We start from the raw sequence: 71,906 nt of genomic DNA on the forward strand, positions 1-71,906 counted from the left end.
TTCCTCTGTTCTTACTTCAGCTCTGGTTCCTGTAAATGAGTGACTTTTTAAATCATGCCTGCTTCTGAATTTAAATAAAACTGTTTGTATGACGTTCACAAAGCAACCATCAGACATCAAATATTCAGGAATCTTTTTGGAGGACAGGAACTAGATATTGTCCCTGAATTCAAATATCTTGGTGTGACTTATGACTCCATTCTGTGTTTCAAGAGTCACATTAAAAGAAAGTCTAATACAGTGAAATTCAACCTGAACAATTTTAGACAAATTAGACCTTTCATAACTCTTGGTGCTGCTAGAATGTTTCTGTATTCCATGATATTATCACACATTGAATACTGCATCACATGTTGGTCGCTAACGGGTGTAAATACATGCAAGATCATAGAATCGCTTTGTAAAAAAATCGCTAAAAGTATTCAATAGAAAACCAATGTCATATTGTGTCTGTAAAATCCTAGAGAAACACAACCTATTGAGCTTTGAGAATTTTAAAAATTTTAAATGTGCTTGTTTGATCTATGAGGTGTTCCATGGACTTGCCCCGCCCCCCATGTCTGACTTTATGAAAAGAAGGACTCTCAGCGGTCTCAGGACCAGAGCTTCCTCTAGAGGGGACTGTGGGGTCCCAAACAGAAACACGGCCTTTGGACAAAATGCTCTTTCTGTGAAGGCCAGTAAAATCTGGAACAGTCTTCCTCTCTCCATAAGGGAGTGTCCCATGTTATCAACCTTCAAAACTCACCTTAAGCAGTGCCTGAAAGTGAATCAATCCTGTTACCACTGACTTATAGCTTCCTTGTGTACACTTTGTAATGTCCTTTTATTGAGATCTGCTGACCTTTTAGTGTGACTTATTGCCTTCTTATTGTGACTTATTGCCGTTTTATTACAACCTATTGTTCTATGTTTTATCATATGTTTCACTGTTATGTTTTCTTTGTGCACTTTTTGTAATGTGTTTTTATTGTGACTTATTGTTTTATGTATCACTGTTATGTTCTTTTTTCTTAGGGACTGCGGATGTAAATTAGCATTGTGCTATAATCTGGCATATTTACACCCATTTCTGAACTAATGGACATTCATTAATGTGCACTGTCCCTACCAAATAAAGAAATAAAATAAGACAGGGATTTTAACATTACCAATATGAATGTTATCAACTGTCTCCTTGGTAGAAAAAAAATTATGTAAATAAGTGGGTTTTCCATAATCTCAAACTATAACACACTTAAAATAGTGTATCTGCATCTGATAATTCAAAATGAAACTATTTTTATGACCAGCATGACCAGTTGGTTAGTTAGGGCAGAAAACAAGGATAACTTTCATCACGTTGTACCACAGTATTACACTGACTTTTGTAACTTACAGTAGTATAGTTGACAGTTCTGTTTATGTCAGGTTGTATTCTGAGGAAGACTGCGGGCACTCGCTGGTCAGATTTCAGTCTGGTTCAAAATCAGGTAGATCATTTTGACTCTCATTACGGCAACTTTTTGGGAGCTGCAGGCACTACACTGGAATCTGTATGGGTTCTGTACGGAAGGTTCAACATGGCTAACGTTATTTTGACTCAGTGACTTGATTGTGTCATTAAAAGAAAAAATACTCACACTGCAAAAACTCAACATCTTACCAAGTCTATTTGTGTTATTTTTAGTCAAAACGTCTCATCCCACTTGATTTAAGACAAATTCTCTTAAGTGACATTTCAGCAGATGGAGGGACTTGTTTTAAGAAAACGCATCTTAAATATCTGGTTAGATCAAAAAATGTTGAAATGATCTTGTTTTGAGTTGAATTTTACAAGAAAACTCTAAATAAGTTTAACCCTCGTCTCATCCTGCCGGTCAAATTGACCTGGTTTAAAGTTTGAAAATGCAGAAAAAAATATTTTCACAGTGAAACTTCTGACGTCCACATTTTCAACATTTTTGGGAAATTTTTAAACATTTTTTGGTATATAAAAAAAGAAATGTTAAAAATGTTTCTTAAGAACATTCACAAAAAAATTTGATAGATTTTGGTAATTTTTGGTGAATGTTCTTAAAGAAAACAGAAGTTTTACTGATATATATGTATCATTTTAGATATTTTTAGGATTTTTACTCATTTTTTGAAAATATTTCCAAGAATTTTCTTGCTAAATTTGGGGGATTTTTTTTAAAATAAAACTTTTAAGGAATTATTGGAATTTTCTTCCTGAAGGTTTTGCAAATTTTCAGGAATTTGGGGAATTTTTTGCAGTTTTTTGGTGTTTTTTCAGACAAGGAAACAATATTTTTGGTGCCCGTGAACGAGGACAACAGGAGGGTTAAGACATCTCAAATTAGGAGGTTACATGAAAGCAAAAATCTATTTTTGAGAACAAAAACTGCTTCTTTTTTTTTTTTTAAGCATATCTGGCTTGTTTTAAGACACCTAAGCTTGACAATCCTATAAGTTTTCCCAGCTAATTTTAAGATCTCAACATTCTAAATATCACATCTTATTTCAAGAAATCTTACCAAGACATTTTCACTTGTTCTACTGGCAGATTTTTTCACTTATTTCAAGGTAGAAGTTCCTTGAAATAATTTTTCTTGTTGTTTTGAGAGGGGCATTTTTTTTTCCAGTGCAGTGAATGCAGTAATAAATTGATGGCTCAAAAATTAAAGCCACCCAGGCCAAACTGAAACATCAGACAAGTATCTACAAATGAAGGAAAATCAAACAGCCAGGCAACTTTTACAGAGCTGGTTCAAGCAGAAAACTAGTAGGCTAGCAGGCTAGCTAACACTTTGTTCTGCTATCCCTGTACTCAGTTCTATCCAGATGGCAACACTGCCTCCACCTAGACAAAGATAAACAGGAACCCATCTGTTGGTGATTATTGTGGAGCCACAGTCAGTTTTTTAACTGTAACCTCTAGGATGTAGGTGTACTGACGGTACAGTGTTTAGCTAGAGGAGAAATCTGTGTCGTGTTGCCATCTAGGGGTTATTGGTGGGATTGCCATGTGAAGTGATCAGAAAAACTCGTTCAAAGCAACTTGACAACGTTTAGGCCTTAGTTTACTTATTGAATGGGTCATCTTAACCATAATTACTACCCCTTCAAACAGCTTTGGATTCTGACAAATCTTTTAATTCCACGTAAACTGCAGGCAGACATGATGGAGATGGAGAACCTCAGGTGGAAGTTCTGTAGACTTGATGCTGCGATGCCTTGTTACAAGAAGCAAATCATAAAGACACAGTACGTATAATTAAAATATAATTTATTTAAACCATAATTTAGTCAATAAAATAACAAATGTCCAAAAACATGTAGGTTTCCCACTGTGGGATCAGAAGCTGAGGTTTTCATGTAAACAATGATTTAAAAAGTACAAGCTACAAGGCATCATTTTTCAGACAGATGTTCATTCATCCATCGGTCACAGAGGCTTTCACTTTAAACCAACAATCTTCTCATGATCCAAAATGGCTCCATAAGTCTTTGAATAAAGACGAGCTGTCTAAAGTGGAAGGCACCTCCAAGCTTTGGGGAAGAAGGTCCTACGTTGTCAGCCGCTCCCTCCTTAAAGGATGGTCCAAACATTTCAGCGTGTCCGATGTTTCCGGTCGCGTCCAGCGATCAGAAGAAACAGTTTCTCCAGAGCTCTGATGGTCAGGATTGTGAGGAGTAAACCGAGAAGGGGAGGAGTCGTCATCAGACAGATCCAACAGCCCTGAGGAAAAAGGAAGGAAGCCAGCTGGTCAAAAAAGTCATCAAGTTACAAATGTGCTTGAAAAAGTTCTTCCTCTCTCGCAAACAACGGGCATAACTCCCATTTTGGAGCATAACTGTATTCTATAAAGCCTTACATCACAAAAAGTGAAACATTTGTTGTCATTTGATTGCAAAGAAAAGAAAGCTCCAGGACCATGCACTTATCTTCTTTGCTTCAAACACTTGAGTTTTTGTGGACAGTAATAAAAGGCTGTATAATACAGTTACGCCCCAAAATGGGAGTTACGCCCTTGTTTCTAGCTGAGGCACAGAACTTTTAGAAGTATCCTCATACGTACTAATTTTGCAATTAAAGCAGAGGAGTACAAAAGTCACTGGGTTAAACAATGAACACAGGGTTTCTGCAGAAATTAGCTAGTCAAATTTAATGCCATACTGTAAACATTTTAATGCCACGACCGTGAAACTCAGCAAATTACATGGGTTTGTTACTTTGTAAAGATGATTTTTCTATAAAATCTGTTCGTGCATTTCACTGTTTCTGAATCCAAAAACCACCCTGACCACCCATGGGTTGTAGTCATCCCCTGAATTCCACGTTTTCTGGCCATTTTTGCATTTTAACCCTTTCCCAGCTCTCCTTCACCTGGTCCAGCCTGCCGGCCACTTTAAAAACATGCAGTTTTTGGCAATTGTCCCTGACTGGATGGAACACTTATCACAATGCTTCAGCATGTTTACAGATGCACATATCTGACGAATCGCAGTCTGTAAATATATATTATTATTGTCAAATATTGTTCTTGAAAACTGCAGAAAGAATTTTTAGTGCCCCTGAGAATCAAATTTATTGATTTTTAATTCCATTTAAGGCCTTAATTTTCGCAAAATCAAATGGCTCTTGATGCTATTTAATGCCCTGCAGAACCCCTGGAACAAATGCTGCAGAAATACGGTACTTGTAACAGGAATCACTCGTTTCTTTGATTATGTGAATTTAGAGAAGCGTAGGATTCTCAGATCAATTACAGAACTGTCGTAGAATTTTTCACACCAAACAAAGAGCAGAGCTGAAAATTTAAAGTCATACCAGCTGTGCCGCCACGACTGGGCGCCATCAGTCGACTTGTCCTGTTCAGGCTCCTCCACTCACCGCCGCACTCGGCTTCTCGCTGCAGCGTGTTGGATGAGTGGGAGGAGTAGTCGTCCTGATGCCGGCTGGAAGCAGTTCGTCCCTGAAACACAACAGGTGGTCACAAAACAAGACAAATCACTACAAAATAACACAAATTAAGATCACATGCACAGGCCACATGACTGCTTTTACAGCAGAGGACCTGGTGGTGCTGGGGCTGCTTGGCAAGTCTTCTCCTCTCTCGAGCTGAAAGCTGACGGTTTCTTTCTGGTTCAGGGGTCTGTGGCACCGGAGAGGCATCGCCGAGGGGATCTAAACACACCAGACACACATAAAACCAAAAGTACAATCAGATGGAGCCATTTCAGCTACACAAACTCAGAGAGGATACATTTGGTATGTTTTGCTGCCCCTACAACTTGCTACTTATCTATATTATCCTGCAACATAAGACTCCCTAATTTAAATTATTGAAACATTTAAAGATCTGTTGCTAAATAAAAAGTTTTACATTTTAACCATGTGGAAGTAGCATCAACTGTAAATCAAACAAGCATTATTTAAGCAACACAAAGCAGACTGATACAATTTCAGGCTGATCTGATTAATTTACTGTGTTTTAAAAGCAAAAGTGAACTTTCTGCCAAAAGCCTCACACAATATTTTCAGTCTGATTGGTCAAAACGGAGAGGAGAGCAGAGGAGAACAAAGAGGAGTGTTAGAGGTTTGCTGGATGTAAACAAAAAACTCAGGTCATTCAAATGTCTGCAGTTCTGTGTTTAAAAGTGATTTAAAGACAGTCAAAAAGCTGCGTCTCAGTAGCTGTGTCATGGGGGTCTTACCAATGAAAGCACTCTCTGACTCCAGCAGTGAACCTCTTGCACATCCCCCAATCACACTCCTCTGCAACAAGCACACATTTTTTTGTTTCAAAATTCAACTCTTAGTAGTTACAAGTTATTTGATACAGTACATATAGTTTGGATTTTTGTGTAGCTTCACTGTCATTTCTCACCAGGTAGTCATTTTGCTGTGGTGGGGACAGGTCAAAATAATCTGCAACACAAGAGGGACAATAGCTGCTTTTTACTCTCAGTGATAGCAAAAGAAAAGGATCCCACTTTCACCTGGCATTAATGTGAGAATAGTCTGACCCACATTATGATCAGTCAGTGGAAATGCATTCATCAGAATAAAAGACACCCTGTGAGTTTAAAAGTCATCTAACTATCCCTTCCTGCTGGCTTAAACAAACCCGACAGAGGTAAAGGTGTTTATAAGCTGGGACGCCCAAGTTTCTGTTCATGAGCAAATATCAGAAAAACAAAGTGTGTTGTGTTCTAACCATCCTGGACAGTCGACCTCTGGCTGCTCAGCTGGTGATATGGGTCCTTGTAGTCCCACCTCCTTCTGCTGCCCACACCCACTTCCTCCAGCTTAGGCTCCTCACTGGAGCCCAGCCTCGACTCACCATCTGCTTCACAAACGTGCACATAAACCAGTCACAGCTAATAATAAAGGTTTGTCGTAGAATACAAATAGAGCAGTGAGTCTGGGTTTTTACCTGTGAGTTGCAGGGAGTCGTGGATTCGCTGCAGGTTTCTGGGCTCTGTGTTTTTGAAGTTAGGCCTGCGGACTGGAGCCTGGAGCCTCAGTCTGGCCATGTCAAACACATCCACTGTGGGACGCTCCCGATGTCTGGACAAACACAAAGAAGGACCCAATATCCTCAGTATTAACCAGAAAGTCACACTAATACATTTACTTTACATAACAAGCTCCTTCAAGACAAGTAATTTAGAATTGTTTAAGTTATTTAACCAGGTAAGTCAGTTGAGAACTGTTCCTCTTTTTCAATAACGAGCTGGACAGGAGGTGGCAAACAAACAAGATCAACAACAAAAAAAACAGACTACATGTACAGCAAATGACTTAGAATAGAATAGAAAGGCTAAAAACACTTGCAGTGGTCCTGAAGTGTTAGTCTAACTGATTTTTTAAACAACGAGAGCAATACGTATGAGGTGAGTTTCAGGATTGTTGCAAAGAGTTCCAGTCATTAGCGGCAGAAAACTGGAATAAGGATCGACAGAGTGGTACGGACTTTGGGAATGTGGAGGTTAATGAGACTGTTAGAACGAAGAGTACAGGTGGAGTTACGAATGGTAAGAAATGAACGCAGATATGGTGGCTTTTACCAATGAGGGTTTGCAGAGTGTTTGTGGTAGATGGTGTCTAATTTATGGAAGAGGGTTTTTGAAGCAGATCTGTATAACATCACCATAAACTAATAATGGAAGGACTGTCATTTTAACAAGAACGAGTTCGGCAGATTGCGTGAATGAGGATTTGTTAGATAGAGAACGCCGATTCTGGATTTAACTTTGGAGAGGAGACTGCTGGCACACATTTCAAATGACAGTGAACCACCAAACCAAATTTTCAAGGACTTGTAGCACGACACAAATCAGAGCCGTTCAGTGAGAGAAGTTTGATTGGATGTCCAATTTGTGGGACGTTTCTGTTGAAGAATAATCTTCCTCTAACACACATAAACATTCATGTACACCGGGCATGTTGTAGAGTCACGAGATAGAGACGTGATGAACCAGCAAAGAACATAGAGTAACTGAGATGAAACATTTTCAGAGCGCTTCTGTGGACAAAAGGCCAAAAAAGAAAGAAAAGCAGTTTTAAACAATCTCTGTGTAGATATTAGTTTGGGCAATTGCAACCATTTATCTATTACTTTTATCCATTTGATATGTAATTTTAAACAACTTCAGCTATATTTCCACTACACTTATGTTGAACACGACCAAGATATCCATCAACCGATATTATCTGCCTCCACTGACTTATCACAGACGTAACAGTATTGACGTACATTTGGGATCATCACCGTCTGCAGCACATGTAGCAGAGCACACATACAGCTGAGCAGACAGTGGTGCAGAGTCAAGTGGTGTATACAGGGGTATACAAGGGAAGTTACTAATTAGTTTGTGAAAAATTTTGCTGGAAAGTCAACAATGATGCCACAATCTCCACTTTTTAACAGAAGTCCAACATACCCCAGGTCTATTTATATATGTAAAGACTATCAGACAATACATCCTTGGAACTTTATACTCCCGAAATACTGATAAATGAGCGTCAGCCCCAAAAATCTAGTCGGGTTGTAAGGAACTATTTTAACCAGAAATCTTTACTTTTAAATATTGTAACTTCTTTGCTGCTTACTAACTACTTTGTGTTCAGCCTCAACACACTGATATGAGGATATGAGGTTTTTAAATTCAAATAGTGATCTTTGATTAGTTTAGCTACTACATGATCTTTCCAATTACTCCCATTAAAGTGCAGAAACACTAAATATCTGAGCTTGTAATGTACAAGAACTTAACCCACACCCATTTTGTAAGCAGATAAATGTTCATACAGGTTTAAAAACATCCTTTACTTTATCTGGTAAATATTGCATGATTGCAGTGTTGTTTGTCTGTGTGGGTCTGACCTGTTGCTCAGAGGAGAGTCGAATTCCTCCCAGTCGCCCTGCTGCATGTGACCTTCCAGACGTTTTTGTTCACTGCGAAGCTGCCGACGCAACGCCGACAGCTCCCTGAACAAGTCATGTTGGTCTCCTGAAAACACACACAGTCTATATCTGTCAGTACCACTATTACCATTACTGCCAATTATCTGTACTAAGCTTCAGCTACCAGACACAGACCATAAGTCGATGGTCAAAGTGGTACTGTAAACACAATTCAACACAGTCAGTGGGACAGACTGAAGTTAACACACAAAGAGGCTGCAGACTTGGCCTGTCTGCTCAAATGTTTGTTCCCAGTGTGAAAAATTCAGGACGCATGTAAACAGTACCTGCAGCTCGGAGCTGGTTCCTACAAGCAGGGACTGGAGGGGACTGGAGACCAGACAAAGAGCGCTCCTGAAAGTAAATTAAATACAAAAAAACAATATAACCCTTTATTTACCCAGGCACATTTTTGCTGGAAAATATCCTAATTTATGCAGAAAAAGGACAGGTTTTGTTGTTTGTCATCAAAAACGAACGACTAAACTAGGCCTAGAAAGGACTAGATGTCTTTTCAAGGTAGCAGGCATGAAGTCACCCCTGCAGAGATACTTTTATGCTGTTTGTGTACTTTGTGGGTGTGTGTGGGACTCACAGACAACGGGGCTGTGGACTGCTGGCTGTCCACAGTGGGGGGTCTGGGGGTGTGCTGGTGCAACCCAAGTTTTTTCCGCAGAGTGGGGATTGGTGGCGAGGGCTCCCTGCAGACCTAAAGACACACAAAACTACAGTTAAATAAAGTTTAACCTGATTACTTGATGGTTGTTGCTCACTGTGAGCGTATTAACTAAAGACTGCCAAGGAGGGAAAAAGAAGAGTGGCTACTAGTGACGACAAGGGACTTATTTCATGCAAGTCGTGCAAAAGGTGGTTCAAAACAATCAAGAAAAAAATTATTTTAAGCAGGTGCAGTAGTTTTTATTTTGAGGTACGAGCTTCACTACACCTTACAAGTTATCTGATGATAAATATTCGTTGACAGGAGCGTCACAGAATGTCAAAGCAGAACAAACAATTTCTGATGAATGAAGAGCCCTGACACACCAGGATGACACTGAGCTGCACCACCGTTCTATTGTTGATTGATTGCAGCCATCTACTGCCTGTAGATTTTGTAGAATATCCAACACTGTTAGCACAGGTTTTTCTTATCTGCAGCTACTATTCAGTGGTAGTAGATAGTGCAAGAGAAATCTAAGTCTGGTCGCCCTGATGAATCCATGATTTCACCCATACTTGATGGTTTTTATTGTTTTTTCCAGACACAAAGCAAATCTTTCAAGATGCAGCTGTGGCTCAGGAGGTAGGTGGTTCACTAATCACAGGGATGGCAAGTTTGTCCTGTTCATCTGTCAGACTGTCCTTGGGCAGGATATAGAACCCCAAATTGCTCCCAGCGGTCAGACCCACACCTTGAATGACAGCTCACCTCCATCGGCGTGTGAATGAGTGAAACAAAGTGCAATATCATTTACCCTGCAGCTGCAACAAGGCAGTGTTCTATGCTGAATCTGAGTACTAGCATGAAAACAGTAGGCTATTGTACTTAATGAAGTGTGAAACTTAAAACAAAATCAGAAAATCAAAGGCAACAGTTGATCACATCATTGTGCTCTGGGTTTATGTCTGTTCCTTCCTGAAGAAGAGATCATCATAGTCCTGTCTTTGGCATGTCCATTGACTTGAAAGTCAGGTGGTTAGTTAATAGTTTTACAATGAGTAAAACAGCAAGGGAAAAAAGGAGAATGAGTTACATCATTCAAATGATATCAAGAATCACAGTATGATAGTATTTGCTGCCAAGTGCATGAGCACCGAATGCTATTGAACAAACCTCCTCCACTCGTGCCTGCCTTTCCCTTTCAAACTGTTTCCTCAGCGCTGCATTCTCCTTCTCCTCTGCCTCCTTCTTTTTCTTCTCTGCTTCCTTCTTCCTTTGCTCAGCCAGCTGAATCAGCTCTTCATTCTTGGCCTTTTGCTAAGAGACAAAGACACGATAGATGAGAGAGGTACACCACAGCAAGATACAGGGAAATGAGAGAGACTTTGTGGGTCAACTTTAATGTTTTGTGTAGCCTAATCAAGTAAATCCAAATAATCAGAGGATCAAGTATAATTATTAAACACAGACATGCAAAGTATGGTTCAGTTTTAATCTTCATACCTCCATTTCCTTTCGTTTCTTCCTCTCTTGTTCTTCCTCGTACTCCCTCTGAATGCGAGCCCTCTGCTCTTCCAGCCTCTTCTCCTCTCTCTCCTCCTCCAGTCTGGTTCGTTCCCTCTCCTCTGCTTTTTTACGCATTTTCTCCTCAATCTGCAAATGAATGCAGGTTAAAAACAGTCAAGATAAACCCAATAAGAAGAACTCCCCAGTTTTTCCTTGGTGGCTATTTTCAAGCAAGTCAGGACACAAACCTCCTCTACTCTGCTGATTAACTTAAAGCTGCTTTCCGGAGTTTCCGTTTGTTTTCAATCTATGTATCATTTTTTAACAAAGCTTAAATGTGTTAGTCTAGTTCGATACTATAATATAAAGTTAGAATAACGCGATATGAAAATTTATTCCTGAGCTCCGCCTTCCTCTCATAGACCCCCATGTTATTCCAAAAAGCGCCGGTTGCTGCCGACCAATCAAGTTCGAGCTTCAGCTTTGTCATGCTGTCAATCAACGGTTACGCGCACAGCAAGCAAGCCCATGCAGAGGTGGGCGAGCTACGCACTACGCAACCGCGCGCACATTTGTTTTGCTTGTGGAGGAGAGAGCATCAGGGATCAGCAACTTCCAGAAAAGTTACCAATCCCACGGCTTGTCAGGCCAAGAGACTGCAGGACGTTTTTTGGCTCGGGGTGCTCGCGTCGCTCCCCGACCACGGCCTCCATAGCCCGCCTGACGGCTTCGTTTAGATGCCCGACCTCTGGAGGAAGATGTTGGGGCGTCTGGGACATACTCTTCGTCAGAGGAGTCATGCAATTCTGAACTCTAGATAGAAATAAATAAACAATGTAACACATATACACGCGTAAATGCACTAAGTTTGATAAACAACGTCATTGAGAGGGATACACGAGTGTAATCACATATTGAAACTTTACTAGTTCGTCCTAGCAGATTCATGTTATTTTGGTATTAGGACAAGTTAGACTCAATACAACATTCTAACGTAATTCCTTTATTATTTACTAAATGCACTAAATGTAGAAGAGGGGAAAACAGCAAAACAGGCGAGATGCTGCAGCACTCCGGGCACTTCTCTCATGTACTGCACGCGTGCACAAATAAAGGGGCGAAATCAGAGGGAGGGAGGGTGGGACCAACAGTGTTCTGGGAGACGCTGCGATTCAAACTCCGGACAGCAGCTTTAAGTTTAGTGACCACTGTTCTGAGATCAGCCAACTAGATGACCAAAAAGCATTCAGCTTGTAGCAGAGGTGATGCAGGACAAGACAGCATACCATAAAACACAGCTATATTAAAGGCCACCATCTGTTTAAACTGGTACCTGCTGCTTGAGGTAAGCTTTGTATTTGTCCTGCTCCTGGAGCTGCTGCTCAGTGGGCTGGTTGGCAAAAACTTTGCCTCTGGCAAACTGTGGTGTTTGGACATGGGTGAATCCTACGAGAGAAATAAACATGAAAAAAATCCTCTGTGAGTTGGACAAGAGAACAATGGAACACTGATCCTTACAGCCATTCTGTGGTGCGTGTATGGTGTCGTGCCAGATTCTCACTTGAGAAACCACTATGAAGTTTTTCCACACAGACGTGGTGTCAGAAGCAGCAGTGCAGTTAGTGTCACTGTTTTCTTTGTAAACTACGATGCTTTGTGTTTGCACAGAAAGTATTGTTAAAATATTTCCGTTATTTTAATGTTTCATACAACTTTGTTTGTTGTACTACTGCTGCTTTTTTCAATCACCATTGTATTACATTTATTAAAGCTCTTTCCAGATAACTTTCACTAAAACAACCTCAGCTGATGTCTGTCAATGTTTTTCCAGTTTTTTGTTCAAGGTGGTTCTGATAGCAGAGAGCCTGTAATAAATAATGTCATAAATACTGCACTCTGCTGCGGTACCTGAGACCCTCTCATTGGGGTCGGAGAGTTCTGCTCGGAGGGCCGACACAGCGGCCATGGCTCTCCTCTGCCACTGCTCCGGGTTGCTGTTGGCTTCCTCATTCAGTTTGTGCATCTGATTAAGGTCAGCTGGACAACAGGAAAGTTAAACGAGAATAATAACAAATCATTCGTATTAGCAACGTATACAAGACATTTCTGCACAGTGGAAGTATTTCTATTACTTTTTATAACTCATTCAGGGGGTCTTCCACTTATGTTGGAGTTTCATTCCTACAGAAGTCGGAACTCCAGCGAAAATGTAAACAAAGCCGTTACGTGCATCATGTTATACAGTGTTTCCCCTGGGTTGAAATGGCTGTGAGGTGGTGGGGTCACTTTCAGCTGAAAGTTGTTGACGGGGGGGAATTATATATACTATGGGGCCGTCTCCACTGTCTCCACCGTGCACCCCCCCGCAGACGGTCTCGTTGGTCCGGCGGGTTTTGCACTGCACTTTTTTTTTTTTTTTTTTGCCGCGGACCAGTGAGGCGGCAATGTCGTCAGTATTTTAATGAGGCGGTGGCCTATACCGACGAGGCGGGCCGCCTCGCTGGTTATATGGGAGGGGAAACACTGTTATGGCAAAAACGTAAATAAAGTCATTAGCATGCACCACGATATGGCGAAAGCGTAAATATGGTCATTAACATGCATCACGTTATGGCAAAAATGTAAACAAAGCCGTTACAGGGCTCCAGACTAACTTTTTGTTCCTAGGAGCACAGTGGCCCCTAACTTAAAATTTTAGAAGCGCAACCAGAAAATTTAGGAGCGCACACAACATCGACTTGCAAAGTAAATATTCACATTTCCTCTCATTTTCACTGTATTACTGATAAATACTTGCACAGTAAATGCGGAAACTATGTTTTCAATTAACATTTTATAGTGCAGCAGTTGACACAACATAAGAAAAGCACTCAGAGAGCGCAGTACTCCACCAAGGCTGCTCAGTTGAAGTATAATTTCCGACAGATGAAATCTTTAATAAAAATGACCTTGTGCTGAGTACAGGCATGTGTTATGCACGTGCACGTTATGTACTTATACTGAATCACGTGTAAATTACTCTTATAAAGTTCTGCTGATCAATTCATCACTTTTTGCAAGCCTTTCTTTTGCTAGTGTTAAAATAACCGTTCTCTCCAGGCTTTTATTTTGAAGGCGTATTTTTTATGCTACGGGCTTTTATTTTGTAACCATTCCAGCGGCACAGGAAGTGTTTCTCTAAGAAGACGTTTCTTGACATGACAAAGACGCTGCAGAAAAGTCTGAAAATTCATGTAAAGATGAAAGAAAACAGTTCCACGCTTTTGCTGCCTAGCAAAGGATGTGTCTAAACTTAGAAGCAGCTGGAATGGAGACAAGGCAGGAGTGAAGGACAGAAGGATGAATTTGTGTTCAAAATAAGGCTGAAGGTAAATAAAAGCTTTGTGAAACATCAGGAGCTTCACCGTCATTTGCCCCCCGCTCTCACACACACTGGCCCGCCTTCTTCTTCTTTGGTGTTCGTCTCCTTTCTTCTTCTCTTGGAGTTAATGTTGGTTAGCAAACAGCTCAATTGTGCATGACTGTACTGGGCTGAAGTGTGGAGCAGAAGTTTGTCAGCAACAAAAAATATTCAATAATAATTTAAAAAGAAACTGGCAAATTTACTGGTAGCACATGCGCGAGTAGATGCACTCGCTCAAATTTTGGTCGCAAAATGCGACCATTTAGTCGCAGTCTGGAGCCCTGCATTACGTGCATCACTATAGCCATCAGTTCTTCGGAAAAGTCATGAATACCGATGACTTTCATGCATGTAGCAGTCATTTTACAAGAAGATAACAGAATATGTTGCACTGTGTTTACAACTTAAGCATTTTATTATATTGTAGCGACTCTCTGTGATGAATGAGTGAGACTTTATCTCATTCTCTGGTCATTTATTGAACCTTCACACAGGCTACTGTGGGCTATAGCAACACCAAATTAACTACAAAAGCCTATAACTTAGCTCCAGAACTAGCCGCTGTTCCCAGCTCTCTCTCACACACACAAATGTAGCACAATCCCAGTTCATATTGTTGTGAAGCATGGAGATATGAGATCCCAGAATCAGCCACAAAGGGGAGACTCTGACAGAACAACAGCTAAATAAGGGAACATTGTGATGTTATAACCTGTGATTTAGGATCAGATTATGCCATAACCTAATGAATGAGTTTGAACTAACCAAGTGTCTATTTCTTACATTCTTTAATGTTGAAACAGTGTAAAAATCAGAAGCATGACTCACTGTAAAAAGTGAGGGTTTGATTATTTTTGAAAGGTTGTCTTGAGAATCTTTGTTTAAGAAGTAACCAGGTCAGAACAGCAGCTCACTGTGAAAACTGGTGTTTGATAGATTTGACTAAAAAGAGGAACTTATGCTTTATGAAATGGGAATGCTTTTAAGAGTTTTGATTTGACTACTGTTAAGATAAGAGGGTTTTAACTTTGTATTGAGGTGAGAAGTCATGAGTTAAGTGAACTAGGGTCAAGTGTTCACAGTAAAGGTCTCTAGACTCAAAATAGATTGGGTTTTTTTAATAAGTCTGTACACATTGTCCAAAAGATTGCACAATGGGATGCCAGCGACAGTTAGAGGCTGACATCCGCTTTTCCATTTCCTGATCAGGAGCCTGTGCTGAGTTGCAGACAGGAGAGATCAGGGGGGGGGGCAAGATGGGCTGTCTGGACAGTCCAAAACAGACAGTTTCAGTTCCTTAAAAGTGGAGGTGATCATGCGGTCAGTGTATGGGGCAAGTGTGTGAGTTGGGAGGGGGTAAAGATACAGTAAACTATAAATTACATCTGATCGAGACGCAAGTTGGGAGATTGTTGCGGGTATCTGCCTGGGTGCAATCCAGACATCAGTCTGAGCACAGGGGATGATTACCACGTAACTCGGACAGGGAATTCAACATGATCTGCAAAGGAATAACTGTTCTGATGGAATTATGGACCAAAGTACTGCGTTTCCTGCAGTGTTGGAGGATTACTGAACTGTGATCTGGAAATAATGCTGTCTGAAGGAACATTACTGAACTCTATTTTCCATGTGAGGAATACTGGACCAAACAACAAAAATGGATATATGCAGATCTAAATCTGGTCGGACCCCCGTCCACTTCCCCCTGGGCCCCGGCGGGTCTCAGGTGAGCAGCCGGGTATGGCCACACCGTGACTGCTCTCCCTCCAAATTATGTAATCTGGGTGAATATTACTTCTCTTTTATGAAAGCATAGTTCCACTAATGAGTCGTGTTAAACAATTGAAAGAATAGTGATGTTTGATTAACTGTCTGATGATTTATTGGCTATGCTTTTGCCCTGCTAAAACTATATTAATAAAGCATTATTCTGCAATTAAAGACAACAAATTGCAAGTGCTATTTTTATCCCTGAATGAATACTTATACATCTAGCTCTGGATGTAAAAAGTCAGATTACAGCGTGCATAACAATAGCAAAGGTTCTGAAAGGTTACCTAGTCATGGGGGCCAGGTTGGCCCTATATAAACATATCCTAGAGGTTGTCTATATGTCCATAACCTCTGAATTAACCTAGCAACTTAACAAGTGCAAGATCTATGAGAGGAAAAGCTGCCGTTAACAGGTGTGTCTGGTGGTTAAATTTAACTATACCGAAGTGGCTACTCGGTTAAATTAATTATCAGAGGAAGCAGGGATAGGCATCTGGATGAAGGCAGTGAGACAGCTAGGCGAATTTTCCTCGTCAACCAGCTTAACAGTTCTGCAGCATCCCTCTGAGTAAGATCTCAGGGGGCAGTAGGACCGGACCCGAAGGATGGAGAGCTGGTCCGGTGATTCCCTGACAGCTGAATAAGTTAATTAGGGGGTCACTGGCCCTGAGGATCAACAATTGGCGCCCGAACACTTTGTTACTGACAGGTGAATCCCTGGTCCGTCAGGTGTGTGCCCTAAGACCCGAGGGGAAGGCTGAGGTGGGGACTGTAGATGTCCGCCTTGGCAGGAGAGAGCGGTGAAGACTGAGGTCTGATAGGACAGACTTCTCCCTGTCTGAGAGTGTGACTCAGACAGGTCGGAGAACGTTGGACTCAGAATCACTGGAGAAGTTTTTTGTTTTCTATGTTTCCTGCTCAGGATTATAACGGTGGATTGTAATCTGATGGGAGGATTGTATTTTTTCCAAAGAAGGAAAAGTATGGTGAGCGGCTGAGCAGAAGGATTTCAGTTTCACCAGACCTGCAGAGACGGTGTAGGAAGCACCGCAGGTGTGTGGAGGTTACGTGAGTCGTGAGGGTCGGGGAGGACCGAGCCCGAGACGTCGTCACGGAGTAGCCGAACTTAGTTTGCCCTTCATCCTGACTCTACACACGTGGACAAAATTGTTGGTACCCCTCAGTTAAAGAAGGAAAAACCCACAATTCTCACTGAAATCACTTGAAACTCACAAAAGTAACAATAAATAAAAATTTATTGAAAATTAAATAATCAAAAACAGACATTACTTTTGAATTGTTGATTAACATAATTATTTAAAAAAACAAACTAATGAAACAGGCCTGGACAAAAATGATGGTACCTCTATAAAAGATTGAAAACTATTTGACCAGAGTGACATGATTAACTCAGGTGTGTCATTTAATTGACATCACAGGTGTTTCCAAACTCATAATCAGTCAGTCTGCCTATTTAAAGGGAGACAAGTAGTCACCCTGCTGTTTGGTGAAAAGGTGTGTACCACACTGAACATGGACAACAGAAAGCGAAGGAGAGAATTGTCCCAGGACATCCGAAAAAATGATAGACAAACATCTTAAAGGTAAAGGCTATAAGACCATCTCTAAACAGCTTGAAGTTCCTGTGACAACAGTGGCTCATATTATTCAGAAGTTCAAGACCCACGGGACAGTAGCCAACCTCCCTGGACGTGGCCGCAAGAGGAAAATTGATGACAAATTGAAGAGATGGATCGTTCGAATTGTATCCAAAGAGCCCAGAGCAACCTCCAAAGAAATTAAAGGTGAACTCCAAGGCCAAGGTACATCAGTGTCAGATCGCACCATTCGTCGTTGTTTGAGCCAAAGTGGACTTCATGGGAGACGACCAAGGAGGACACCACTGCTGAAAAAAACTCATAAAAAAGCCAGACTGGAATTTGCAAAAATGCATGTTGACAAGCCACAAAGCTTCTGGGAGAATGTCCTTTGGACAGATGAGACCAAACTGGAGCTTTTTGGTAAGGCACATCAACTCTATGTTCATAGACTCAAAAACCAAGCATACGAAGAAAAGAACACTGTCCCTACGGTGAAACATGGAGGAGGCTCAGTAATGTTTTGGGGCTGCTTTGCTGCATCTGGCACAGGGTGTCTTGAAAGTGTGCAAGGTACGATGAAATCTGAAGACTATCAAGGCATTCTGGAGAGAAATGTGCTGCCTAGTGTCAGAAAGCTTGGTCTCAGTCGCAGGTCATGGGTCTTCCAACAGGACAACGATCCAAAACACACAGCCAAAAACACCCAAGAATGGCTGAGAGAAAAGCGTTGGACTATTCTAAAGTGGCCTTCTATGAGCCCAGATCTGAATCCCATTGAACATATGTGGAAGGAGCTGAAACATGCCATTTGGAGAAGACACCCATCAAACCTGAGACAACTGGAGCTGTTTGCTCATGAGGAGTGGGCCAAAATACCTGTTGACAGCTGCAGAACGCTCATTGACAAATACAGAAATCATTTAATTGCAGTGATTGCCTCAAAAGGTTGTGCAACAAAATATTAAGTTATGGGTACCATCATTTTTGTCCAGCCCTATTTCATTAGTTTGTTTTTTAAAATAATTATGTTAATCAACAATTCAAAAGTGATGGCTGATTTTGATTATTTAATTTTCAATAAATTTTTATTTATTGTTACTTTTGTGAGTTTCAAGTGATTTCAGTGAGAATTGTGGGTTTTTCCTTCTTTAACTGAGGGGTACCAACAATTTTGTCCACGTGTGTATGCGCTACGAGCGGCTTTGAAGGGGCAGACAACTCAACAAAGACGAACAAAAGTGGATAATAAGGATGGAGAGCGGGATTTGAATATCCCGTCTCTGAGTTCTCCTCCGCCGCCTGCTGTGGCTGCGGAAGATGCGGTGCTGGAGGCGGGGGGAGGAAGTGAGCGTGCAGGCTGCAGAGGTTACTAGTCTTTGGGGCCACTCAGCCCAACTAAGAGGAAGCAGCGACTGAGAAGCGACAGAAGGGGGGTGAAGATGAGAATGCAGCCACGTCCCAGTCGCTGAGAATTTCTCCAGGGGTAGTACCTGAGCAGGAGGTTCAGGTACTTATTCATGGGGATGGAATTCTTGGGACCTGGTTGTGAGATAGTTTGTTGAGGCGGCGATCCCCAAAGAAGAGAGATTTGGGGTGAAGAAGGCTGTTACTGACAACTGTCAGCGAGAGAGACAGATGAGGAAATGACAGTTACTGGACATGCTGCATCGCGGGGGAGAGCTCAGATGCAGATGGGGAAGTAAGGCCAAAAATAGAGTAGGCCACTTCAGCTGCAAGCACCCTGGCTGCAGAGCATGGTAGCTGTCACTGACTCAGTGATTGGAACACCAGAGAGCCCACATGAGATCGAAGGGCTCACTGATTGGGGAATTATAAGGTGGATTGTTTGGTTCAAATGAGAAAAATCGTCTTTGTTGGGAGTGAAAAGGGGGACATTTCTCCCAGAGGAAGGGAGGTCCCGGCGGGATACGTGGAGGAGGTTGTGAAGGCTGTCCATGAGAATACCGGACATGCTGGCATCGCTCCTACACGGAGGGAACTGGAGAGGCACCGTCTTTGGATTCCTGGGCGCAGTATATGTCGTGTCCTGCAGAACTGTGAGGTGTGTGGATTACAACACTGGACGCAGAGGACAGCGGGTAGGAGGGCTCACTATGAGGCATCGTCTTTGGATTTCTGGGAACGGAATACGCCGTGTCCTGCAGAACTGTGAGGTGTGTGGCGGTTACAACACTGGTCGCAGAGGACAGCAGGTAGGAGGGCTCATTATGAAGCACCGTCCCAAGTGACTGGGAAAAGAAAAGAGTTGAGACAGTAATGGAGTACTGTTGAAGAAAAGGAGTCCAGGGCGGGGAGCAGCTGAAGCCAGTTTGAGATTAGGGGAACCAGGAACGGTAAAATGGCTATGAGCACGCTGAATCTTCCACCCTTCATCTCTGTGGCAGCGGCGAAGGGTGTTGTTTTAAGAAGAGCCACAACTGGGCTGTGGAGTGGCACAGCTCTTAAGAAACTGGAATATGCAAAGAATGAATTTTTGTCAGAAGGAAATGAGGGTGTTACAGTGCAGAAAGAGTAACGCAGGAGGCGCCTGGCGGGGCCTCTGACGGGCCGAACAGGCTGAGATCGGCGAGGAGGAGACCGCTGACTCCATGGATTATCCTACGCCCAGTAGGGTGAAGGTACTGAAGGTGAGCTCCAGAAAAGGGGCGAAGAAGGATGTACAGGTTTTTTTGTATTGGATGTATCCAAGAGGAGGCAGAAACCTGCATTCAAAGAGTGGATAAAAAGTGACTGCAGAAGTTGAAACCGGGTAGAGCTGGGGAGCTGTCTGAGTATCAGCGAGCTGTACCTGGGTAACCACGATCGACTGGGAGACCTTTTTTGAAGGTTCCTACCTGAAGGATTTATTTGGACTGACCAAGAAGGATTTCGGATATCGGTACAACGCCTGTGGGTGCTGAACTCCCCGTAGCTGAATACGATGTGAGGGAGGCGCCCCAGAAGAAATACAAAGGCCTAAAATAACAGGCTGACCTGTATGCTTGCTCACTGAACATATAATTAAACTAATAATCAACCACTGTGTTATCCCCAAGTTTTGGGTTGCTTTTATCAGAAAGAAGGAAAGGAAAGAAATGTCTGTCTCTGGATCCCAAGAAGGGGGTGTTGTGAAGCACGGAGATATGGGATCCCAAAACCAGCCATTTATAGGGGCTGACTGGGATCTCATAGAAGGGGGTGTTGTGAAGCATGGAGATATGAGATCCCAGAATCAGCCACAAAGGGGAGACTCTGACAGAACAACAGCTAAATAAGGGAACATTGTGATGTTATAACCTGTGATTTAGGATCAGATTATGCCATAACCTAATGAATGAGTTTGAACTAACCAAGTGTCTATTTCTTACATTCTTTAATGTTGAAACAGTGTAAAAATCAGAAGCATGACTCACTGTAAAAAGTGAGGGTTTGATTATTTTTGAAAGGTTGTCTTGAGAATCTTTGTTTAAGAAGTAACCAGGTCAGAACAGCAGCTCACTGTGAAAACTGGTGTTTGATAGATTTGACTAAAAAGAGGAACTTATGCTTTATGAAATGGGAATGCTTTTAAGAGTTTTGATTTGACTACTGTTAAGATAAGAGGGTTTTAACTTTGTATTGAGGTGAGAAGTCATGAGTTAAGTGAACTAGGGTCAAGTGTTCACAGTAAAGGTCTCTAGACTCAAAATAGATTGGGTTTTTTTAATAAGTCTGTACACATTGTCCAAAAGATTGCACAATGGGATGCCAGCGACAGTTAGAGGCTGACATCCGCTTTTCCATTTCCTGATCAGGAGCCTGTGCTGAGTTGCAGACAGGAGAGATCAGGGGGGGCAAGATGGGCTGTCTGGACAGTCCAAAACAGATAGTTTCAGTTCCTTAAAAGTGGAGGTGATCATGCGGTCAGTGTATGGGGCAAGTGTGTGAGTTGGGAGGGGGTAAAGATACAGTAAACTATAAATTACATCTGATCGAGACGCAAGTTGGGAGATTGTTGCGGGTATCTGCCTGGGTGCAATCCAGACATCAGTCTGAGCACAGGGGATGATTACCACGTAACTCGGACAGGGAATTCAACATGATCTGCAAAGGAATAACTGTTCTGATGGAATTATGGACCAAAGTACTGCGTTTCCTGCAGTGTTGGAGGATTACTGAACTGTGATCTGGAAATAATGCTGTCTGAAGGAACATTACTGAACTCTATTTTCCATGTGAGGAATACTGGACCAAACAACAAAAATGGATATATGCAGATCTAAATCTGGTCGGACCCCCGTCCACTTCCCCCTGGGCCCCGGCGGGTCTCAGGTGAGCAGCCGGGTATGGCCACACCGTGACTGCTCTCCCTCCAAATTATGTAATCTGGGTGAATATTACTTCTCTTTTATGAAAGCATAGTTCCACTAATGAGTCGTGTTAAACAATTGAAAGAATAGTGATGTTTGATTAACTGTCTGATGATTTATTGGCTATGCTTTTGCCCTGCTAAAACTATATTAATAAAGCATTATTCTGCAATTAAAGACAACAAATTGCAAGTGCTATTTTTATCCCTGAATGAATACTTATACATCTAGCTCTGGATGTAAAAAGTCAGATTACAGCGTGCATAACAATAGCAAAGGTTCTGAAAGGTTACCTAGTCATGGGGGCCAGGTTGGCCCTATATAAACATATCCTAGAGGTTGTCTATATGTCCATAACCTCTGAATTAACCTAGCAACTTAACAAGTGCAAGATCTATGAGAGGAAAAGCTGCCGTTAACAGGTGTGTCTGGTGGTTAAATTTAACTATACCGAAGTGGCTACTCGGTTAAATTAATTATCAGAGGAAGCAGGGATAGGCATCTGGATGAAGGCAGTGAGACAGCTAGGCGAATTTTCCTCGTCAACCAGCTTAACAGTTCTGCAGCATCCCTCTGAGTAAGATCTCAGGGGGCAGTAGGACCGGACCCGAAGGATGGAGAGCTGGTCCGGTGATTCCCTGACAGCTGAATAAGTTAATTAGGGGGTCACTGGCCCTGAGGATCAACAATATACAACCAACGGATGCAAACAAAGCCGTCTTATAGCACCATGTGACAATGTATTCGTCCGCTCTGTTTGCTGGCTAGTTCCACGTAAGCAGTTCCGATGTAACAACAAAACACTGTAGGTCGAGGACGTCGTAAACCGAGGACCTCCTGTTATCCATTGCTTACACTTACAGTCTACTAACTGGCAGCATATTTTTCAATCTCCATGTTAGTGTTTAGTGTTAAACACTAACACACCAAATCAAATTCCACATATGTAAGAATTACTTTGCAATAAACTTAAAAACAAACAAACATAAAGACGGTACACTCGGGGACCTACCGATGAGTTTTCCGGTGCTGTCCCTCAGCGGGGCTCCTCCTCCACCTCTCCCCCAGGGCTGGTGGTTCTTCATGTCTGCCTCCAGCTGGGCCTCGTAGCGCTCCTTCTCCTCCCTCTCCAGACGCCTCCGTTCGTGTTGCTCCTGGATCTAAGGTACAGAGCTCAGTTACTTAGCACTCAAAAAATGACAACCACTGTTTTACAAACACTGAAATTATTTATCAGTAGTTATTTTTCCTTACAATTATGTCCAACTTACCAAAAAAAATGGAACAGAGTAAACCTTGGCACTCTCTATATATATATATATATATATATATATATATATATATATATATATATATATATATATATATGAAAAAAATGTCCAATTAAAAGTGCAAAAACTAGAATCATAACACCAAAACAACATGTTCCATGCAGCTTTTCACATATTCAAAATTATACCTGGCTGTCTTATGAGGGTTGCATGTACAAGTTATGAGCCATCAGTTCGTAAAGACACCACAATGCTGCCATAACAGAACAAATAAGTTACAACTGTACGAGCAAGAGGATGTAGCAGAGGATGGATTTGTGTGAGCCTGCTGTGAGCATTCATGTTGGAGATATATATGCCAGAATACCCACACTTAGGAGAAAGGTAGAGGATTTTTTGTTGCTTTGTTTAGAGGGAAACAAGAGACACTGGGATGGGATTGAGGTGGAACTGGGATATGAAGTGATGCCACAGCCGGGGAAAATCTCAAATACTTCTACAGCCGATTCTAACTACGAATTCATGAGCATCAAAGCACACAACTTACACTATATGTGTAATTCTTAACTACATCATTTTACCTGGTTGTAAATCTCGTCGCTCCCACTCCTGGTAACTTCCTGCCAACATATCACACACTAATGCAGTGAAAGTCCAAAATGCTCTGCCCCTCTCTAGCAACATTGCTGCCGGTCGACTTCAGCTAAAGTGGTTCTGTTCATATGGAGCTGTATTTGTGTGTTTACTCCAGGAGACCCGCCAATATTCTCTGAAAATGTTAAAGCTGGTGTTTTAAAAGATGGCAGAAAGAAGGCTTATTTCTTGAATGAAAACCAGTTGAACCTACCTGTTGCTTCAGAGCCTCTCTGTAGCTCAGAATCCTATCCCTGTTTGATCTGGATCTCTCTGAAGGGAAAACCCTGAGCTGCGTTTCCACAGCAGCAGTGTCGTTGCTGGGTCTGTCAGAACAGTAAAGAGACACAATGCTGAAATCTAATCAGGATTTTTAGCCTCTTTTAATATTTCTCTCTTATCAATGACATTTATTAGTTCCACTATTGCCCAGATGATACATGAAAAGCATGTTTCTCATCCACTGTGTTAAGTTAATCTTTATATAATGCATCCTTGGCTCACTGAATTCAGTTAATTTGAGTTGAGGTGTGCTTGCTAACATGATTAAACATGTGTGCATATAAAACAGATACATTTCTGCCAACTCATCTGATTTTATCTGAAACGTTTGGCCTTCTTTCAAAAGTAAAAATGCAGAGGAGATAACAACTGTATTGGAGGCTCAGGGAAGCTGCTTCCACTGTGCTGGCTGTGAGGGCTGTGGTTCCCAAAACGACTGGCTCCACCTGGTGGTATATTCCAGTAGGACATGGGAAGGCCAGCACCAGGAACAGACAGGTGACCATCTGGACAGAAGAATTAAACACAAAATTGCATTTATCTCGCCTACTAACAAAAGATAGTCTTACTCCAGTGTAGCAGGAATCAGTACTTACAGTAGGCCATGTTTGGGTCGAGCAGGTTTCTGGTGCCGTAGTAGTGATGCGGTTCTCCATACGGACTTCTGTAGACCTCACTCAGTGAAGGAGGGTGAGGAGTAAACAGAGGATTTCTGGAGGGACAAAGTTGGAAAAAATATGACTCAAATCAAATCGGAGTCTTTCTGCAGGTCTCATTCTTCTGGCTGTGTATAAAGATGACGGCATATTGCTATGACACATCAACCAACAATCATCCACCCACAGAGACACAAAGCTTACAGATATTATCTTAAAGATTATCACGAAACCCTGCAAATGTCTTTCAAAGGAGTTGCATTTTAGAAGATTCTCTCTGTACAGTGGTGTGGTTGACATCAGTTTCACAGCCAGCTGTGGATTCAAATCCTGTGTGTTTTCATACAGACACATGAAATTTATACAAAAGTGAATACGGTGGAGAGACGAGTTCATCATGAGCACAGAGGTTACAGATTCTGGTGGCACAGGATATCAACATGTAGTGAGAGTTAACACATCATACATGTTTAAAACAAATGTCAGTCTCTGCCCAGCTTTCAAGCTAACCCTGCTAGCATGCTATAGCTAATGGACAACTGCAGCATTGACAAAACATTCGCACTCACAAAAGTATGTCGACATAAAAACTTCTTTGTTCAACAGGATGTACTGAACTGAGGAATTTTAATACTGATATACGTTTATACGCCAGGTACAGAATAGTTCAGGACAATTACACCCCTAGATGCAAGGTTTAAGTTTAAGGAATACCTGGGGATGTCCGTTGCGCTGGGGAAAGAAGGGGCTGCAGGCTGGGTGCTGTGAGGCAGACTATTGCCCCCCAGGCCCAGAGCAGAGCTGTACTCCAGCACCGGGGACTGAAAGGCCACAAAGGGCTGCTCAGGAGGAGGCAGGTCCCTTTCTCTAGCACCGGTCTTCTCATTATGGATCAGCGCTCTAGAAGATGATCCACTCTCTCCTGTTGGCGAGGGCTCCAAACGCTGAGAATCTTTTCTCCTGCTCAGTCCAAACTGCCTGATTCGGTCAGGCTAGAATGTGGACAGAGGTGGAAACAAAACATTAAGAACAAATATACTGCATACTATAAATATAGTCTTTACCAAACTAAATGAGGGTTGGTTGTCAGATGTCCACTGACCTGTTTCTCAGGGTCATTTGCTCCGGTTGCTGCAACTTTTAACTCCAAATCTTTTTCCCTGCATCAAGGACATGAACTTGGTGAGTTACTGATATAAAGCATTTGATGCAGCATCATCTAAAAAAAATAAATTTAAGCTTCATCAGTCATTTCTGCAGCCACTGCAAGTTCCATCTTCATGCCTGTGATGTTAAAACATTGAGGTTTTCTACTGGACATGATGAGCGGAAGATGACTGAGAGCGTACCTCTTCTTGTTCCGGTGCTGTTCAGCTATCTGCTCCTCCAGCTCCTGTCTGTAACGGTCCTTCCTCCTCTGCAAAGCCTCGTCTGTATCAGCTGCTCCTGAAGAGAGATTGTAATTTCATCAGCAGTGTGGAAAGACTTAGTGAAGTCTGTGCCGTTTAAAAAGATTTTAAAATCTCCCTTCAGTGAACAGATAGTCTTAAAAGCATGTCTTATTATTGTCTAAAGTGCTCAAGTCACTGCTCTTGCTCCATGTGTGAAAATGTGAGCAACTCACTTTCTCCGTGATGTTTCTGGAGAAATACTGGTGATGAAAATGGAATGAAGTGCATGTTAGAAAGGGGCTAATATGGAAACCTTCCTGTCTGTTTTTTCACCATGGAATTATGTAATTCACCCACTTGATACCATTGCCAGCTTTCAGCCAGTTCAGGCAGCCAGGAACACATCAGAGTGATGAGGAAACAGGGACGCACTGATAAAGATATTTTCCTTGCATTACTGTTAATCACTCATTTGTACACTTTTCTATTTATGTGTATTTATTCGTATTATTACTGTATTTTAAGTTCTGTTTTCCCTGTTGTGGGTTGAGCAACTATAACAAAGCATTCTCTCTCCAGAGATCAGAAGTAAAAGACACTGTTCAGTTAGAAAATGCAGAAAGTTGCTACTACCGATTATAAGACCAGTGGTAAACTCAGCCTCCTCGTTCTTGGTCAGTGCTCTCCACCTTCTTCCCTCCCTGGCAACACCTACTGTGTTCTTTTCCCTGAAAAAGCCAAGCAGAGACAAACAACAGTCAGCTCCTTCTCAGCATGCCTTCATCATCCACGCATAAAGCAGCTATAGAAAGAAAAGCTCCCTCAGGTACCTCCCATCAGTCCCAGTGGATCGTGTTATCTCATAGCTGGCCTCAACCCCCATAGGTCTGCGCCTTCTGCCTTCCATCAGCTCCAGCTCATCTTTGAAGTATTCCTCCTCCTCTGATTCCTGGTCCACTGGCCTCCCAAGCCGGTCACGATGCCTGGGAACTTCTGACAGCTGCTCCTCGTCCTCCTCAGGGCAGAGAGTCTTAACTTCAGTGAGGCGTGGAGCTCTGTGAAACCCTCTATTATCCTCTGTCAGAGTGGCTGCATCTCTCTGCAGGGACGATCGCTGGTTGGACACAAGACCTGACTGGTCTTCAAGCAGGTGCTGCTAGAAGAGACAATGTTTTTTAAAAGTTAAGATATGAAGTCCTCATTGATCACTTTAAGCAGAAATTACAAGTGGGTACAAAAATGTATCAGCTACAAATTGTCCATATTCACACTACTACCATTTGGAGTTTAAGTATCTTTCAACCATGTATCTACTATCTTTAGCCAGGTAATTCACTTTTAGTTAAATGTTTCAACTATTTATACATAACTTTTAGCTACATGTTTCAACTATGTATCCATTACTTTACTGTTAATTATTAGGTATTACTATTTAAAATATGTATTCATTTCTTTTAGCGGACTATTCAAATTTCTGCTTATTTACGAACTCATTTTAACAAACTTGAATTTACATGATGTTCAGTTATTAGAGATGACAGATGATATTTTAAAATCTAAGCATCATTTGATCAGTTGAGCTGCTCTATTATTTTCCAACGTAACCAATGGCAACAGCACAAGTGCCCCCCGTGGTACAAGTTGCCCCTGGCTGCATGTTCTGGCAAACAAACAGAGGCAAGATAATTCCTTACATCTGTATTCATAATGAATGAATGAGAAAATGAGCACTTCCATGGAAGTCTGCTTGGCCATCCATTTTGGCAGCCATCAAGTGAAAATAAAGAAATCATTTATTTTAGATCATTGAAACATTGTTGGTAACAGTCAAAATTATGCTGAAAAACATAATACCTCTGTCCAGTCAAATACCAAACCTACAAATCAACTAAGAGAATTAAAAAGAGGCATTTACCTTGAGAGACGACCTGTTATCGAGGTGAATTAAAGGTCCAGGCCTACCGGGGTCAAAGTGGTTCCTCTGTAACAAAAAATGTTCTCATGATTTCAGCATTATGGATTGTGAACCAGAGATGGAAAAAATAAAATAAAATACTGAAAGGAATCTGGGGTTCAAGCAGCTAAAAACCAGGCCTCAGTTTTAGGACTGGATCCTCAAATGTACCCATGATGACCATCAAAGCTGAGAAAGTCGTACTAATACACCAGATTAATGGTAAATATGTATTTGTATGACATATTTTCTTCATAGTGTAATTAACAAAATATACACACCAAAAACAGACTTTATGTTGGGTTTCTAAGCTTCTAATTACACACTGCAGGAAGTTTTTCCATGAACCTGTTTCAAAGGATTTACTTTTGACTGATACCACCTCGCAGTTAAATACCTGACAAACAACTTTTCAGAATTGTACAAGCTGCTGCAGACACCTGAACACATATTATGGGATGTTGACAATTGCAAATGATCCACCAATTGTGTACTAAAATACTGGAAAAGGCTGATGTATCTCGTGACCAGACTGGCTGGTCTCCTGATTGCAACAAGCATGGTTTGCCAGATACAACATATTCAGTCTGCAAATGCTAATTAGCATTTTTGCCAGAGTTTCAGTTAAAGGTCTCATTGCCGTCAACATCTGGGCCTCAGATGAGTTTATGGCACAATAAATTCAGTGTAAAATTAGAATAAAACTTCAGGGTCAATATATAATTGAGGGACTTTTGAAGTCCATGGGATATATCTGACATACATTTTCATTAAAAGTAAAAAAATATGTTTTTTTTATGTTCATTATGATCATGTATTTACAAATTCCATCATTATTTATAATAGAAACAATCACTTACTGATAAAAAATTACTAAAAAAAGCGGACTTCCGCGAATTCGCGGAAAAATCACATCCCTGTGAATATCACTATAATGTCAACTACACAACCGTCAGAATTTAATAACGACTTTCTAATTAGCTAAACAATAATAAAACAAGTTGATTCAAAAATAGTTTGGATTGTGTTCTTTTTATTAAGTTGAGATAATCATGACTTCTTGGGCAATATATCAAATTATATCTGTCCCAGAAATCCCTTTCCACTAAGTTATCCAATACAAAAACACCTCTCAAGGAAGTGTGTTAATTCCAGATCACATGACCTGCTCCACATGATGTCATTTCCTCCTGAAGAAAAGACTCTTCCTGAGTTATTTAATATAAAGTAGTGTGTGAGTCAAGTGTCAACAGGTTTACAATAATATCTTTAGAAATAACTTTTAATTTCAATTTTACTCCACAGTATATATAATATTTTAGAAAAATCTTTCTCTAAAAATACCATGTGGTGTTTGGTTGTAGGCGGCCATGCTGACTTCAGGCCTGAAAACAGCAAAAATATCAACTATGATATAAAAAATCCAACAGATGTAGAATCAAACCTGAACTGACCTACAAGATCGATGCTACAAACAAACACATGAGAAAACAAGCCTGACAGTCACCTGAGCCATGTAGCGCCTGTAGTCCATCCGGAGCTCATGCTGCAGCCGCTGCTTCTTCTTCTCGTACTCCACACCGAGGGGCAGACCAACGCTACAGCTGTCCTCTGACAAAACACACCCATCAATATTTAATGGAGACATAAGGGCAAGAGTTTCATGTCAAAATAAGACAACTGACACCGTTATCATCTGGCAAAACACACAGGTGCTACTGACAGACTTGTATTAGATGCATTTGTTTAGTTATATCAAAAGAATAATCTTTAGCAGAAATTCAAGAGGAGAAATGTGACCATATTTATACCTTTTTCCTGTGGTATTGACTTGGGAGGGATGTTCTCCTTAACAGTGGATCCATACGCTCTGTAGGGTTTTGACTATCAGTCAAAAGCAGAGGAAATTTAAGCATTAAGACACACAACAGGATCAGTATTATTCTGTAAGTTCTGATCTGTTCCCTGGAAGTGAAGTAATGCCTTAGTTTGATTGCATACTGGTGACAGAGACGCTCTACACATTCATTGTAAAAATTGCTATGTACATGTGCATCCGTCACATCGCAGAGAGTTCAATGTGAAGTGAGGCAAATTAATTCAAACATGTCATGCCACTTTTTCTGCTGCTTCATACAAAAGGAAAACTCTCATAGTTCTTATTTTCTGTGACTAAGCTACAAGAGAAGTGTATCTTAGAGACACAGAGTGCACTTTGTCATTTTTTCTTTGGTTTATTTCTGTTGACATGTGCACAGCAAAATGAGTGAAGAACAGGAGAGAAACACCGAAAAGACAGTATCAATTGTATGGAAATATTTTGACAACAGAAAGGAAGGCTGGTGGTGTCTTGTGGTTGTTGGTAATACACAGGACAGTAAAAGTGATATGTTTAACCATTTAAATCAGCATCACAAAGCTCTATATGAGCGCAGATCTGAATGCTATCCAAAGCAGAAAACTATTTTACTACTATAAAGTTTCCAAATGAAACTGGTAATTCAAAGTAGCCCTCTTATATGTATACTTTAGACCCAGCAGATTTAGAAATTTGTACAGAATACCTATAATAAATTTATGAGTGACGACCCTCCACCTGGACACCAGATGCTCCTGTCTTGTCTTTCCAGAGCTGAGGGAGGATCATCAGCTGATTGAGCCACACCTGGGATCAAGTGGCTCAGCTACATAAAATCTCCCTCACGCCTACTCAGGCTCTCTCTCTGACAGGAGCTGTTTCCTCCAGGAGCACCAGCAGCATGGGTTCTGGTTTCTGTTTAGGGTCTTAAATTACGCCTATCGACCCCTTCCAGGGTATAGGCCGTCAACGAAAGACCTCCAGTTTCTCCTATCTTGTGCCTCTCTCTCAGCTTGATTCCAGGTGGTGCCCATTCTTTTGATGTCTGCCTGGAGGTCTCGGCACCAGCTGTTTCTTGGCCTGCCCCTCTTCCTCTTCCCCTGTAGGTTCCGCGTTAGTCCCTGTCTGGTGGTACTCGACAATGGCTTCCTTAGAGTATGTCCTATCCATCCCCAGTTTCTTCTACCCATTTCTGCTTCTATTGGAATTTTGGCAGTTCTTTTTAGGGTCTTTAATGCATAGTTGTGGTTGTTTTGAGTTCAAATAAAACCATTTGATTCACCATACAGTTGTTTTGTTACAGTTTTTGAGCCAAGCTGAAACATATCAAAGAACTCAAATGCATGATGGTTATTTAGTGACAAAGACAATATGTGCTTTAATGATTCCTTCATAGAAAACAGTTAAAGGACTCCCTGAAACTCAAGACTGCCATGATTTACAGGGTTTTGACACGTTTGTTCACGACTATATATATGAAAATGTAACAAAATGAATGTCTATGTAAGAAGTGAACCAGGAGGATTACCCCCACAGTGATCACTGAAACACACCTTTATTTCCATGTAAGGGGGGTCTTGCTGTAAACTGGCCTTATCTTCGGCCACTCTGGCCTTGCGCTGCCTGATGAAGTTCTCCAGCTCATCGTCCATCTCCATTTCACCAAGTTACACAAACCAGCGTGTAGCACAGCAAGCCATCGTAGCTGACAAGAGAGAGCAGATCTGAAAACAACTGTCGAAGCTGTGATCGACATGAACTCACACGGTGTCACCAGTTTACGGGGGACTCGGTACCGTTACTGTCTCTTTAACTGTCCGTTGTCAGGCAACCACAGCGAGCAGCGTCACATTCCTAACAGTTAGCATTAACCCGCTTAGCTGCATTAGCTTAGCGGATAACGGTGTAACAGCTTATTTTATTCATAGTGCGACAACTACTTTAATCCCAGTATATTTTTACCGACAGCGAATGTTCACTTAGTTGAAGGTAAAACACAGCTAACGTTTGCTAATGTGCTAGCTTTAACCAAAGGAAAGCAAAGTGAAGTGAATGAGACCGAAACAAGCAGAAAAGCTAATATTAGCTAATAACTAGTTAGCTAATTTTCCTGCCAGCGTTATCATCACTAGAATCAAATAAAACCTACCAGTGAGCGGGCTTTGAGCGACAGGCAGTGTTTGTTAGCTTGGCGGTGTCTTTGTCGTTTCCTTTAAGATCAACATCATTAGCAAGTGTGTTGTAGCAGTGCAGTACTTCCGGTTTAAAGTGTCAAAATAAAACAGCGTTTCTCTGCACAGTTGAAAGCATTTTAGTTAACTTGAAATATTTCATCAGAGTAACATAACTTGTTGCAGCTGATTTCCTTTGATTACTTTCTTCACCAAGGTAATAATTCATAAATAAATATATTTCATTTAAAGCATCTGTTTGCTCTTCATCTTCACAAATACATTGATCAATCAGTTTAGGTCACAGTCTCAATGTTATTGCAGTATCACCTAATTATGCGTAATATGTGCTAAAATACTATAATATAATGACAAGCAATACAATTCCAGTCCATAATTTAGAGCCTATCAAAGACTCACAGCAGATTTGTGCAAAACATATTGGTAGTGTACGGGTCCGTACCTCTAGTACAGATGCTACGGGTACGGGTCCGTACCTCTAGCATCAACCAAACATATTTCCTGTGATGCCCCGTTTAGCCCAGTTTTTACCCATTTCTGTGCTTTGAATAGAATAGAATAGAATAGAATAGAATAGAATAGAATCACTTTATTTATCCCCGAAGGGAAATTCAGTTGTCAGGGTTCTTATCTGTTTAATTTTGAATTGAATAGCCTGACTGCTGATGGCAAGAAAGATTTCCTAAATCAGGGATAGGAGCCGTCCACTGATGTTACGTTGTTCATTGAGGCTGATGTGAAGTGGATGATCCATGTTTGTAAGAATGGCCTCCATCTTGCTCAGTGCCCATCTCTCCACCTCATCCTCCAATGTGTTCATTGTGATTCCAACCACAGAGCCAGCTTTTTTAATCAGTTTGTTCAGACGCCTTGCATTCTTGTTTTTATACTGCCTCCCCACCAGACTGCAGCATAAAACAGAACACCTGCTACCACAGACTGATAGAACATCTGCAGCATCTTACTGCAGATGTCTAGTGATCGAAGTCTTCTGAGGCAATAAAGTCGGCTCTGGCCCTTTTTGTAGATGAAGTCTACGTTTGTAGACCAGTCCAACGTATTATCAAGGTGGACACCTAAATATTAACATGATGTCACCATCTCGATGTCCACGCCAAAAGTGTTCACTGGCTGAATAGGGGGTTTGGATCTACGGAAAGCCATGTCTCCCTTAATGGAAAGTCTGATCTGGTGCTCTCAAATGAACTGAACAACTTTTACAACTGTTTTAACAACTGTGATTTTAGTGAGGAATTGTCAGTTTTTAAAAATGCTGGCCCCTCACAGAATAATGTTGTTGACAGGAGCAAGGTGTGTAAAATGTTCCATGGAATCAAGGAAAGAAAAAGCCCTGGGGCCTCATTTATAAAGCTTGCGTACGCACAAAACAGGGCTAGAAAGTGGCGTACCCCACTTTCTACGCAAAGGTTGTGATTTATAAAAATAAACTTGGCGTGAGAATGTGCGCACCGGTGTGCCACCCTTGATTCTTGATGCTTCCTTACGCACAAAACAGGGCGTAAATCACAAACTTTGCGTAGAAAGTGGCGTACGCTGTGTTCGTTGTGATTTCTAAATCAAACTTGGCGTGAGAATGTGCGCACCGGTGCGCCAACTTTGATGCTTGCTTATGCACATTTTGGAGACAGACGGAACGGCAGTGCCGGAGGGTGAAGTGGCGAATTGAAACCAGATTGATCTCAAACCTTTATTGTTATCCCATATTAGACTTGTAGAGCCTGATAATCATAAACCCTCATTGTTGTAGATGTTCATATAGTGCGTCATTCGGCCGACGACTGTATTTGCAGAACTATGTTCATATATTAACAGGGGCGGATTGAACGTTATTTCATTCGGTCGTTTGACCGAAGGGCCGGTCCACATCTGGGGCCTGTGCGGTGATCTTTATTAAATAATTTTGTTTACTGATCACCCGGCGCCCGTATGGCTCATCGGGGAAAGCAGAAGCCCCATTTGCAGGGGTGGTCTCCGACACAGTGGCCCGGCTTCCTGCCCGCGGCACTTTTATGTACACACGTGGACAAAATTGTTGGTACCCCTCAGTTAAAGAAGGAAAAACCCACAATTCTCACTGAAATCACTTGAAACTCACAAAAGTAACAATAAATAAAAATTTATTGAAAATTAAATAATCAAAAACAGCCATCACTTTTGAATTGTTGATTAACATAATTATTTAAAAAAAACAAACTAATGAAACAGGCCTGGACAAAAATGATGGTACCTCTATAAAAGATTGAAAACTATTTGACCAGAGTGACATGATTAACTCAGGTGTGTCATTTAATTGACATCACAGGTGTTTCCAAACTCATAATCAGTCAGTCTGCCTATTTAAAGGGAGACAAGTAGTCACCCTGCTGTTTGGTGAAAAGGTGTGTACCACACTGAACATGGACAACAGAAAGCGAAGGAGAGAATTGTCCCAGGACATCCGAAAAAAAATGATAGACAAACATCTTAAAGGTAAAGGCTATAAGACCATCTCTAAACAGCTTGAAGTTCCTGTGACAACAGTGGCTCATATTATTCAGAAGTTCAAGACCCACGGGACAGTAGCCAACCTCCCTGGACGTGGCCGCAAGAGGAAAATTGATGACAAATTGAAGAGACGGATCGTTGGAATTGTATCCAAAGAGCCCAGAGCAACCTCCAAAGAAATTAAAGGTGAACTCCAAGGCCAAGGTACATCAGTGTCAGATCGCACCATTCGTCGTTGTTTGAGCCAAAGTGGACTTCATGGGAGACGACCAAGGAGGACACCACTGCTGAAAAAAACTCATAAAAAAGCCAGACTGGAATTTGCAAAAATGCATGTTGACAAGCCACAAAGCTTCTGGGAGAATGTCCTTTGGACAGATGAGACCAAACTGGAGCTTTTTGGTAAGGCACATCAACTCTATGTTCATAGACTCAAAAAGCAAGCATACGAAGAAAAGAACACTGTCCCTACGGTGAAACATGGAGGAGGCTCAGTAATGTTTTGGGGCTGCTTTGCTGCATCTGGCACAGGGTGTCTTGAAAGTGTGCAAGGTACGATGAAATCTGAAGACTATCAAGGCATTCTGGAGAGAAATGTGCTGCCTTGTGTCAGAAAGCTTGGTCTCAGTCGCAGGTCATGGGTCTTCCAACAGGACAACGATCCAAAACACACAGCCAAAAACACCCAAGAATGGCTGAGAGAAAAGCGTTGGACTATTCTAAAGTGGCCTTCTATGAGCCCAGATCTGAATCCCATTGAACATATGTGGAAGGAGCTGAAACATGCCATTTGGAGAAGACACCCATCAAACCTGAGACAACTGGAGCTGTTTGCTCATGAGGAGTGGGCCAAAATACCTGTTGACAGCTGCAGAACGCTCATTGACAAATACAGAAATCGTTTAATTGCAGTGATTGCCTCAAAAGGTTGTGCAACAAAATATTAAGTTATGGGTGCCATCATTTTTGTCCAGCCCTATTTCATTAGTTTGTTTTTTTAAATAATTATGTTAATCAACAATTCAAAAGTGATGGCTGATTTTGAATATTTAATTTTCAATACATTTTTATTTATTGTTACTTTTGTGAGTTTCAAGTGATTTCAGTGAGAATTGTGGGTTTTTCCTTCTTTAACTGAGGGGTACCAACAATTTTGTCCACGTGTGTATGTCTTTCCCCTACTCTTCTCCCCATTTCCTGTCACTCTTCACTGCAACTATCACAGTAAAAATGCAAAAAAAGTAAAGAATTTTGTTTATTTATCCATATGCGGCCGAATGGGATGAGCGTCCAACCATTAATCAGCCCTGTACAGGCACGCAGACACACATGCTTCACACCACAACCCCCGAGTGAAAATGAATTTGTCTATGTGAACCGAAAAAATGTACATTCAATCAGTTTACAAATTATTTGTACATCGGACATGATCATAACAAATTTAGTGGCAGGGTGGCCTGGGCCAACACATGATTCATTCATCCTGACGCACAGCAGTGAAAAGACTGCAGACCGGCGCTGCGTGAAATGCCGTGGATCAGCAGCTTATTTATATACAGATACATTCATGAGCTACTTTGCATTGACCATTCATGGTAAAATGTGGGTGTGTTGTGGGCGGAATGTGAGGTGGATCCACCTGTGCAATCTTCCAGCTGGTGTGTGATTTATCAAGAAATTGCATGAAGCTGTGCTTACGCAAAGTTTTATAAATCAGGGGTGAAGGGCATACGCCCTTTTCGTATTATAGGCGTACGCAAACTTTAGTATGACTCCTACGCAATGTTTTATAAATGAGGCCCCTGGTCCGGATAGCATTGGAGGGCGTGTTCTTAAGAACTGTGCTGATCAGCTGGCAGACATATTTACTTTAATTTTTTCGTTGTCTCTCCAACTTCATAAGGTCCCATCAATTTGGAAGAATTCCACTATTGTTCCAGTTCCCAAGTCTGCATCCCCCAAAGCACTAAATGATTTTAGACCTGTGGCATTAACTTCTCTTGTTATGAAATCATTTGAAAAAATTGTCAAGGAGATGCTTATGGCCTGTGTTTATGAGAACCTGGACCCACTGCAGTTTGCTTAGAGGTCAGGCAGAGGTGTTGAAGATGCATTAGCCACCCTTTTAAATCTTGTCTTAACTCATCTTGAGGGAACCAAGACTTTTGCCCGTCTTTTATTTATTGACTTTTCGTCTGCTTTTAACTGTATACAGCCACACATTTTAGCAGAAAGACTAAGGGACTTTCATTGCATTGATCCTGGTCTAATAGCGTGGCTTATGGATTTTTTAACAGAAAGACCACAACGTGTGAGGGCAGGGCCGGACTGGGAAAGAAATTCAGGCCGGGAGATTTCCAGTCAGTCAGACCACTTCTGCCACCGCAAGGGTTGTGTCACGTGGGATAATGCACCAAAATTTAGTTTTTTTTCCTTCCAAAAATATGCCTTTTACAGTTATGTTATAGCAATTACAACACTACTAAACAGACAGTAAGTCTATTAAACACAACCATAATGACAGCTCCATACAGTCCAGTACTTTTCTGTTCTGTAATCTCTTCACTACCCTCACCAATTTTTCCGGTGTTTTCCTTTTCCTATTATTTATATAACATGTGGAATTAAAAAATATATATATTATTTTGTCAACAAATCATTTAGATGTCAGCTGGTCATAGCTAATAGTATATGCAAACACCAATGTTCATTTTATAACTGAAAATTGTAAGTCAACTGCCTATCCTACCTGAAGAGGGGGTCTCAAACGTTTTCAGGCTTCCTGCAACCCACCTGACACCTGTGGAGCTTATTTGGGCCAGACATTTTTTATTATATTTTGGCCTTTGAAGTCTGATGATGCATTTGTGAGAAGAACCAACCGTTTGTAAACTTACTTGAAGTAAGAGTGCTCCATAATCTTCGCTCCTTCCACTCTCTGGCCTCACTCTCATATCACCGCTCTGCAGTGCATTCTCCGGCTGAATCCCAAACCGCCCCCTACACACTCCCCCTCCACTACCGAGTGTCACTCCAAAAGAAGTCACACTCGCAGCTGTGGAGGGCACCTATTACTGAAGGGGGAGGGTATAAATATGATCGGCAGGAATGGGACGCCCTGTTGCCTCACCGGAAAACGGAAGACGTCATCGCCATGGTAACAGAAAGACGCCTACTGTCATGGCTGTAGCACTGTGGCACAGGTTGCAACTAACAAGGATCGCTGCTGCTTCCAGAAGCCGAAAGCATCCCACTTTTTTCACTCACATTTTTTCCAATCCTATTATCTGGCATTTCAAATCCAACAAATGAATGAATGAATTCTGTCAGTAGTGTTCAAATTTTAAGGTGTCAGGGGGTGCACAATTAAATCAAACGTCAGCAGAGAAGAAGATTTGTTTCTTTTGTTTTATCTTTTTACACCACTCTTTGTGATGTTCTGTCAGTGTGAAAAAGGCGTGGGAGAAATAAACGCATGTGGAACTTACATCGATATGTTGTTTCCTCCTCCATTTCGACGTTGCACTTCCTGAAAAGTTGTCCGGAGTGAGCATCAATCCAGACTCGCTATTTAAGGGCTGAACAGTCCACTCTCCCTCCGCACTACGCGGTTTGGGACAGCCCTTAATATGGAGGACCCTCCACGGGAACGCGCAAACGGAGGGGTAGTGTGTAGGGATAGTGTGTAGGGGGCGGTTTGGGATTCAGCCTCCCTGTTCTCGCTATGAAGGGGCGGGCCATAAAGCAACTAACCAATCATGGCACGATTCTTCTAAAAAAATGTCACTTTGACCAATCCCTATCCTTCTGATTTAGAGCTCAGAGCGCTTGCTTTGTGTGAGTGACAGGAGGGTGGACGTGTACTCTGTAAGGCTTCTAGCTGCTGTCTCTGGCCTGTCTGCCAAAACGCCGATCAACTTTTTTCATTGGCCTGCCAGTCCGTGGCTGGCCCAGAGCCCTAGAGATAGTAAGGCTGAATCCCAAACCACCCCCTACACACTATCCCTACACACTACGCCTCCGTTTGCGCGTTCCCGCGGAGGGTCCTCCATATTAAGGACCGTCCCAAACCGCGTAGTGCGGAGGGGGAGTGGACTGTTCAGCCCTTAAATAGCGAGTCTGCATCGATGCTCACTCTGGACAACTTTTTCAGGAAGTGCAACGTCGAAATGGAGGAGGAAACAACATATCGATGTAAGTTCCACATGCGTCCATTATTTCTCCCACGCCTTTTTCACACTGACAGAACATCACAAAAAGAGTGGTGTAAAAAGATAAATCAAAAGAAACAAATCTTCTCTGCTGACATTTGATTTAATTGTGCACCCCCTGACACCTTAAAATTTGAACACAACTGACAGAATTCATTTATTCATTCATTCATTTGTTGGATTTGAAATGCCAGATAATAGGATTGGAAAACATGTGAGTGAAAAAAAAGTGGGATGCTTTCGTCTTCTGGAAGCAGCAGCGATCCTTGTTAGTTGCAACCTGTGCCACAGTGCTACAGCCATGCACAGTAGGCGTCTTTGTGTTACCATGGCGATGACGTCTTCCGTTTTCCGGTGAGGCGACAGGGCATCCCATTCCTGACGATCGTATTTAAACCCTCCCCCTTCAATAATAGGTGCCCTCCACAGCTGCGAGTGTGACTTCTTTTGGAGTGACACTCGGTAGTGGAGGGGGAGTGTGTAGGGGCCGGTTTGGGATTCAGCCTAAGAGTTGCGACACTCCCATAGGGTGCCATTGTACGCTTTCTTCCAGTCTACTTCCGGGTTGTGGAGGCTTGTTTAGTTCCAAACACCGCTTCGACAGTGATAGCCACCGTTCATTTGCACTGCAGGTCGTTGTGTATATGTGGAGGTAAGTTGATGAAATGCCTACCTCTTTTGAATTGTCAACTGCCTATATTTTATCAGAGGCTCTTTATGATGCGTATACTGAGCTTTATTTGTATTTGCGCAGCGTAATTATATATATTTTTTATCTTGGTAGACGACCGAATTTCTGCTACTTTTTTAGCTCGACTCTGCTGTTAGCTGTGAAGTTATCTCCAGGGATATATTGACGGATTAATTGTTGATGAGTCGCTACCTCTTTTTAATTTTAACGTCTTTATATTATATTATATCAGAAGCCCTTTGTGGTGCATACATTTATCTGTATTTGTGAATATTGGCAGATGACCGACTTTCAGGAATTGCCATGTGCTTGTTAGCTCTTCTTAGAGCTACCTAGCTACATTTTTTTTTTTTATTTATTTCATTCATTAAAAACAATACAACACTGCATATGTTAAATGAATGAAAAGGAGCAGAAAGAAGCTATAGCTTATAATTTCTGCCCCTTATCAATAATAATTTTAACACATTTCAGTAGTATTTGGCTGTCACACACAGCCTTTTAACCAACATTTAACATGATCTAAAGATAAAAGATAAACAATTTCCGGTTATTCACCAGCATCTTATCTCTTATAACAATTTCCGGTTATTCACAAGTATCATATCTCTTCAATAGCAACTCTTTCACATTTTTCTTAAAAATACAAATCGACTGAGACATTTTAATTTCAGAATTCAGATTGTTCCACAGATTGACGCCTTGGATTGAGATGCATCTTTCTTTTGTTTTTGTGCCTGTTTCAGGTCTCAAAAAGACTTCAGTTCCTCTTAGTTTGTACCAACTTTCTCTCTTTTTAAATCTGTTTTGCAAATTCTCTGGCAATGTTTTTTGTGAGCTTTATACATTGTTTTGAGAAGATTAAATTCAACCAATTCATTAAATTTTAAAGATTTAAATTTTACAAATATAGGATTTGTGTGGTCTCTGTATCCACTTCCGTTAACGACTCGAATGGCACGTTTCTGTAAAAGGAAGAGCAGTTCAATATAAGTCTTACAGGCATTTCCCCACGCTTCAATACAATATGTCAAATATGGAACAATAAGTGAATTAAATAACAGAAACAAAGCGCGACTATTTAGTGATTCTTTGACCTTATGTAACACTGCTATGGTTTGTGAAACCTTTGTTTTAACCAGCTCTATATGGGCTTTCCATGTTAAATGTTCATCAATCATAACACCTAAGAATTGTATTACATTTGTCCTTTCAATCGCAAAATCTTGTATAGTTAGTGTAGCATCAGTGTCTTTGCGCCTACAACTGAAGATCATATATTTAGTTTTGCTAATATTTAAAGACAATCTGTTTGCATTGAACCATTTCATCATTTTCTCTAACTCGTTCTTTACAGTTAGCAGTACATCTTTTATATTTTTACCGGAATAAAATAAAGTGGTATCATCCGCAAACAAGATACATTTCAATAATTTAGAGACAGTTTCAATATCGTTTATATACAGAAGGAAAAGCATTGGTCCAAGGACCGATCCTTGTGGTACTCCACAAGATACATTACAATATTTGGATTTTATGTAGTTTAATTCAACAAGCTGTTTTCTGTCTTTTAAGTAACTCTTGACCCATTGATGAGCAACACCTCTTATACCGTATTTATATAATTTATGCAATAATATTTTGTGATCTAAAGTATCGAACGCTTTTTGAAGATCAACAAAGACGCTCACTAAGACATGTTGTTTATCCATGGCATTGGTGATTTCTTCGGACAGTTCCATCATTGCTGTAGCGGTCGAGTGATTGTAGCGAAATCCATATTGGCTCTTAGTTAAAATGTTATGTTTTCCAATAAATTTGTCTAGTCTGATCACAAACAACTTTTCTAAAATTTTAGAAAGTTGTGGTAGTAATGATATTGGTCTATAATTAGAAATGTCATTCTTATTTCCTTTTTTGTGAAGTGGAATCACTTTTGCTATTTTCATATGATCTGGAAATATCCCCATAGTGAATGATAAATTGCAAATATCAGCTACATCGCTATCTCTTTTTAATTGTCAAGACTACGTCCTTTATATGAGACCCTTTATAATGCATAAACTTATACTTGTAAGTATTTAACAAATATATTTATTAATATCTATCGTATCTTATCTATCCGCCAGTATCCCGAGAGCCCTCACTGAAGACACGAAGACCCTCATTGTTTCTCCCATTGTCAATAAAACATACTATTTCATTTATCAAAGCATAATGAGTTGTTATTCTTGAATATATATTTTGTGTATGTCTTAAAATGGTTATAGTGAGTCAACTCCTGCCTCATCAGAAGTGGCTGGACACTATCTGCTGAATGGATTGTTGTTACTCTGCTTTTCAATAACTCCCAGACTACGGGTAAGTGAATCAGAGAAATATAGACATTGTCTGGAAATACAATAATCCAGCTGGGCAAAAATTAACATCTTCAATCATCTTACATTTCTGTGTAAAAGTCGATTTTCCATGCTAACACGAATGTGAAACATTCCCTCCAAAACCCCAAAAGTGTCTTTAATATGTCACCTTACGGCTCAAAATGTAAAACTGACATTTACATACATACTCCAATGAATTAATAATCAAACAAGTACTTGGAGGTGTGATTTTATTCCTTTTTTTACCGTGAAATCACCGCTCTCAGTCCCATAGAAGGAAATGACAGCGCTGCCTGTTTGGAACTATTCAGGCTTACATGAATCACGTGACCGCCCCGCTGCGAGAGCATGAGTGTCGCAACTCTTACTATCTCTAGGGCTCTGGGCTGGCCTGTCCAGGCAGGCCAATAAGGAGGCAGGCCACCGGGAAAAGTCCCGCCTCTCCCGATTGCCAGTCCGGGCCTGTGTGAGGGTCAATGGTGTTTTGTCAGACACCCTCATCTCCTCCACTGGATCACCTCAGGGCTGCGTCCTTTCTCCTTTACTGTTTGTTTTATACACAAACGAGTGTCATAGCCAACGTGGGGCGTCACATCTTGAAGTTTGCGGATGACTCAGTGATTGTGTCCTTGCTGAGTAGTGACGACCATGGCCCTGTATTGCAGGAATTCACTGACTGGTGTTCCACATCCCTGATGCACATCAATGTGTCTAAGACTAAAGAAATGTTTATAGACTTTAGGAAACATCAGTCAGTCTTCCCTGCTCTTGTCATCAAGGATCAAGCCGTCGAGCGGGTCCGTACTTATAAATATCTTGGCACTAATATTGATGACAAGCTGTCTTTCGACTTTCATGTCGATGCTGTTTGTAGAAAGGCGCATCAACGCATGTACTTTTTTAGGAAATTGCAGAGTTTTAAGGTTGATAGTACTCTTATGAAAATGTTTTATTCTTGTTTTATTTAGTCTGTTTTAACCTTTTCTTTTATTTGCTGGTATAGCTTACTTTCACTTAAAAACAAAAACAAATTACAGAGTATAGTGAGAGTATGCAGCAAAATTGCAGGTACTAACCTCAACAATCTCTCTGATGTACATAAGCTCAGAACCTTAAATAAGGCCCGCACACTCCTCACTGACCAGAGCCACCCCTTGGTTGGTGAGTTTGTGCTGCTCCCGTCAGGCCGCAGGTATATCCTGCCAAGATGCAGGACAAACAGACTTAAACATTCCTTTGTCCCTGCTGCAATTGTCCTGCTAAACAAGTGACTGACTAACCCGTTTGTGCTATCCATTGTTGTTATTATTGTCTGTCCTTGGTACTCTGCGATGCGATTGTTGTTGACTTGCTCTGCTGGCTGTATAGTGATTTGCCCCACGGGGATAATAAAGATTCCTTGAACCTTGATCGATGATCATTTCTTTTGTCTTTGAGGCATTGAGTAGCAGGCAGTTTTTGTGACTCCAGTCACTGAAGGCACTTATCAGATCTCTGTATTCAGCTTCATGTCCATTTTTGATACATGCCACGATAGCAGTGTCATCAGAGTATTTCTGAATGTGGCAGAACTCAGTGCTGTATCTGAAGTCAGATGTATACAGACTGAACAGGAATGGAGCCAGGACTGTTCCTTGTGGAGCCCCAGTACTCATTAATGTCCCAGAAACACAGTTCCCCAGCCTGACAAACTGTGGCCTTCCTGTTAGGCAATCTGTGATCCATGAAACACAGGAAGGATCCACTCCCATCTCTGTGAGCTTGTCTTTGAGGATGGTGGGTTGGATGGAGTTGAATGCGTTTGAAAAATCAAAGAACATGATTCTCACATAAACTCCAGGTTCCTCCAGATGAGACAGGGCACGGTGAAGCATGAAAAGGATGGCATCATCCACTCCAATGTGTTCTTTGTAAGCAAACTGCAGAGAATCTAGTTTGTCTTTGACCTCAAGCCTCAGTAGACGTAAAACCAGCCGCTCCAGAGTTTTCATGATGTGTGAGGTCAGAGCAATAGGTCTGTAGTCATTTAGTTCAGCCGGACATTTGATTTTTGGTACCGGTACGATACAGGATGTTTTCCATAGAGCAGGCACCCACCCCAGCTGTAGACTCAGGTTGAAGATCCTGTGGAGAGATTGACACAGTTGTGCAGCACAGTCTTGGACATACACCATCTGGGCCAGCTGCCTTCCCAGAGCAAAGTCTCTGAAGCTCCAACATCACCCCTGTCTCTGTGACAGAGACGGATACAGGTGCTGGAACAGAAGCGGCTGCAGCTGTGGAGACATGTGTAGGAGACGGAGGAGAAGAAGGAGGAGCTATAGTGGGGATTTCCATATGTTGAGGAGAAGAAGGAGGAGTAGCAGTGGAAGTAGGTGTGTCCACAGTGTCAAATCTGTTGAAGAACGAGTTGAGTTCGTCAGCTCTTTCTACATTACCCACTATTGGCTCCCTCCTCTTTTTATTGTTGTGTCCAGAGATGGTATTGATTCCTCTCCACACATCACGGATGTTACTGTGTTGAAAATTCCTCTCTATCTTCTTTTTGTATTCCATCTTTACCACTTTCAGTCTCCTCTTCAACTCATGTTGCACTTCTTTGAGCCGTTCTTTGTCACCATCTCTAAAAGCTTGTTTTTTCTGGTTGAGGATTGCCTTTATGTCGCTTGTGATCCATGGTTTGTTATTGGGGAAACAGCGAACAGTCTTTGCAGGTATGACTGTGTCTCTACAGAAGCTGATGTATTCAGTAAAACAATCAACCTGTTTGTCAATGTTCATACTGTCCTCATCTGTTTCCAGAAGCACATTCCAGTCTGTTGATTCAAAGCAGTCCCTTAGAGCTTCACGAGCTTGAGGAGTCCATTTTCTGATTTGGACTTTAGTTGCAGGCTGTCTCAGCACCCAGGGTTTGTAACAGGTCTGCAGATAAACCAGGTTATGATCTGACCTGCCCAGTGGTGGTAAGGCAGTAGCTCTGTAAGCTTCTTTGACATTGGCATACAGCAGGTCTAGGGTTTTATTCTCTCTGGTAGGGCAATTAACAAACTGTGTAAATCCAGTCAGGTGAGAGGAGAGGCTGACATGATTGAAATCTCCTGATATTATTACAAGTGCCTCAGGATGTTGAGTCTGTATCCTAGCAACAGTATCGTGCAAAACATCACATGGAAACAAGTCAGTTGCTTTGGGTGGAATGTAGTATATGTCAGGGTAGAGACTGCGATTTGGTAGAGTTGGAGTTTCTACCAGTAGAGATTGCGATAGAAGTCTCTACCAGTCGAGACTGCGATCACCATCTCTACCAGTAGAAACTCCAATCCTACCAGTAGAAATTTGTCAGGGCTAAGGTTAGACTTTTAAGGTTAGGGTCAGGGGTCAGGGCAGGGGTCAGATTTAAAGGTCAGGGTTAGTTAAGGTTAGGGTCAGGGGTCAGGGCAGGGGTCAGATTTAAAGTTCCATCTCTACTGGTAGGATTGGAGTTTCTACTGGTAGAGATTACAATCACAAACTCTACTGGTAGAGACTCCAATCGCAATCTCTACTGGTAGAAACTCCAACTCTACCAAATCACAGACTCTACCTTGACATATAAAAGTATTGTTATGATGTGACTGAACTCCCTTGGGACATAATATGGCCGAAGTCCAACTGCCAACAGTTCAATATCTGGACAACACAACTTCTCCTTAACCGTTATGTGTGAGGAGTTACACCATCTCTGGTTAACAAATAAAGCCAGACCTCCTCCTTTCTTCTTGCCACTAGCTTTAGCATCTCTGTCTGACCTTATGGGGGTGAAGCCAGGTAGATCCACAGTTGAGTCTGAGTTGTTTTGATTCAGCCAGCTTTCAGTAAAACACAGGAGACTGCATTCACGGTATATTTTGTCCGTCTTCACCAATGTCTCCAGCTCGTCACTTTTGTTTGGCAAAGAGATCACGTTTTCCATGATGACTGATGGAAGAAAGGGCTTGTATCTCCATTTCCTAGCCTTCACCTTTACACCAGCACGGCAACCATGAAAATATCTCAAGATGTCCACCGGAACTGGATGTCGCTGTCCAGATCTGCCCCGTCTCAATGAAAAAAGCTCCTCTCTTGAATAAATTCTTCTCCCAGCAGAAACCTCCATCAGCAGTTGATAAAACACGACAAAATATTTTTAAAAATATAGCAAAAATATTACATTTTTTGACTTAGTTCATGAAAATCAGAAATTACAATTATTACAATATTCATTTTGAGTTTGAGTAAATTTTGAGTAAATTATGGTATAAACAGTATAAATGAGTGCATGTATCGGTCTAGTTCAGTACATAGTGTTGGTTCACTGTGTTTCATCAAAGCTAATGTCAAAGCAGCATCTACCAGGAGACATGAGAACACTTCATGCTTCCAGCTAATGGCAAATTTTCTTCTCTAGCAGAACTTGACAATTGTCCACAGAGCCAAAACTAATACCAAATGGTTCATTGAACATGATATTACTGTGCTTGATTGCCTGTGCCAACTCATCTGATCTGAACCCTGTGGAGTATTTGTAGGATATTGCCAAGAGAAGAAAATGAGAAACACTAGGCCCCCCCAAAAAATACTGACAAGCTGCAGCAACTACAACATTTTTGCTCTACTTTTTCTTAGATAGAACTTTCCATGCAGGATTTTTACTTGTAATGGAGTATTTCTACATGGCTGCATTGGTATAGTCCCAACCATGTTACACTCTGTTCATCTAAATGTCTTTTTGAACTGATTAAAAGAACTGAACTAGAACCAGTTCAGTCACATTTGGAAGTTTTCACACTTATATGAACATATATTAAGTTTAGGTTAATACTTGCTTGATGGAATTTTCTCCACTATCAAATGATAAATTGTCTGTTTTTTTGTTTTGTGAGTCAGTCTTTTCCTTTTCAGTGACACACCTTTATTTTGATAGCAAACTGCTACACTTCTGGGGGTTTTTTTCGTTTGTTTTTTTGCCTCCATCTTGACAGATCAGGGCTCAGCTGTGCAGCAGGGCTCCTTAAGGAGAAGTGAGAAACAGTTCACACCCACTGCCTCCTGAGAGGCTACCCACCCTGTAGGGAACACATATTGCATTCATGTCAGAGGAAAAGGGGACCTTCAACAATGTTGTTTCTGGGGGGATTAAATAAAAGCAGCCCAGAATGCTTTCAGATGCAGTTTTTAAAAACCAAATTCTTCCTGTTTCACATGAATGTACCTGAATACCACTGCAAATATGGCAAAATAACAATAATGCCTTCAGTGCTGTTGATTTTGCACTATTACATGCTCTCCATTTCATGAACTCCCGTGAGACTTGTAAATCACAAAAAAGAAACAAATAGTTGCATATGTGTATATATACACACGTGGACAAAATTGTTGGTACCCCTCAGTTAAAGAAGGAAAAACCCACAATTCTCTCTGAAATCACTTGAAACTCACAAAAGTAACAATAAATAAAAATTTATTGAAAATTAAATAATCAAAAACAGCCATTACTTTTGAATTGTTGATTAACATAATTATTTAAAAAAACAAACTAATGAAACAGGCCTGGACAAAAATGATGGTACCTCTATCAAAGATTGAAAACTATTTGACCAGAGTGACATGATTAACTCAGGTGTGTCATTTAATTGACATCACAGGTGTTTCCAAACTCATAATCAGTCAGTCTGCCTATTTAAAGGGAGACAAGTAGTCACTCTGCTGTTTGGTGAAAAGGTGTGTACCACACTGAACATGGACAACAGAAAGCGAAGGAGAGAATTGTCCCAGGACATCCGAAAAAAAATTATAGACAAACATCTTAAAGGTAAAGGCTATAAGACCATCTCTAAACAGCTTGAAGTTCCTGTGACAACAGTGGCTCATATTATTCAGAAGTTCAAGATCCACGGGACAGTAGCCAACCTCCCTGGACGTGGCCGCAAGAGGAAAATTGATGACAAATTGAAGAGACGGATCGTTGGAATTGTATCCAAAGAGCCCAGAGCAACCTCCAAAGAAATTAAAGGTGAACTCCAAGGCCAAGGTACATCAGTGTCAGATCGCACCATTCGTCATTGTTTGAGCCAAAGTGGACTTCATGGGAGACGACCAAGGAGGACACCACTGCTGAAAAAAACTCATAAAAAAGCCAGACTGGAATTTGCAAAAATGCATGTTGACAAGCCACAAAGCTTCTGGGAGAATGTCCTTTGGACAGATGAGACCAAACTGGAGCTTTTTGGTAAGGCACATCAACTCTATGTTCATAGACTCAAAAACCAAGCATACGAAGAAAAGAACACTGTCCCTACGGTGAAACATGGAGGAGGCTCAGTAATGTTTTGGGGCTGCTTTGCTGCATCTGGCACAGGGTGTCTTGAAAGTGTGCAAGGTACGATGAAATCTGAAGATTATCAAGGCATTCTGGAGAGAAATGTGCTGCCTAGTGTCAGAAAGCTTGGTCTCAGTCGCAGGTCATGGGTCTTCCAACAGGACAACGATCCAAAACACACAGCCAAAAACACCCAAGAATGGCTGAGAGAAAAGCGTTGGACTATTCTAAAGTGGCCTTCTATGAGCCCAGATCTGAATCCCATTGAACATATGTGGAAGGAGCTGAAACATGCCATTTGGAGAAGACACCCATCAAACCTGAGACAACTGGAGCTGTTTGCTCATGAGGAGTGGGCCAAAATACCTGTTGACAGCTGCAGAACGCTCATTGACAAATACAGAAATCGTTTAATTGCAGTGATTGCCTCAAAAGGTTGTGCAACAAAATATTAAGTTATGGGTACCATCATTTTTGTCCAGCCCTATTTCATTAGTTTGTTTTTTTTAAATAATTATGTTAATCAACAATTCAAAAGTGATGGCTGATTTTGATTATATAAATTTTTATTTATTGTTACTTTTGTGAGTTTCAAGTGATTTCAGTGAGAATTGTGGGTTTTTCCTTCTTTAACTGAGGGGTACCAACAATTTTGTCCACGCGTGTATGTCAGGGTAGAGACTGCGATTTGGTAGAGTTGGAGTTTCTACCAGTAGAGATTGCGATTGGAGTCTCGACCAGTAGAGACTGTGATCACAACCTCTACCAGTAGAATTGGAGTTTCTACCAGTAGAGATTGCGATTGGAGTCTCTACCAGTAGAGACTCCGATCGCAATCTCTACCAGTAGAAACTCCAATCCTACCAGTAGAGATTTGTCAGGGCTAAGGTTAGACTTTTAAGGTTCAGGTCAGGGGTCAGGGCAGGGGTCAGACTTTTAAGTTCCATCTCAACTAGTAGGATTGGAGTTTCTACTGGTAGAGACTCCAATCGCAATCTCTACTGGTAGAAACTCCAACTCTACCAAATCGCAGTCTCTACCCTGACATATACACCAATCAGACATAACATTCTGACCACTGACAGGTGAAGTGAATAACACTGATTATCTCTTCATCATGGCTACTGTTACTGGGTTGGATATATTAGGCAGCAAGTGAACATTTTGTCCTCAAAGTTGATGTATTAGAACCAGTAAAATGCAAGCACAAGGATCTGAGCCAGTTTGACAAGGGCCAAACTGTGATGGCTAGACAACTGATTTAGAGCATTTCCAAAACTGCAGCTCTTGTGAGGTGTTTCTGCTCTGCAGTGGTCAGTTTCTATCAAAAGTGGTACAAGCAAGGAACCGTGGTGAACCGGAGACAGGGACTCATTGATGCATGTTGGGAGCAAAGGCAGGCCTGTGTGGTCCGACCCAACAAATGAGCTACAAAGTTAATGCTGGTTCTGATAGAAAGGTGTCAGAATACACAGAGCATCACAGTTTGTTGTCTATGGGGCTGCATAGCTGCAGACCAGTCAGGGTGTCCATGCTGACCCCTGTGCACCACGAAAGACCAACAACAGACACGTGAGCATCACAACTGGACCATGGACCAGTGGAGGAAGGTGGCCTGGTTTGATGAATAAGGTCTTCTTTTATATCACGTGGATGGCCAGGTGTGTGTGTGTGTCACTTACCTGAGGAACACATGGCACCACGATGCACTATAGGAAGAAGACCAGCTGGTGGAGGCAGTGTGATGCTTTCGACAATATTCTGCTGGGAAACCTTGGGTCCTGCCATCCATGTAGATGTTTTTTTTGACGCATACCACCTACCTAAGCATTGTTGCGGACCATATACTGTACACCTTTTCATGGAAACGGTATTCCCTGATGGCCTCTATCACCAGGATAATGTGCCGTGCAATACAGCAAAAATGGTTCAGGAATGGGTTAAGGAGCACAGCAACAAGTCTGAGGTGTTGGCTTGGCCTCCAGATTCCCCAGATCTCAATCCCATCGAGCATCTATGAGACGAGACAAATCGGATCCATGTAGGCCCCACCTCACAACTTCCAGGACTTAAAGGATCTGCTGTGAGCATCTTGGTGCCAGATACCACAGCACACATTCAGAGTCTAGTGGAGTCCATGCCTCAATGAGTTAGGGCTGTTTTGTCAGCAAGAGGAGACAACACAATATTAGACGGGTGGTCATAATGTTATGCCTGATCAGTGTATATACATACAGGTCAAGATAAATATCAATAAAAACTCACTCCCCTCCTCACCCCAGCAGTTTTCCTGGGTATTCACTACTTTAACTTAGATTTAAACCAAAGCTGTTTTAATTTGGTAAATACATTTAATTGAATTGTCTGTTATTGCAGATTTCAAAGTTAAAGTTCATTGTTATCAAAGATGTAACTTGATTAGCTTATATAATGATCAAATGTCAATGATCTGCATTTATAGTTTGAATATTTATGGATAATATTCAGTTCTCAATTCATTCTACTTAATATTGGAATAAATACAAACAACACAACTTTACTTTTACAATTTATTGCTTATATAAACGCTCTAAACATTTTTTGGTAAAAATAAAATCTATCAAGAATAATCATAAATAAAATAATCACAATGACTTTTACATGACATTATATTGCACAATTATAAGCCATAACAAGAATCACAGAACACAAGTGTTGTTGCTCAGGTTGTGTGTGGAAGGAATGTTCAGAGATCCGTGGTCGACGACGAACACCGGCTGCCTTTAAAGAGCAACAAAGTCTGAACGTCTGCTGTCTTTGTTGTATTTAATCAAGTCTGCAGATTTTCTGCTCTAGAAATTTTCCAAACAATCAAGTCCTTTACTAGACTGCCATGATTTACACTGGAACAAAAAATTAGTTCATATTGTTCTGGCACAGATCTGGTATTTCAGTGCTATTGAGGAAAAAAACATTGTGTGTAACATAATGTGAAAAATACAATTTGTTCTTTAGTGAACGTGGGCGTTCTGGTACAAATGTAATCAGTCCAGTCAGACTGCTGTCTGGACAGAAAGAAGTCTAATTCCCATCTTGTTTCTCTCTGTGCAGACAGGCAGCTTTAGATCTGTACCACAACAAAGTCGACCACCAGCCAAGTGTCAGCTCAGCTTTTCATCATCTCACTGCAAAGTAACAGAATGAGCATCTCAGCTCTGACCAACGCTGCTGCTTTCTGCCTGAGATTTAACCGAAAGACCATCTCGCTGTCTCACGTGGCAGTGTATGATTGGTCAGCTACAGAAAGGCCTGAAAGATGAACCAGCAGAGCCTCAGTCTCAGTCAAAGGCTCTGTTTGTGTGTTGCTTTGTGTGTTCAGATGGTGTCCATCTCTGCTCTGAGTTCAGGACACAGTTCCTTGAGTAACATCTCCATCAACACCTGAAAGGACAGTGAGACAAACCATAAGTTAGTGTTTGTAGTTACATAGTATCTAATAATGAAATCTGGTTTCATGACAAAGACCTTGTTTGACTTATTATGCGTTATTCTTACATAGAGGAGATGTTTGTTGGCACTAGCCTCCTGCAGAGCATTGAAGATCTTGATGATTCCATAGCGGGCATTCTGCTGGCCGACTAGGTTTGCTAGTGCATCTGATTAAAAAACAGAAAAAAAAAACAACATAATGCTGAAACACAAATGTTTTTTGAAGCAGGCTATTTGTGACAATATTATAATAAATCACTGAAATAAAGCAAAGTAGTGACAAGTTTATATCCTCATGTTGTAAAAATCAGGTTTTATTGTGTTTTTGGTGTTTTATAAACTTGAAGGTGTAAAAAATAAAGCGGTAACCCCCAGTTTTACAACTTTCAGGCAGTTTCCTTGTAGAAAATCAGCCATCTAGCTAAAATTTTGCATAATCCTGCACTCTCACTGCCTGCTGCTTCTGAGGTGAGACACTGAGAAAGACCATTTGCCTGTTCATTGGGATTATTTACTTTCTAAACCCATTTCTGGTAATTGGACTTGTTAGTACAGCAAATGTCCTGCTGTTAGCTGCAGGAGTGAACACGAGTCCTAATGCACTCCCAGCATCTGAGGAGCTAAAGTCACAGTGGATAAGTTCAATTTTTGATGGCAAATCCTTAGTGTGAGCATGCTGTGCACCAACCGAAACTCAGCCAGTGTTCACATCTGTTTTTTCTGATCCTGCTCAAATGTACTCCTTTTCAATATGACCGAATTCCCAACAATGCTGTTCCCGTTTATATATTTTTCTGTTTCTGTTGTCAGACAATGGAACAAGTACAAAATTATTGAACTGCAGTCAATAAAGGCAACATGTTCACCAGCAGTCACTTCAGAGCCATTTCTAAGCTTTACTCAGTAGATTTTATAACCACAACGTTGTTTGACAAAACTCACCATACATGAGTGTAAAACAAAAGACAAGCTGTGAATTAGGCAATATTTCCTTGCAACATTTAGTCAGAGAGAAGACAGAATGTCATGCTGTTGTGTTGTCATCTGTGCTGCTCTCATCTGTCAATCACTAAACAGAGAACACAGACGGAGTCTTCCAGTAACAATACTTCCACATTATATAGTAGGCCAGGAAAAGATCTAGTCTGTCCCACTACATAGTACATCAAATGTAATGTGCTAAAAAAAAATACCAGGTCAGATTGTGCAGCCTGCAATCCTCTGACCCAAAATCCTCTGCACTGCAATGTTGTATACATAAATAAGTTTAACCACTGGAAGCGTACAGACAGATGACAGCTCAAATCTCATTACATGGTCTGCAATGGTCAAAGTTTAAGGCACATTATTGTGACAAAGTAGTCTGTCCCAGTTGTGTGGATGCTGCATGACACACTACGTACTACGTAGGGCAGCTGTACTGTTAAGTAAAAAGACGAAGTATGTGATATGGAAAGGTGTGTTGACTGCAACAACTCAGCTGCATTTAAAGCTACAGACACGAATAAAACCAGAGGGTATGCAGTCATGGTGAGTTGAACTATTATTGTAGTATTTTGAACTGACAATTGAGACATTCTGGAGTCATGAGAAACTTTCATTAATTTGCCGCAAAGGGGCACAGTATGGTCGACTAAGATCTACAAGTCATAGCTGCACGTGTTACCTGGGATATTATCAAGTAGTTTCTGTTGGGCCCGCTCCTTTGTTTCGCTGCGTTCAGAATCAGTTCGGACCTTCACATGTGGTGCCAATTTGCCATTGGGCCAGAAGGTGTCCCTGAAGACACTGATGTAACACACCAGCATCTGCTCACAGAAGATCCAGTTTACAGTGTCCCGGATCTGTCTAAAATAAAGCACAGAACATGTCAGCATCAAAGTTTTGATCTCAGATAAACATACAATAAGTGTCAGTGATCACAGAGTTATAATTTTAAGAACAATAACATGGGTTAATGAAACGCATGGCTTTTAGATCCAGTGTCAAGTCTGTCAATAAGACAATAAATACCAGGTGGTCTCTTATGGACTGGTACCTAGCAGGCTGCTTGTTTAGTCTACAACCAGGACAGCATTGTGTGAGGATGTGCAAAGGCACCTTGGTGCTTTGAGATAAATGCTAATGTCAACGTGGTGACTTTGTAGAATATTAACCATATTCAGTTTTTTGAATTAGTGTGTTTTCATGCAAATATGTAACACTAAACACAAAGTAAAGCTGATAGTAATGAGGATTTGTTTAAATTTTTCATGAAATGGACATGAGTGTAAATACCAGACATTCACAAAAATACATTCAAAGTTTCTTTGAGATACTTCACTAAAAACAACAAATGGCAGTTCAAGTTATCAGGTCTCAACTTCTTGAAATCATGAATGTCTGAATGAAATTTTATAGCATTCTAATAGTTATTGAGCTATTTCCATTATGAGACATTGTCATTCATAAAACCGCAACACTGGCTAAAGAAAGTTTCTTGTTAGCAAATAAACTGTTAGCAAAAGTCTACTTGCAAACTTTTTTAAAATTCACAGTACATTGGAGAGAATGTAAACAAAGTTTGCTACAGTTATTTATTCAAAACTTTTTTTTCTTGAAAAATGACTCAAATAGCATCACACTAATACTTACTTGTTGATAGTTCGTCCAAATGTCACCTGGACTAGTGCAATTAGAGTCTTCCTCACCCACTTAAACACTGAGAAAAAAAGACATACAGACAGAGGTTGAAGGAAAGTGTTCAGTTAAATTCACTTAGATGCAGTTAGAATCCATGATGATGAATCAGTAAACTGCTCACTTCCTCTGAGTTCAAAGATCTCTCCTATGAGCATGAAGCAGGGTTCTGCCAGGGCGTCCTTCCGTCCGTCTGCTTCATCGCCGTAGTCTGACAAGTCGCTGTCATCGTCACCGTCCTCCTATAAACAGCACAGACAATATAAATAAGCATGCAGGACGACTACAGCGGTTCACGATTCAGTGCTGCTTTTCCAGCCATGCACGAGTGTGTACCTCAGTATGGGAGAAGAAGTCTCCAGGTAACCTCTCCAGGAAGGAGGCCAGAGAGAAAGACGACTTTTTCTGAATGGACATGACCTTCAAACACGGAACCAGATATTATTATACAATGTACAACATGCAACGGACACACTCATCTGTAAAAAAAACAAAACATAAAACAACCATCTGGAAGGCTGGAAATGGTAAATTATAAGTGTTGTACAATTATTATACGTCTCCTGGCGTTATTGATGTGTTTATCTTAATGACTGGTGGCCTTTATGGGACCAGCTGTGTCAGTGCTTTTCTATGCTGTCTCCAAAGCTGCACAAAACATACAAGCACATAAAGTAATTATTTGGTGTCAGCTGCAGTCATAACCTGGTATTCTGTGGCTTCTATCTGGTGTAACTCATTGCTACACACATTACATATGGAGTTAGAACAGTCTCATAATTCACAAATGCACACAGAAGAATTCACAAATGTAAACTGCAATCCACAAATGCACACAGAAGAATTCACACATGTGAACTGGGATTCACAAATGTAAACTGCAATCCACAAATAAATTAAGAAAGTTCACAAATGTATTTCTGCATTCACAAACTGCTTTTGTGTGTGAATCTTTTTTGAGACTGCTCTGCCGTCAGCTCGATCCACAAATGCATTTTTTTTTCAACACGGAAGTTTCTGTAGCCAATCAGATGTCTCCCTCCTTTCAGCCAATCACAAAAACTCACCCCACGTGGGGGTGGGTGTACTGTTCAGCCAATCATATGAACGCGTCCGCACAGCGTTATACTTCACCGTGTCATTGGGCTGAAGAGTGAAGCTGCCCGTCGGAGAGACCATGGCGTCTGATGGGGACAATAGACCCTTTATTTGTTTACAAATATTGTGACGTTTTTTGTGGGCGGGGCTTATGCTGGAGGCAAAAGCTGAGAGAGAAGTCAAGCCGGACTGGGAGTATATAGTTTGCGCTGGGAGTTTGCAGCGCAAACTCGAGCATTTTTAACCCGTTAAACTTCAGTGTACCGCCGGCGGTACACTTACTAATTTGCATAGGAATTTAAAGAATGTCCGAAGGCTGCAAATGCGATTATATAAACATTATACGCCGATGGAAAGCTTAGATTCTCATGAATCCGCCGGTATAAACCACTTTCAGATGTGATTACCACAGCGGATAATATAAAAACATTTGTCCGACAAACAACGAATATCCATCCATCATTTCTCTGTACACGGCTTTAACGTACACAGCGCGACTGACATTTCCGGGTTCATTATTACACACAGATGAAAATATTCCACAAAAAACGGCCATAATCCAACCTTGGACATCCAGACGACACAAGCTAGTAAACTATTTTGTCCAAAACATGTCTTGAAGTCGGTATATAATCCACGAATCGGTCGTTTTAAAGGAAATGCACCTCGCCATGCGTGTCCAATATTCCCTGTATTTGTCGTCATATTTTTTTATTTACAAATAGAATATTAGCGATTTTTTGTACTGAAAATGGCTGGAATTGACTGCAGCTGATCGTCTCTGGAGAGACAGCAGGTCCGATTTGTGGCACTGGCAGCGAGCAGTGACACTTTTTGTGGCACCACCGCGGTGCCACGGTTAATGCCACTGTGCAGTGACACTCTTTGTGGCACCGCGCCGGATGCCACGGTTAATGCCACTGTTTGGGCGAGATGCCACTGCCGCAGCGGCATTTCCAGTGGCCTCTGGAGATGCCAGCAGAGATACCACGGTTAATGCCACTGTTTAGGGAACATGCCACGGTTAATACCAGTACTTTTACCGCTGTTTAGGCGAGATGCCACAGTTAATGTCAGTATCAATGTCACATTGAGCCTAGTCTCAATGTGATAGAGACTAGGCTCTATCAACTTTTCTAAAATGTCGTCCTGCTGTGTTTTTGGATGCCAGAATAGAAGGAATGACATTGGCGAATGCAAATTAAAGTTTTATAGGATTCCACCGAACACTCGTGCTCAGAGGGAACGAAGACAGTTGTGGTTAAATGCACTGAGGCGAAAAGACTGCACAGAGACGATCAGCTGCAGTCAATTCCAGCCATTTTCAGTACAAAAAAATCGCTAATATTCTATTTGTAAATAAAAATATTCAATTCAATTCAGTTCAGCTTTATTCCAGACACTGGGTCCAAATACACACACCATAAGAACAAGGACACAACAAGACACACACAAAAAAAAATACAATCAAAAACAATAACCCGTTAAATATGACGAGAAATACAGGGAATATTGGACGCGCATGGCGAGGTGCATTTCCTTTAAAACGACCGATTCGTGGATTATATACCGACTTCAAGACATGTTTTGAACAAAATAGTTTACTAGCTTGTGTCGTCTGGATGTCCAAGGTTGGATTACGGCCGTTTTTGTGGAATATTTTCATCTGTGTGTAATAATGAACCCGGAAATGTGAGTCGCGCTGTGTACGTTAAAGCCGTGTACAGAGAAAGGATGGATGGATATTCGTTGTTTGTCGGACAAATGTGTTTATATTATCCGCTGTGGTAATCACATCTGAAAGTGGTTTATACCGGCGGATTCATGAGAATCTAAGCTTTCCATCGGCGCATAATGTTTATATAACCGCATTTGCAGCCTTCGGACATTCTTTAAATTCCTATGCAAATTAGTAGGTGTACCGCCGGCGGTACACTGAAGTTTAACGGGTTAAAAATGCTCGAGTTTGCGCTGCAAACTCCCAGCGCAAACTATATACTCCCAGTCCGGCTTGACTTCTCTCTCAGCTTTTGCCTCCAGCATAAGCCCCGCCCACAAAAAACGTCACAATGTTTGTAAACAAATAAAGGGTCTATTGTCCCCATCAGACGCCATGGTCTCTCCGACGGGCAACTTCACTCTTCAGCCCAATGACACGGTGAAGTATAACGCTGTGCGGACGCGTTCATATGATTGGCTGAACAGTACACCCACCCCCACGTGGGGTGAGTTTTTGTGATTGGCTGAAAGGAGGGAGACATCTGATTGGCTACAGAAACTTCCGTGTTGAAAAAAATGCATTTGTGGATCGAGCTGACGGCAGAGCAGTCTCAAAAAAGATTCACACACAAAAGCAGTTTGTGAATGCAGAAATACATTTGTGAACTTTCTTAATTTATTTGTGGATTGCAGTTTACATTTGTGAATCCCAGTTCACATGTGTGAATTCTTCTGTGTGCATTTGTGGATTGCAGTTTAAATTTGCGAATTCATCTGTGTGCATTTGTGAATTATGAGACTGTTCTAACTCCATAATTACAAGTTCATCATTTCAAGCTTAAGTGATAATAAAGTGTCCGTTCAGGAGGGCATGACTGCTGGTTCAATGCAGCAATAATCAGGTTCTAATGCTTCATCATGTTTTGGGTTTAAAAACAGGTCAAGAGTGAATGAAACTGACTATATACTGAGTACACAATTATCCTGAGGCATTGCATTACATGGAGCTATTTGAATCATTCAGTCTAGTGAAGGAATGTTAAAGCCTCAGCTCCCAAATCTGCTATGAATGAACAAACAAAGCCCATCATTGCAGATACTTACTGCAATAAATCTAAAGTAGACAGAGCTGAAAAGCAGAACAAAGCATATGTGGTAGCTTTGAGAAGGGCTATTGCTTTTCTAAATTATACATTTGTCACATCTGAATGAATATGGGTACCTTGAGGTGCTCTGGAGATGGGCTGAGGAACGCATAGAGAGCCTCTGACTGGCACAACCGCTCATCATTCAGCAGACGCTACAACACACACAAACACAGAGCTGAGGACATCAGCAGCAGCTGCCATCATGGACCACAAGGAGACAGTGGAAGCACAGATATAGGCACTGTTCCCTCCAGGGTACACGTCCTCATTTATCGAGGTGGAACGAGAGGAGACTGTAGAAATCAGCTCTAGTGCTGGATAAATGGTGAAAAACACTTTAAAGGTAAAGAATAAACAAAAGGGAACAAGTTGACAATTTGAAATGATCACCTCAGGTGGTAATCGTCAGAATTCAAACTTGACCACACTAACTTTGACACTTAAAATGTCTGAAAAATTATCATATCAGTGTTTACTTTTATACAATTATTGGTCTTAAATAACATCCCACAAAAAAGCACTTCAAATCAGCTCATCTGATTGGACTGGACAAAAGACAAAAAGTGTATTTATGGTCAGGTAAACTGCATTAACTTGTAGATAAGAAGGGGCATAAATCGATTACAGTGCAATATAGAGCTTCTATTGTGTGCTTGTTTACCTGGAGAAAGGCATTGAGCTGCGTTTTGCTTTTGTCTAAGAACTTCTGGTCAATGGACTTGAAGGGAAGTTTACTGAGAGACGGTAACTGGAGTTTCTTCAATGATGGAAAACACTGTGAAGGGAAAAACAGAGTGTAAACTGTGATTTTACATTAATGAAAGGCATATCACTTTTTGTACACAAATATTTAGTTTACTCATTAGCCACTATAAAATAGACTCTACAGCTGATATCGTGACTAAAAGCAGGCAACTCTCCAAATCTCTCAGCCATCATAATCAATCTAAACCAATTTACTGTGGTTCTGGAAACTCAATAAATCACAGACAGGAGGCTGGAAATGCTTCAAACGGACTCCAGTCTTTGCTTTTAGTGGCGTGTAATTTCAATAAATCCATCATCAAATAATATTTCCAGCCTTTCCACAGCAGGGCTGTAGAGGGAGCTTCATGCCCAGCACTGCAGTGACACACAATGTGATCCATGTGGAGGAGAGGTGAAGCATTAAAACATCAAGGCAACACTTTCTCAGAAGTCAGTGTTTTACTGGCATAATGGAATTTTTGTGTTCCTCAAAGGAATCTTCAGTCAGTGCTGAAGGATTTTCAACGGTTCAGATTTTTAAAAACACATTTTTTCAAACACTTTTCTTAACTGAGCTTTTGTTTACTCAAGAACTCAAGATTTTAGTTTTGCAAACGGTCAGAAACAACAGGAAAATGTAGATTCCTGTCCAAAAAAAAAAAAAAAAAAATCACATAGACTTGTTCTTTTTACTGTACATGAACCAGTAATGATTATTATAATGCATGGCCTCCCCTGAAATTCCATTGTGAACCAGGATAAACCCTGCTAGTGGTGTGTGCAGTGCAACAAGCAGGGTGATAGCCGCTTAACACACATGTAGCTTTGGTGTTGTGTTACCTCGGTTAGTTTGCGGTGCAACATCTGGAATTCAGTGAGTTTCCTCTGGACTACCCAGCGACTGTTGGCCGTTTCTTCCCCTTCCACCAGGCTAACACACACACTGTAAGAAGCTACAGTCTCACCGCCTTCCTCTGTAGCCTGAAACACAAACACAGTTAAACACACCAGTGTCCCAGTGGCTCTACACTACATTCTGCACGTGTCGGTGCATTTAATTTAGAACCATTACACTTTTCTTGGGGCCATGAAATCATGTCTCCATTCAGTTAGAAAGTCACAAGACAGTGGGCGAGAAAATGATCTCAACAGTAGAAATAACTGACCAGTGTGTTGTGTACTCATGAATTATCTCAGTTCAAGCACTGTATATGGAAAATATTGTCTGTGCTGCATGACTTGTGTCTGATTTGCTTTCACATTCTGAGCTGAACAAGAAATTATTCCAGTTTCCCTTGTTATTTATTCTGGGTGGCCTAGAGGTAGTTTGTTCTTTGCTGTTAAAGATCCCTGCACACTCTGTGCTCAGGGCCAACCAAAATCTATCAAGTACAACTAAACACTTCCATAGGTTTTTCAGGTGTGCCTGACATTTCCCAGCTGAATCTCTGAGTGTGTAGCATCTTTTTTTCCACACCCACATTCTGCACTACATCACAGATTAGCAAACTTCCGCTCAGAGTTGCTGTGGCCGATTCCTCCACTCTGCTGCTCTGATAATTTACCCTGCTGTGCCCTGAACTTTGACTCACAGGTGATTCAATAATTTGTGTCTGACCCTTAAGGCTGAGTCACTGCAGTTTGATTCATGAAGGCTAGTGTGCATGCAGTAGTGACATTTGTTCATGGTGGTTTAGCCAATTCATTTTTTTAAAATATTTGCCTTATTAGAGATAATAATGAATAAAGAATTGTCTCTTATTGCATGGTATGTTTTAATGTCCTTAATGCACTTAATTGGTGTTTCTACATTCTGAGAATAGATTTAATTCCATTTTCTACCTTGCAGCACTCTGGCTGCTTCCTGCTGTCACACACTATTATCCCGTCTCATTTCAGATGCCATTTGCAAACACCGTTGATGTACCACATCTGAGCAAAACCATGTGTGGCATCAGCTCACTGTTGGACTGGGGAGGGGTTGGCAGACTGCTTCATTTGGGAGAGGTAAGCCAGTAGCCTCCCGCTAAGTATGAATGACCAGTCAGTAATAAACCCACCACCAAGCCCTGCTGTTAGTTCCACAGCCAGTGTCCGAGCACATTCTCTGCCCCCTGTAGGTAGTTTATTTCACAGTTACTTTTCTTTTATGGTTTCTTTTTTCAGAATAAACACAGACCAATGTCACAGCAAAACAACTAAATGCCAAAGCCCACTATTTTTGCAATACAAAAAATTTAAAAATCATGTTTGGCACATCAGTGCAATCAATCAAAAAAGCTAGTTTTAAGCCCTGTTTCGTTAAATAGTTTAGGTGACTGCACTGGATGTTTACGGGATACAAAAATCAGAACACTGCTTCAGGTCAGCTTCAGAAAGGCAGGTTTTGTAATGGCCACCGCTACAATCAACAGTCTCAGTCTAGACATCTAATTTTATTTGCTGCGAAGCTGCAACTTTAGTGCTGGACTATTTTCAGTAGAACTAATCCTGTGCTGAATTGTGGGTAACTTAATGTTTTTTTAAGGTAAAAAACACACAGATGTCCAGAACAACCTAACATCATCAGCTCACATTACTCCAGCAATAAACTTCTTCCTCTGGGAAAGAAAATTTAACAATACAAAAAACGGCAAAGTCCTAATGAGTCTTCAAAAACTCACATCATTTCTTATTCCACAACATTAACCGCAAACCACAAGGGATTTCCGACATCTTTTGGTGTAAGAAAGTATCACCATAGAAATAGCTCTTAGTTCAGTGTTAGCCTGTAGTTTAGTAGCTACCTTAAATTTAAGTCAGTCTTTACTAGAGTTATACAATCTAGCTTGCATTAAGCTGCTCTTAGAGAGCAGATTTAGACCTATCTAATGCTGAAGACCAGCCTAATGTGTCTTTTTGACACCAGCTCCAAAAAACATGCTGATACCAAGTAGAAAATAGGGTCATCAGTAACAGCTGGGTACCTTCTAAAGTCATGTCCAATGTGCCATTTGTTATGATAAATGGGATCAGTGTTACCTCAGCAGTAGTAATAGTAGCCATCCAGTGTCCCAGGTTTTCACACCACCAGTCAGTCCTTGTGATATGTTGCTGGAGTTCACTGTGTTCTTTCTCCATGGCTCCAATTTCTTCCTTTAGTTTGCTCACTATCTACACACACACACACACACACACACACACACACACGACAGATTTTAACTACGATGCATGCATAATTAAATTAAGGATTGACATGAAAATGAATAGCAATGTAGAGGAGGCTTCAGCTCAGATATGCTTTTACACCCTCAGGCGCTCAGATAGCTCAGCTGGCTGAGTGGGAAACCCATAAACAGAGGTTATAGTCCCGGATGCAGCCATCACGGGTTCAAATCCAGCCCATGGCCATTTACTGCATGTCATTCCCTAGGTCTTTTACTCATATTTCCTGTTTCTCTCCACTGTCCTATACAATAAAGCCCAAAAACGTAACTTATAAAACGATATGCTTTTACATCAGGAGCATAGTTGAAATTCTTTCACAATTTATGCAAATTTACATTTAAAAACAGATATTTGGGCTTTTAGTAGTTGCTCAGATGTGTTCCATTAATTTTGACATTGTGATTGGGAGTTTTATGTTGCCCTGCTATAATTCTTTGAAGTGACCAAAGGTTTGATTTTAGCACATTTGCTTGTGTTTTGGTACCTTTTTGTCTGGCTTGGGTGCACTCTGGATGGAGCCCAGGGCCTGTCGCTTGTACTCCAGTTTGTCATAGAGTTGGCGTAGTTTCGTAGCAGCATAGCTGGCCTGCTCATTGATTCCTTTACTGCCCTCATCTCCAACCTCCTCTCCTACATCCAGAACCTGACACTGCATGCACACAGATATATACTTAGACAATAAAGACTGTGTTAACCTACAAAAAAGACAAATTTGAGAATCAACAGACGATGGTCAGAAGTGTGTGTATGTGGGTTATTTCTGTGTCTGACCCCTTCCTCCTTTTCTCCTGTGCTACATCGTGATTGGCTGTGCTGATCGTCTCGTTTGATCAGCCTATCATAGAGGTCAGAAACCAGGAAGGAGGGATAGTAGCGTTCTCTCATCGTCTCAGCCACCTACACGATGTTTGAAAGCAACAGAAATGTTTCAGTGTAGAACATACCAAGACTGTGACATTTGAGTATGCAATTGTATTGTTATGGTATACAGTCTAGAGCTTGAGATGGTAACAAAGTCAGCATTTACCTGTTCTTGAAGTCTAACAAAGACTTGTGTGCCTCTGTTCCCCACCAGACTCTGCTGGATCTCCTTGAGGAGAAACTTCTCAACTGGAATCTCCCTGCTCTCCACAAAGAACTTTTGGTAGATTTCCCCTACGATTTGGGGCACCTCATTCTGTCAAACACACATGAACAAACAAATAAGAGCTTACTTGTGTACTTTTTCCACCATGTTAATGTACTAACACTCATCATTCCACAGAAAAAAAAAACATCCACTTAACATTTAACTGGCAAATACTGTTGGTGCAAATGACATTTGCTTAAGTAGTGTGTAGCTATTCTGAAGCATCTCACAACTGTTCCTGGCAACCACACTGAAAGCTACACTTGAAGTGACCCGATAGCCAAGTGTTTAGGGTACAAAATCCCTGAGCAGTGAGTCCCTGGTTTGATTACCAGCTGGGGAACATCTGTCACACATCATTCCCCAACTCTCTTTCCCCACATTTACCGTCTTTCTCACCTGCCGCTATGAAATAAATACAAATTAAGATAGATGAAGACAAAAGGCCTGAAAAATGTTTTTAGAAATTACAGTGAAGAGCAGCACTCGACACCAATTTCACATTTGATTCCAGGCATTATCAAATATCACATAATCAGCAGCCCTGAAGACCTTTTAAACGGTGCAAAATCTGTGAAATTCCATTTCAGTGTCCTCAAGCATTCCTGTTTTCTCCTCACAAGAAAGGTAATTTCATAAAATACTAAACTTAAAGCTCAAATATAGGACAGTAAATAATATAAATAAACATCTATAACATTCAAGCCCTTGTCAAATGAGGTCATACAAAGTTAATTAATTCTACCAGCACTGTCTATTTTTGCATTTTTGCCATTAAATTGAGGTTTCAAATCTAGTGGTGACATTTTAGACATGTATGGCTATAGCAACTAGGAATATTGTTAAAGCTACAGCAGACAAACCTAGGATTTTGTCATAGAGTTGGTGTAGTTAGGATATAGGTCTTGTTGTGTTGACAGTGTTTGTGTAATTACTCTCTCGGGCAGAAGGCCGATACAAAAGTTCTGTGCTGATTGTTGTATTTTTAGTTCTACAGGCAGAACCAAAAGCAGTGTTGAGCTAAACCCGCTGGAATGCATGTGGACAGGTTACCTTGTTGGCAGTTTTCAATGTTTCCACCAGTTCCCAGAAGCTTATCAGAGCTCGCTTATCAACTCTCTCCATGTAAACTCTGAAATGTTCTCTGTAGCCTGGATTACACATAATGTCATCAAACTGGAGAATCTGGATGAGGAGAGCAGAGAGAACACAGTCATGACGCTACGTGGAGCACATTTTATCCAAAGTATAAACCTTCAACCATAGTCAGGTCAGCCTTAAAAGGCTCTTCTTACCTTCTGACTCTGAGGCTCATCGCCATCATCGGCTCCTCCCTCCTCATTGTTCTCATAGTTTGGTCCACCAAGCAGGCGTATTCGTTTTTCACACTGTTTCTTAGCAACAGTCAGCTGATTGATGTATCGCTTCATATCTCTGGCCCTCAGCAGGTCGGCCTTCATAGCTGCTGACTCTTTGCCTTTTCGCTCTAAGAGACAGAATGTGAAGGACAGAGGAAAGTTAGATCCAGCTCAGGTCAAACAGTAACAGACAACAGCAGAATCACCTGGTGTGGAGCTACAAGAATTAGCTGCTACAATGCTAACCTAATGTTATGAAGAGTAAAGCACACCAGCTAGTCAAAGCACAGTTTACTGCATGTTGATATTTTTGTTTATATGAAAGTCCTTTGGATTTTTGTAGCCCAAAATGGTCTTTCAACATTTGTTTAAGTATATAAACTTGATATTCTTCCAGTTCTGACTGGGAATTATCAGTTTCAGGCAAAATTTAATGGACAGAAATCATGCACTGTCTCAAACTAGTTTAAATAGTTCACATTACTGGTTCTCAAAATTTTTCTGTCAGGCTCCCCTCGGAGGACAAAAAACTTTCGGCATATTTTCTTGACTTCTTTTCCAAGAGATTGTATCTGATTGTCTCCTGCTCTATTTTCCTTTTTGTCCTGGTCAAATATTTCTCCATTCTCACTGTGTGCGGAGCAGAATTAATTGCTGTGACGGCGCAGTTTGAGTGTTGTTGTGCGCCGCAAGAAACAGGCTGACGTTAAAACAATAGTTCACCTAGTTTAATTAGTAGACAGACCTTTTCCTCTCCCCGTCATACCTCTAAGCCACCACAGGTGGGCGCACCCCACACTTTGAGAAACACTGGTTCACATAGTCATCAGTACGTCTTTCTATCTAAAGGTCTGAAATTCAGCTCAAGGCATGATGTAAAATAAACAAATCAAAACATAAAATTAACCAGTGGGACTGAACACAATAACTATAGAATGCTATGAAACCAATACCAACAAAAAACTATGTAAAAAGAAAAAAAAAAAACATTATCTACTAAACATTGGCTTGTTGCTATTGCGAGCAAATGTGTAGTCTTAAGTAAGACCCATTGCAGCAAACCATCTCTTCTGAACCTTGAATTTAAAGTTCAGTTTTCATTGTCAGTTCTTTGTCTTTAACATATTTTGACAGAAGGATAAACTAAGTGTCTACAGGCTACACAGAAAATGATTGACATAGATTTAAAGGTCAGCTCTCTGAGAGGTGTTGCAGCAACAAGAAAAGTGAAGAACTGCACAGTCGTATTTTTCTGCTACATACAGGTCCTTCTAAAAAAATTAGCATATTGTGATAAAGTTCAGTATTTTCTGTAATGTACTGCTAAACATTAGACTTTCATATATGTTAGATTCATTACACACAACTGAAGTAGTTCAAGCCTTTTATTGTTTTAATATTGATGATATTGGCCAAAAAGTAAAGAAAAACCAAAAATCCCCATCTCAAAAAATTAGCATATTATGAAAAGGTACTCCAAACGAGCTATCAACCTAATCATCTGAATCAACGAGTTAACTCTAAACACCTGCAAAAGATTCCTGAGGCCTTTAAAAACTCCCAGCCTGGTTCATTACTCAAAACCGCAATCATGGGTAAGACTGCCGACCTGACTGCTGTCCAGAAGGCCATCATTGACACCCTCAAGCAAGAGGGTAAGACACAGAAAGAAATTTCTGAGCGAATAGGCTGTTCCCAGAGTGCTGTATCAAGGCACCTCAGTGGGAAGTCTGTGGGAAGGAAAAAGTGTGGCAGAAAACGCTGCACAACTACAAGAGGTGACTGGACACTGAGGAAGATTGTGGAGAAGGGCCGATTCCAGACCTTGGGGGACCTGCGGAAGCAGTGGACTGAGTCTGGAGTAGAAACATCCAGAGCCACTGTGCACAGGCGTGTGCAGGAAATGGGCTACAGGTGCCGCATTCCCCAGGTCAAGCCACTTTTGAACCAGAAACAGCGGCAGAAGCGCCTGACCTGGGCTACAGAGAAGCAGCACTGGACTGTTGCTCAGTGGTCCAAAGTACTTTTTTCGGATGAAAGCAAATTTTGCATGTCATTCGGAAATCAAGGTGCCAGAGTCTGGAGGAAGACTGGGGAGAAGAAAAAGCCAAAATGCCTGAAGTCCAGTGTCAAGTACCCACAATCAGTGATGGTCTGGGGTGCCATGTCAGCTGCTGGTGGTGGTCCACTGTGTTTTATCAAGGGCAGGGTCAATGCAGCTGGCTATCAGGAGATTTTTGGAGCACTTCATGCTTGCATCTGCTGAAAAGCTTTATGGAGATGAAGATTTCATTTTTCAGCATGACCTGGCACCTGCTCACAGTGCCAAAACCACTGGTAAATGGTTTACTGACCATGGTATTGCTGTGCTCAATTGGCCTGCCAACTCTCCTGACCTGAACCCCATAGAGAATCTGTGGGATATTGTGAAGAGGAAGTTGAGAGTCACCAGACCCACCACTGTGGATGAGCTTAAGGCTGCTATCGAAGCATCCTGGGCCTCCATAACACCTCAGCAGTGCCACAGGCTGATTGCCTCCATGCCACGCCGCATTGAAGCAGTCATTTCTGCAAAAGGATTCCCGACCAAGTGTTGAGTGCATAAGTGAACATAATTATTTGAAGGTTGACTTTTTTTGTATTAAAAACACTTTTCTTTTATTGGTCGGATGGAATATGCTAATTTTTTGAGATAGGGATTTTTGGTTTTTCTTTACTTTTTGGCCAATATCATCAATATTAAAACAATAAAAGGCAAAATACTGAACTTCATCACAATATGCTAAGTTTTTGAGAAGGACCTGTAGCTGTTGTGGGTTGTAAACTGAAACAATGCTGTGCTTGAATTTTTTTATGTCATGAGGCAAAATGTTCTATTATTTGTACCTTTCTGCTTCTTGAGCTGTGGGAGGCTACTGATGGTGGTGGCATGAATAATCTCTACCACAATCTGATACCTACAAAGATAAGAAGAGGAGAAAAATCCATCAGTTGTTAAATGGACTGCCTTGGATGAAAAAACTGATTTCCACTGAAGCAAACATGATGTTAACTGAGATGCAGGAAGTACATCATGTAAGTGTAGGAAAATGTATTCTGTGTGTCTAGAACTAATACATTTTTCAGCAACTAGTCAGTACAAGATCATTATTTCTCAGACTAACAAGACCGTATAGCAGCATCATGTCTACACCGCATTAAGATCCTGTATACTGCCACAGAGACACGGTCTGTTCCCATGGCAACCCCTCAGCATCAAACAGATTAGTAGTTAACAGTGTCTGGGTAACGTGTGATATCATGTGCACGTACAGTACGGTTTCTTTGTGGGTGAAGAGACAGCCTCGGTTTAATGAGGCGTTTGGGAGTGTATATAAATATATATATGTGGGTGTGGTTGCCGCCGCTGCCATGCCTGAGTTGTTTGAGGAAATTGACATCAGTGGAAGTTGATATCAGTTTGATGAAGTCTTCATAGGAGGCAGCGTAGGTGTAGGCTTTCTTCTGCTGCTCAGCCTGCTGCTCTCTCTGCTCCAGCTGAGACAACAGCATCCGGTTGATGGAGTCTGGATCGCTGAGCACCTCGACCAAAGGCTTCAACACTGGAGAACAAACAAATACACACACATACACACACAAAGATATAAACATTATAAATGTGCAGAAATGGGACAATGATCAAATAACACATGATTTACTACTTTCATAAAGTGGATTTAGTACCAAGTTACACTTTAGGTAACAAAGTCACACTACTTCATCTATTACTATTCGAAGTAGGAAAAGCACAGGTGTAATTATACTATAATTATAACTGAATTCAAAAGGTCATACAACATTATTGTACAGGAGTAAAGAACAGATTAAGTCAATAAATACAACAGTAAACAGACACATGGACAACATTAGTGTTTAGTGGCTGCAAGGTTTAATAGACATATAAAATATTCTCCTCATCCTCCATATGACATCCACCAGGAATGTTCCTTTATCACAAATACCTGAACACCTGCAGGCACTGTGATGTTATCTATGTCAGCCATACCTTTCATTTTCAAAAGCAACATGCCAAAATTCAAATATTTCTGTCAAGATATTTTCCCTTAGAAGCTAATCACATTAAAAAATGCTCCATTCAATTAGACTGTCCACAGAAACAATGCCAGAGTGAGCACGCACATCACCAGGGACGTGGAAGTGGAGCATCTTAATGGAAAGCAGACATCATTAAGTCGAAGGTTACGCATGTAACCACGGTTTTATGAACCCTGGATGACTGCCAGAGGCAGTTCTCCTCACTGAATATCTCCATCTCGCGCAAGCGCAGGCCGAGTATTAATATCAACAAAGTCACGTGTGACCCCGGACGACCCGTGGCAGGTATAACTACCGGTGTCATCCGGGCGCTCATTCCCACAGAGTCTTCTCGCGACTTGGGGGTTCCGAGCGACCGAGAACTCTGGCAGTCATCCAGGGTTCATAAAACCGTGGTTACATGCGTAACCTTCGTTTTATTTCACCCCTCCTGACTGCCAGAGGCAGTTCTTCTCACTGGATGACTCATACCAACAGCGTCGCGAGGAATCCAGGGCACTTCCCCCTTAAGACGAGGCAGAGGAACCCGGCCGAAGGACCACCCCGAGTGGATGGGGGGTGGCCACGTTGACTCTGTAGTACTTCGTGAAGGTGCTCGGCACTGCCCACGAGGCCGCTGCACATATATCATCCACAGGGACCCCTCTAAACAACGCCCATGAAGCAGATACGCCTCTAGTGGAATGGCACTTCACTCCAGATGGCAAGGCCTCGCCTGCCAACTCGTACGCACATGAAATGGCCTTGACGATCCAGTTGGACAGGCGCTGCTTGGAGAGAGCGCTACCCTTCTTGGCACCACTATGACACACGAAGAGATGCTCGGCCCTCCGTATGTGGGCAGTGGCATCCAGATACGCCCGTAAGGACCGTACTGGACAAAGCTGTTCCCGCCGTACGTCCCCTTCTTCCAGCTGGGGGTCAAACTTAGCCAGATGAATGGGTCTATTGAGGTGCGAGTGTGCCAGCACCTTCGGCAGAAATGCCGTATTCGGCCACAGAGTAACACCCGAGCCATCCGAGTTCCACCTCAGACAGGAGTTGCTCACTGACAAGGCATGCAGCTCTCCCACCCGCTTCGCCGTCGCCATGGCAAGGAGAAAAGCCGTCTTCACCGACAGCCACTTAAGTTCTGCCCGGTCAAGCGGCTCAAAGGGAGGCCCGCATAGGGCATCCAACACTATGGGCAGATCCCAGGCTAGAGACCTCCGCAGCTGCGGTGGCCGCAGCTGCCAGGCTCCCCTCAAGAAGAGGGACACGAGCCCGTAACGCCCAATTGTGTGGCCGTCCACTGCCACATGCCTGGAGGAAATAGCTGCAGCATACACCTTCAGGGTCGAGGGAGAGCGACCCTTGTCCAACAGGGACTGAAGAAACTCCAGAACCACTGGGACAGAGCAGCCAACTGGGTCAAGACCACGACTCCAACACCAGTCAGAGAACAATTTCCACCTGTTGGCATACTGCAGCCGCGTTGACGGGGCCCTGGCCTGCAGGATCGTTGCCCTGACAGGCTCGATGCAGCAGCTCAGCACGGGGTCCGGCCCCCCAGCGGCCATACCCACAGCTGAAGGCGGCTGGGGCAGGGACGCCAGATCCGACCGTCCAGTTGGGATAGAAGATCCTTCCTGTCGGGGAGGCGCCAGGGCGTCCCGCGACAGATTCTGCGCAGCAGTGGAAACCAAGTTCTGGCAGGCCAGAACGGGGCCACTAAGAGGAGTTGGTGCCCCCGATGGAGCACCCTGAGCAGAGTTGGCCATATCAGGGGAAAGGGCGGAAAGGCATAGAGAAGTCCCCCCGGCCACTCGTGAACCAGAGCGTCCTGTCCCAAAGGACTGCTGTCCTCCCTCAGGGAGAACCAGAGGGGGCACTGGGCTGTCTCGCGAGAGGCAAAGAGGTCCACCACCGCCTCTCCGAACATGCCCCATATGGACTGAACCACTTCTGGATGAAGCCGCCATTCTCTCGGAAGGGGCTTCTGACGGGAGAGGAAATCCGCGACCAGGTTCTGCTCCCCCGGCAGATACATGGCACGGAGGCTGGCCAGGCGGGGGGCTGCCCATCTCAGCAGATCCTGCGACACCCGCAGCATACAGGCTGACCTGGTACCCCCCTGGTGGTTTATGTGAAACACAGCAGAGACGTTGTCCGACCGTATCAGCACGTGCTTCCCGCTGAGGTATGGCATGAAAGTCCTGAGCGCTAGGTGCACAGCACGCAGCTCCAGCACATTGACATGCTCCTGGCACTCCCGGGCTGACCACCGTCCCTGAGCCATCCTGCCCTGCCAGACAGCCCCCCAACCCGAAAGGCAGGCATCGGTAGCCACCGTCTCCCGACGAAATGGGATGGCACCCAGGGAGACACCCTGCACCAGATAGGCCCTGCTCCTCCACGGTGACAGGGCCCTCAGGCAGCCCCGTGAAACCCTGAGCTTCCTGCACCTGTGCCGCCTGGCATCTAGGTGAAAGCTGTTCAGCCACCTTTGCAGGGGGCGAACTGACAGTAGGCCCAGAGGCACGACAGCAGATGCGGCCGTCAGTTTGCCCAGAAGGCGGAGGTAAAGGCCGTAAGGCAGTGCTGCCCCTCCTCGAAACCGAAGGAGGAGGCCTAGGATGTCGTCCACCCGTTGTTGTGACGGGCGGGCCCTCATAACGACAGAATCCAGAGCTAGCCCTATGAAGGTTGTACTCTGGGAAGGAGACAGAGAGCTCTTCTCTCCGTTCACCCTGAGTCCCAACTGTGCCACGTGCGAGAGGAGGACGGCTGTGTCCTGGACTGCCCGAGAACGGGACGGCGCGCAGATCAGCCAGTCGTCCAGATATGCCTTGATCTTCATGCCCCGGGACTGCAGGGGTGAAAGGGCCGCAGCGATGCAGCGCGTGAACACCCGTGGGGACAAAGAGAGCCCGAACGGAAGTACTGTGAACTGGAAGTGGTGGCCCCTGAATGTGAAACGCAGGAACCGCCTGTGGCAAGGCGCGATCGGAATATGGAAATAAGCGTCCTTCAGATCCACCGAAGTGAACCACTCCCCCTTGGCAACAGTACGAAGAACATCCTTCGTGCACAACATGTGGAATGGCAGAGTCTTTAAAAACCGGTTCAAATCGGGGCAAATCAGCGGGGCCATGTCGAAAGCGG

The 71,906-nt window shown here is 41.9% G+C and overlaps 2 protein-coding genes across 5 annotated transcripts in view; both read right to left on the reverse strand.

The window, feature by feature from the left end:
• Window positions 1-3,251: 3,251 nt before the first annotated feature.
• LOC110967916 (centrosome and spindle pole-associated protein 1-like) lies at window positions 3,252-32,063 on the reverse strand. Of its 4 annotated transcripts, none has more exons than XM_022217668.2 (28): window positions 31,947-32,063; window positions 31,351-31,502; window positions 29,751-29,823; window positions 29,447-29,550; window positions 27,901-27,966; window positions 26,816-27,138; window positions 26,619-26,713; window positions 25,944-26,040; window positions 25,697-25,754; window positions 25,309-25,586; window positions 24,535-24,650; window positions 24,309-24,444; window positions 23,871-23,982; window positions 22,765-22,912; window positions 12,532-12,660; window positions 11,957-12,069; window positions 10,621-10,770; window positions 10,291-10,434; window positions 9,052-9,165; window positions 8,744-8,810; window positions 8,376-8,502; window positions 6,423-6,556; window positions 6,204-6,335; window positions 5,874-5,914; window positions 5,701-5,761; window positions 5,061-5,170; window positions 4,814-4,958; window positions 3,252-3,721 (listed from the first exon to the last, which is right to left on the reverse strand). In XM_022217668.2, the coding sequence occupies exons 2-28, from the start codon at window positions 31,453-31,455 to the stop codon at window positions 3,549-3,551; spliced, it is 3,351 nt and encodes a 1,116-aa protein (XP_022073360.2). In that variant the 5' UTR covers window positions 31,456-31,502; window positions 31,947-32,063; the 3' UTR covers window positions 3,252-3,548. The 4 variants fall into 4 exon arrangements, with proteins under 4 accessions (XP_022073360.2, XP_022073359.2, XP_022073358.2 ...); XM_022217667.2 differs by having other exon boundaries at window positions 6,204-6,332; window positions 26,816-27,141; XM_022217666.2 differs by having other exon boundaries at window positions 26,816-27,141.
• An 18,586-nt stretch (window positions 32,064-50,649) lies between these two features.
• snx25 (sorting nexin 25) overlaps window positions 50,650-71,906 on the reverse strand; it is a 33,002-nt gene continuing 11,745 nt past the window's right edge. The window contains exons 6-22 of the mRNA XM_022217665.2: window positions 68,083-68,269; window positions 67,554-67,624; window positions 64,605-64,795; window positions 64,363-64,494; window positions 63,208-63,357; window positions 62,952-63,077; window positions 62,665-62,829; window positions 61,995-62,126; window positions 59,814-59,954; window positions 58,888-59,001; window positions 58,301-58,378; window positions 54,598-54,681; window positions 54,386-54,503; window positions 54,217-54,283; window positions 53,249-53,430; window positions 51,649-51,749; window positions 50,650-51,534 (exon numbers count right to left, since the gene is read on the reverse strand). Of these exons, the coding sequence (XP_022073357.1) occupies window positions 51,469-51,534; window positions 51,649-51,749; window positions 53,249-53,430; window positions 54,217-54,283; window positions 54,386-54,503; window positions 54,598-54,681; window positions 58,301-58,378; window positions 58,888-59,001; window positions 59,814-59,954; window positions 61,995-62,126; window positions 62,665-62,829; window positions 62,952-63,077; window positions 63,208-63,357; window positions 64,363-64,494; window positions 64,605-64,795; window positions 67,554-67,624; window positions 68,083-68,269 (2,105 nt within the window). The 3' untranslated portion in view covers window positions 50,650-51,468. The remainder of the gene's footprint in view (window positions 51,535-51,648; window positions 51,750-53,248; window positions 53,431-54,216; window positions 54,284-54,385; window positions 54,504-54,597; window positions 54,682-58,300; window positions 58,379-58,887; window positions 59,002-59,813; window positions 59,955-61,994; window positions 62,127-62,664; window positions 62,830-62,951; window positions 63,078-63,207; window positions 63,358-64,362; window positions 64,495-64,604; window positions 64,796-67,553; window positions 67,625-68,082; window positions 68,270-71,906) is intronic.

Source organism: Acanthochromis polyacanthus, chromosome 10, assembly GCF_021347895.1.
Source record: "Acanthochromis polyacanthus isolate Apoly-LR-REF ecotype Palm Island chromosome 10, KAUST_Apoly_ChrSc, whole genome shotgun sequence".
NCBI classification, from domain to species: domain Eukaryota; kingdom Metazoa; phylum Chordata; class Actinopteri; family Pomacentridae; genus Acanthochromis; species Acanthochromis polyacanthus.

What these genes read in the sequence shown, in the direction of transcription:
- LOC110967916 (XM_022217666.2), bottom strand. Translation starts at nt 31,455, where the DNA reads ATGGAGATGGACGATGAGCTGGAGAACTTCATCAGGCAGCGCAAGGCC. An exon ending in GTCAATACCACAGGAAAAAG is followed by an intron (nt 29,551 to 29,750) that starts GTATAAATATGG and finishes GTGTTTTGTCAG; the next exon opens with AGGACAGCTGTAGCGTTGGT. An exon ending in CAAATGACCCTGAGAAACAG is followed by an intron (nt 25,587 to 25,696) that starts GTCAGTGGACAT and finishes TCCACATTCTAG; the next exon opens with CCTGACCGAATCAGGCAGTT.